The following is a 72,089-nucleotide window of genomic DNA, read 5'->3' on the forward strand; positions in this document are numbered from 1 at the left end:
GCATGAAGTTGCTCACCATGGTGACTAGTCCGTCTCACGTGATGATCAGACACGGGTTAGTCAACATGGATCATGTATCACTTAGATGACTAGAGGGATGTCGATTTAAGTGGGAGTTCATACTTAATTTGATTAAATGAACTTAATTGTCATGAACTTAGTCTAAAAATTTTCTTTATAAATATTGTAGATGGCCAACGTCAACCTCAATTTCAACGCATTCCTAGAGAAAAACAAGCTGAAAGATGATGGTAGCAACTATGCGGACTGGGTCCGCAATTTGAAGCTCATCCTTGAAGTAGCTAAAAAGGCTTATGTCCTTGATGCGCCGCTAGGTGACCCTCCCGCTCCCGCAGCAGCCCAGGACATTTTGAACGTCTGGCAAACGCGGAGTGATGACTACTCTCTGGTTAGGTGTGGCATGCTATACAGTTTGGAAACGGGGCTCCAAAGGCGTTTTGAGAAACACGGTGCATATGAGATGTTCCAAGAGCTGAAACTAGTTTTTCAAGCTCATGCCCGTGTCGAGAGATATGAAGTCTCCGACAAGTTCTTTAGCTCTAAGATGGAGGAGAACAGTTCTGTCAGTGAGCATATACTCAAAATGTCTGGGTTACACGGTCGTCTGACTTCACTTGGAGTCGAACTTCCGGATGATGCCATAATTGACAGAATCCTCCAGTCTCTCCCACCAAGCTACAAAGGTTTTGTGCTGAACTACAACATGCAAGGGATGGAGAAGACCATTCCCGAGTTGTACTCGATGCTCAAGTCTGCAGAAGTAGAAATGAAGAAAGAGCATCAAGTGTTGATGGTCAACAAGGCCACCAGTTTCAAGAAGGGCAAGGGTAAGAAGAACTTCAAGAAAGACGGCAAAGCCGTTGCCGTGCCCGGTAAGCCAGATGTCGGGAAGAAGAAAAAGAATGGACCCAAGCCTGAGACTGAGTGCTTCTATTGCAAGGGAAAAGGTCACTGGAAGCGGAACTGCCCCAAGTACTTAGCGGACAAGAAGACCGGCAACGTTAAAAGTATATGTGATATACATGTTATTGATGTGTACCTTACCAGCGCTCGTAGTAGCTACTAGGTATTTGATACCGGTGTTGTTGCTCACATTTGCAACTCAAAGCAGGAACTACGGAATAAGCGAAGACTGGCCAAGGACGAGGTGACGATGCGCGTCGGGAATGGCTCCAAGGTCGATGTGATCGCCGTCGGCATGCTACCTCTACATCTACCGTTGAGATTAGTTTTAAACCTTAATAATTGTTATTTAGTACCAGCTTTGAGCATGAATATTGTATCAGGGTCTTGCTTAATGCGAGACGGCTACTCATTTAAGTCAATGAATAATAGTTGTTCTATTTATATGAGTGATATGTTTTATGGTCATGCTCCGCTGGTGAATGGTTTATTCTTGATGAATCTTGATCGTGATGTTATACATATTCATAGTGTGAGTACCAGAAGATGTAAAATTTATAATGATAGTCCCACATACTTGTGGCACTGCCGCCTTGGTCATATCGGTGTTAAGCGCATGAAGAAGCTCCATACTGATGGACTATTAGAATCTCTTGACTTTGAATCATTTGACACATGCGAACCGTGCCTCATGGGCAAGATGACTAAGACTCCATTCTCAGGAATAATGGAGAGAGCGACCGACTTATTGGAAATAATACATACTGATGTGTGTCGTCCAATGAACGTTGAAGCTCGCGGTGGCTATCGCTATGTTCTCACTCTCACCGATGATTTGAGTGGGTATGGGTATATCTACTTGATGAAGCACAAATCTGAGACGTTTGAAAAGTTCAAGGAATTTCAGAGTGAGGTCGAGAATCAACGTGACAGAAAAATTAAGTGTCTATGATCTGATCGTGGAGGAGAATACTTGAGTCACGAGTTTAGCACACACCTAAGGAAGTGTGGAATCGTTTCACAACTGACACCGCCTCGCACACCGCAACACAACAGAGTGTCTGAACGTCGTAATCGCACTTTATTAGATATGGTACGATCTATGATCTCTCTCACCGTATTACCGCTATCATTTTGGGCATACGCACTAGAAACTGCAGCATTCACTTTAAATAGGGCACCGTCTAAATCCTTTGAGACGACACTGTATGAACTATGGTTTGGCAAGAAACCTAAGTTGTCGTTTCTTAAAGTTTGGGGCTGCGATGCTTATGTGAAGAAACTTCAACCAGAGAAGCTCAAACCCAGAGCGGAGAAATGCGTATTCATAGGATACCCTAAGGAAACTATTGGGTATACCTTCTATATTAGATCCGAAGGTAAAACCTTTGTTGCCAAGAACGGATCCTTTCTAGAGAAAGAGTTTCTCTCGAAAGAAGTAAGTGGGAGGAAAGTAGAACTTGATGAGGTAATTACACCCCCTCTCAAACCGGAAAGTAGTGCAGCGTGGGAAATTGTTCGTGTGGCGCCTACACCAACTGAAGAGGAAGTTAATGATAATGATCATGAAGCTTCGGATCAAGTTACTACTGAACCGCGAAGGTTGAAAAGGGCACGCTCCGCACCAGAGTGGTACGGCAACCCTGTGATGGAAATCATGTTGTTAGACAGCGGTGAACCTTCGAACTATGAAGAAGCAATGGCGGGCCCGGATTCCAACAAATGGCTAGAGGCTATGAAATCTGAGATAGGATCCATTTATGAGAACAAAGTATGGAGTTTGGTGGACTTGCCCGATGACCGGCGAGCCATAGAAAATAAATGGATCTTCAAGAAGAAGACTGATGTGAACGGTAATGTGACCGTTTATAAAGCTCGACTTGTCGCAAAGGGTTTTCGACAAATTCAAGGAGTTGACTACGAAGAGATTTTCTCTCCCGTAGTGAAGCTGAAATCAGTCCAAATCATCTTAGCAATTGTCGCCTTTTATGATTATGAAATTTGGTAAATGGATGTCAAAACAGCGTTCCTTAACGGGAATCTTAAAGAAGAGTTGTATATGATGCAACCAGAAGGTTTTGTCGACCCTAAGGGTGCTAACAAAGTGTGCAGGCTCCAGCGCTCCATCTATGGGCTGGTGCAAGCATCACGGAGTTGGAACATTCACTTCGATGAGGTGATTAAAGCGTTTGGGTTCATACAGGTTTACGAAGAAGCCTGTCTGTGCAAGAAAGTGAGTGGGAGCTCTATAGCTTTCCTCATAATGTATGTGGATGACATATTATTGATGGGGAATAATATAGATATGTTGGAGAGCATAAAGGCATATTTGAAAAAGAGTTTTTCAATGAAGGACCTTGAAGAAGATGCATACATATTAGGCATCAAGATCTGTAGAGATAGATCGAGATGCCTCATAGGTCTTTCGCAAAGTACATACCTTGACAAGATATTGAAGAAGTTCAATATGGAAAACTCAAAGAAAGGGTTCTTGCCAGTTTTGCAAGGTATGAGATTGAGTAAGACTCAGTCACCGACCACGGCAGCAGATAGAGAGAAGATGAGTATTGTCCCCTACGCTTCAGTTGTAGGATCTCTAATGTATATCATGCTGTGTACCAGACCTGATATAAACCTTGCCATAAGTTTGGTAGGGAGGTACCAAAGTGACCCCGGTATGGAACACTGGACAGCGGTCAAGAATATCCTTAAGTACCTGAAGAGGACTAAGGAGATGTTTCTCGTTTATGGAGGTGACGAAGAGCTCGTCGTAAAGGGTTACGTCGATGCTAGCGTCGACACAGATCCGGATGACTCTAAGTCACAGACCGGATACGTGTATGTTTTGAATGGTGGGGCAGTGAGCTGGTGCAGCAGCAAGCAAGAAGTCGTGGCAGCATCTACATGTGAAGCGGAGTACATAGCTGCTTCAGAAGCGGCTCATGAAGGAATTTGGATGAAGGAGCTCATCACCGACCTTGGAGTGGTTCCAAGCGCGTCAGGGTCCAATGACACTCTTCTGTGATAACACTGGGGCCATTGCCATAGCCAAGGAGCCCAGGTTTCACCAGAAGACCAAGCACATCAAACGCCGCTACAATTCCATCCATGACCATGTCCAGAGTGGAGTAATAGAGATTTGTAAAGTACACGCGGATCTGAATGTTGCAGACCCATTGACTAAACCTCTTCCTTGAGCAAAACATGATCAACACCATAATGCTATGGGTGTTCGATACATCACAATGTAACTAGATTATTGACTCTAGTGCAAGTGGGAGACTATTGGAAATATGCCCAAGAGGCAATAATAAAATGGTTATTATCATATTTCCTTCTTCATGATAATCGTCTATTGTTCATGCTATAATTGTATTAAAAGGAAACAGTAATACATGTGTGAATAAATAGATCACAATGTGTCCCTAGCAAGCCTCTAGTTGGCTAGCTCGTTAGTCAATAGACGATCATAGTTTCCTGATCATGGGCATTAGATGTCATTGATAACGGGAACACATCATTGGGAGAATGATGTGATGGACAGGACCCAATCCTAAGCATAGCACTAGATCGTATTGTTTGTATGCTAAAGCTTTTCTAATGTCAAGTGTCTTTTCCTTCGACCGTGAGATTGTGCAACTCTCGGATACCATAGGAGTGCTTTGGGTGTATCAAACGTCACAATGTAACTGGGTGACTATAAAGGTGCACTACGGGTACCTCTGAAAGTGTCTGTTGGGTTGGTACGAATCGAGATCGGGATTTTTCACTCCGTATGACGGAGAGGTATCTCTGGGCCCACTCGGTAGAACATCATCATGAGCTCAATGTGACTAAGGAGTTAGTCACAGGATGACGTGCTACAAAACGAGTAAACCGACTTACCGGTAACGAGATTGAACAAGGTATAGGTATACCAACGATCGAATCTCGGGCAAGTTCTATACCGACAAACAAAGGGAATTGTATACGGGATTGATTGAATCCTTGACATCGTGGTTCATCCAATGAGATCATCGTGGAACGTGTGTCAGCCACCATGGGTATCCACATCCCACTGATGGTTATTGGCCGGAGAACGTCTCGGTCATGTCTGCATGCTTCCCGAATCCGTAGGGTCTACACACTTAAGGTTCGATGACGCTAGGGTTACATGGAAATGTTATACGAGGTTACCGAAAGTTGTTCGGAGTCCCGTATGAGATCCCGGACGTCACGAGGAGCTCCGTAAGGGTCCGGAGGTAAAGATTGATATATAGGATGGATGGTTTTGGACACCGGAAATGTTTCGGGCGTCACCGGTAGCGTACCGGGACCACCCGGACCACGGAAATGGTCCCGGGGGTCCACCGGGAGGGGCCACCAGGCCCAAGAGGTAGCATGGGCCAAAAGGTGGAGGGCAACCAGCCCAAAGTGGGCTGGTGCACGTCCCACAAGAGCCCAAGGCGCAGGAGGGAGAGAGGAGTAGAAACCCTAGGCGCAGGTGGGCCTAAGGCCCACCTAAGGGTGCGCCACCCCCTCCCCCTGCCCTAGCCGCCACACCTCCCATCTGGGGGGGCTGCCGCACCACCTAAGGGGGAAACCCTAGGGGTGGCACCCCCCTCCCCTCCTCCTATGTATAGGGAGGGGTTTGGGGCTGTTTTGCACGTCGTTTCCTCTCCTCCTCGGCGCAGCCCTGCTCCCCTCCTTTCTCCTCCTCCCACGGTGCTTGGCGAAGCCCTGCCGAGAGACCTCTTCTCTCCATCGACACCACGTCGTCGGGCTGCCGGAGATCCTCCCCAACCTCTCCCTCCTCCTTGCTAGATCAAGGTGCGGGAGACGTCACCGGGCTGCATGTGTGTTGAACACGGAGGTGCCGTGGTTCGGCACTAGATCAGAATCACACCGCGATCTGAATCGCCGCGAGTACGACTCCATCAACCGCGTTCTAGTAACGCTTCCGCTTAGGGATCTTCAAAGGTATGAAGATACAATCACCCCTCTCTCGTTGCTGGTCTCTGCATAGGAAGATCTGAATATGCGTAGGAAATTTTTTGAATTTATGCTGAGTTTCCCAACACTTACTTCACTGACGATTTGAGTAGATACGGGAGTATTTACTTGACGAATCACAAGTCTAAAATATTGAAAAGTTCAAAGCTATTTCAGAGTGAAGATCGTCGTGACAAGAGGATAAACTGTCTACGATATGATCATAGAGATGAATATCTGAGTTACGAGTTTTTGGTACACAGTTAAGACAATGTGTAAATTGTTTCACAATTCATGCCACCTGGAAGACCATAGTGTGATGGTCTGTCCAAACGTCATAGCCACGCTCTATTAGATATGGTGCATACTATGATGTCTCTTATTGAATTACCACTATTGTTTATAGGTTATGCATTAGAGACAACCGCATTCACTTTAAATAGGGCACCGCGTATTTCCATTGAGATGACACGGTATAGACTTTGGTTTGGAGAAACCTAAGTTATCATTTATTGAAAGTTTGGGGCTGCGATGCTTATGTGAAAAAGTTTCAGTCTGATAAGCTCGAACCCAAAGCGGATAAATGCATCTTCATAGGATATCCAAAACAGTTGGATACATCTCCTATCTCATATCCGGAAGCAAAGTGTTTCTTTCTAGAAACGGATCCTTTCTCGAGGAAAGGTTTCTCTCAAAAGAATTGAGTGGGAGGGTGGTGGAACTTGATGAGGTTAGTGAACCGTCACTTCAACCAGTGTGTAGCAGGGTGCAGGAAGATGTTCCTGTGGCGCCTACACCAATTGAAGTGGAAGCTGATGATGGTGATCATTGAGCTTTGATCAAGTTACTACAATCCTCGTAGGTCGACAAGGTCGTGTACTACTACAGAGTGGTACGGTAACCCTGTCTTGGAGGTCATGTTGTCGAACAACAATGAACCTATGAGCTATGGAGAAGCGATGGTGGGCCCGGATTCCAACAAATGGCTGGAGGCCATAAAATCCGAGAGAGGATCCATGTATGAAGACAAAGTGTAGACTTTGGAAGAACTACTTGATGGAAGTAAGACTATTAAGTAAAGATGGATCTTTAAAAGGAAGACAGACGATGATGGTGATAAGTCACCATTGAGAAAAGCTCGACTTGTCGCAAATATGTTTCCGACAAGATCAAATAGTTGACTATGATGAGACTTTATCACTCGTAGTGATGCTAAAAGTCTGTAGGAATTATGTTAGTAGTTGCTGCATTATTTATGAAATATTGCACATAGGATGTCAAAACATTGTTTCCTCGACAGTTTCCTTGAGGAAAGGTTGTATGTGATACAACCAGAAGGTTTTTGTCGATCCTAAAGATACTAACAAGTATGCAAGCTCCAGCGATCCATTTATGGATTGGTTGGTTTGTACAAGGTTTATGAGATAACTTGTATTTCCAAAGAAGTGAGTGGGAGCACTATAGTATTTCTGATAAAGTATATGTGGTTGACATATTCTAGATCGGAAGTAATGTAGAATTTATGTGAAGCATAAAGGTTGTTTGAAAGGGGTTTTTCAAAGGAAGACCTGGATAGAGTTGTTTCAACATTGAGCATCAAAGATCTATAGAGATAGATCAAAACGCTTAATGGAACTTTCAAATGAAATGCATGCCTTGACAAGTTTTTGAAGGAGTTCAAGATAGATCATCAAAGAAAGAGTTCTTGGTTGTCTTGTAAGGTGTGAATTTGAGTAAGACTAAGAAGCCCGACCACGGTAGAAGAAAGAGAAAGGACGAAGGTCGTTCCCTATGCCTTAGCCATAGATTCTACAGTATGCCATGTTGTGTACCGCACCTGATGTGTGCCTTGCCACAAGTCTATTAAGAGGTACACAGAGTGATCCAGGATTGAATCATTGAACAGCGGTCAAAGTTATCCTTAGTACCTAGTGGACTAAGAAATTTTTCTCGATTATGGATGTGGTTAAAGAGTTCGTCGTAAAGTGTTACGTTGATTCAAGCTTTGACACTAATCCGAATAACTATGAGTAGTAAAACGGATTCGTATAGTAGAGTAGATATTTGGAGTATTTCCGAATAGTACGTAGTAGCAGCATCTATAAGATGACATAAAGATTTGTAAAGAATACACGGATCTGAAAGTTTCAGAACCGTTGACTAAAACCTCTCTCACGAGCAAGACGTGATCAGACCCCAGAACTATATGGGTGTTGGATTCGTTAAAATCACATGGTGATGTGAACTAGATTATTGACTCTAGTGCAAGTGGGAGACTATTGGAAATATGCCCTAGAGGCAATAATAAATTAGTTATTATTATATTTCCTTAATAATCCATGTTATTATTATATTGGGCATATTTCCAACAGTCTCCCACTTGCACTAGAGTCAATAATCTAGTTCAGATCACTATGTGATTGCAATGAATCCAACACCCATACAGTTTTGGGGTTCGATCATGTCTTGCTTGTGAGAGAGGTTTATTAGTCAATGGGTCTGAACCTTTCAGATCCATGTGTGCTTTACAAATCTCTATGTTTTCATATAGATACTGCTACCATGCACCATTTGGAACTATTCCAAATGACTGCTCAACCATACGAATCTGGTTTACTACTCAGAGTCATCCGGATTAGTGACAAAGCTTGTATCGATGTAACTCCTTTGCGACGAACTCTTTAATCACCTCCATAATTGAGAAAAATTCCTTAGTCCATAAGTTACTAAGGATAACTTTGACCGTTGTCCAGTGATCCATTCCGGGATCACTCTTGTACCCCTTGACTGACTCATGGCAAGGCACACTTTAGGTGTGGTACACAGCATAGCATACTTATAGAGCCTATGGTTCATGCATAGGGGACGACATTCGTCCTTTCTCTTTCTTCTGCCATGGTCAGGCTTTTGAGTCTTACTCAAAATTCACAGCTAATAGCACAGCCAAGAACTCCTTCCTTTTTGCCGATCTATTTTGAACACTTACAAAAACTTGTCAAGGCATGCATTTTGTTGAAAGTTCTATTAAGCACTTTGATCTATCTCCATAGATATTGATGCTCAATGTTCAAGTAGCTTAATCCAGGTTTTCCTTTGAAAAACTCCTTTCAAACAACCCTTTATGCTTTCTAGAAATTCTACATTATTTCTGATCAACCATATGTCAACCACATATATTCATCAGAAATTCTATAGTGCTCCCACTCACTTCTTTGGAAATACAAGTTTCTCATAAACTTTGTATAAAACCAAAAACTTTGATCATCTCATCAAAGTGCATATTCCAACTCCGAGATGCTTGATCCAGTCCATAGAAGGATCGCTGGAGCTTTGCATACTTGTTAGCACCCTTTAGGATAGACAAAATCTTCTGGTTGCATCACATACAACCTTTCCTCAAGAAAACCGTCGAGGAAACAATATTTTGACATCCTATCTGCAAGATTTGATAAATGATGCAGCAACTGCTAACATAATTCCAACAGACTTTCAGCATCGCTACGAGTGAGAAAGTGTCATCATAGTCAACTCTATGAACTTTGTCGAAAACATCTTTGCGACAAGTCGAGCTTTCTTAATGGTGATTTATCACCACTATCGTCTATCTTTCTTTAAAAGATCCATCTGTAGTTAATAATCTTACGACCATCAAGTATTTCTTCCAAAGTCTATACTTTGTTTTCATACATAGATCCTCTCTCGGATTTCATGGCCTCCAGCCATTCGTCAGAATCCGGGCCCACCATCGTTTGTCCATAGCTCGTAGGTTCATTGTTTTCCAACAACATGACCTTCAAGACAGGGTTACTGTACCAGAAGTATGTGACCTTGTCGACCTACGAAGTTTCTAGTAACTTGATCCTAAGTTTCATGATCACTATCATTAGCTTCCACTTCAATTGGTGTAGGCGCCACAGGAACAACTTCTTGCGCCTCTGCTACACACACACTGGTTGAAGTGATGGTTCACATAACCTCATCAAGTTTCCACCAAAACTCCCACTCAATTCTTTCGAGAGAAACTTTTCCTCGAGAAAGGACCCGTTTCTAGAAACAAACACATTTGCTTCTGGATCTGAGATAGGAGGTATACCCAACTGTTTTGGGTATCCTATGAAGATGCATTTATCCGCTTTGGGTTCGAGCTTATCAGGCTCAAACTCTTTCACATAAGCATTGCAGCCCCAAACTTTTAAGAAATGACAGCTTAGGTTTCTCTGAACCATAGTTCAAACGGTGTCATCTCAACAGAATTACGTGGTGCCCTATTTAAAGTGAATGCGGTTGTTTCTAATGCCTAACCCATAAACGATAGTGGTAATTTGATAAGAGACATCATAGCATGCACCAAATCTAATAGGGCATGACCATGACATACGGACACACCATCCGTCTATGGTGTTCCAGGTGGCATGAGTTGTGAAACAAATTTTCACGTGAAACTATTTTCACCTTGTCTTAAACGTTTACCAAACTCGCAACTCAGATATATATGTTTACCTCCACGATCACATCGTAGACATATTATCCTCTTGTCACGATGATCTTCAACTTCACTCTGAAATTACTTGAACCTTTTTCAATAACTCAGACCTGTGTTTCATTAAGTAAATACACTAGTATCTACTCAAATCATTTGTGAAGTATGAACATAATGATATCCACTGCGTACCTCAGTACTCATTGGACTGCACACATCAAAATGTATTACTTCCAACAAGTTACATTCTTGTTCCGTCTCACTGGAAAACGAGGTCTTCAGTCATCTTGCCCATGTGGTATGATTTGCATGTCTCAAGTGATTCAAAATCAAGTGAGTCAAATGATCCATCCTCATGGAGTTTCTTCATGCTTTATACTAACAGACATGATTTGCATGTCTCAAACGTTTCAAAATGAGTGAGTACAAAGATCCATCAGCATGGAGCTTCTTCATGCACTTTATACCAATACGACTCAAGCAACAGTGCCACAAGTAAGTGGTACTATCATTACTACTTTGTATCTTTTGGCAACAGTATTATGAACATGTGTATTACTACGATTGAGATTCAATAAACCGTTCATTTTAGGTGCAAGACCATTGAAGGTATTATTCAAGTAAACAGAATAACTATTATTCTTTTAAATGAATAACCGTGTTCCAATAAACATAATCCAATCATGTCTATGATCAACGCAAACACCAAATAACAATTATTTAGGTTTAACACTAATCCTGATGGTAGAGGGAGCGTGCGATGTTTGATCACATCAACCTTGGAAACGCTTCCAACACACATTGTCACCTCGCTTTCAGCTAGTCTCAGTTTATTCCGTAGCTTTTATTTCGAGTTACTAAGACTTAGCAATCAAACCGATATCTAATACCCTAGTGCTACTAGGAGTACTAGTAAAGTACACATCAATATCATGTATATCCAATATACTTTTGTCGACTTTGCCAGCCTTCTCATCTACCAAGTATCTAGGGTAGTTCCTCTTCAGTGACTGTTCCCCTCATTACAGAAGCACTTAGTCTCGAGTTTGGGTTCAACCTTGGGTCTCTTCACTAGAGCAGCAACTGGTTTGCCGTTTAATGAAGTATCCCTTCATGCCCTTTCCCTTCTTGAAACTAGCGGTTTTAAAAACCATCAACAATTGATGCTCCTTTTTTGATTTCTACTTTCGCGGTGTCAAACATCGTGAATAGCTCAAGGATCATCGTATCCATCCCTGATATGTTATAGTTCATCACAAAGCTCTAGTAGCTTGGTGGCAGTGACTTTGGAGAACCATCACTATCTCATCTGGAAGACTATCTCCCACTTGATTCAAGTGACTTGTAGTACTCAGACAATCTGAGCACATTCTCAACGATTGAGTTTTTTTTCCTTACTTTGTGGACAAAGAATCTTGTCGGAGGTCTCATACCTCTCAACAAGGGCACGAGCATGAAATCTCAACTTCATCTCTTGGAACATCTCGTATGTCATGCGACGTTCGAAACGTCTTTAGCACCTCAATTCTAAGTTGTTTAAGCATTGTGCACTGAACTATCACGTAGTTATCAAAAACATGTATGTCGGATGTTCGCAACATCATCTTACCACGCTTGGGGTTCAGCACACCGGGCGGTGCATTAAGGAAATAAGCCTTCTGCTTAGCAATGAGGACAATCCTCAGTTAACGGACCTAGTCAGCACACTTGCTACTTCTATCTTTCAACTAAGTTTTCTCTAGGAACATATCAGAAAACCGTAGAGCTATAGCGCAAGCATGATTTGCAAAGACCTTTTGGCTATGTTCATGATAATTAAGTTCATCTAAACAAATTATTTAATGAACTCCCACTCAGATCGACATCCCTCTAGTCATCCAAGTGATACATGATCCACGTCGACTAGCGCGTGTCTGATCATCACGTGAGACGGACTAGTCATCAATGGTGAGCATCTCCATGCTGATCGTATCAACCATACGACTCATGTTCGACCTTTCGGTCTCCCGTATTCGAGGCCATGTTTGTACATGCTAGGCTTGTCGAGTCAACCTAAGTGTTTTGCGTGTGTAAACTGGCTTGCACCTGTTGTATGCGAACGTTATAATCTATCACACCCGATCATCACGTGGTGCTTCGAGACAACGATCCTTCGCAACGGTGCACACTTAGGGGAATACATATCTCAAAATTTTAATGAGGGATCATCTTATCTTTGCTACCATCGTTCTAAGCAATAAGATGTAAAACATGATAAACATCACATGCAATCATATAGTGACATGATATGGCCATTATCATCTTGCTCCTTGGATCTCCATCTTCGGGGAACCATGATCATCATCGTCATCAGCATGACACCATGATCTCCATCATCATGATCTACATCATTGTGTCTCCGTGGAGTCGTCACGCCAACTATTACTTCTACTAATATAGCTAACCGTTAGCGATAAAGTAAAGTAATCAACATGGTGTTGCATCTCATACAATAAATTAAGACAACTCCTATGGCTCATGCCGGTTGTCATACTCATCGACATGCAAGTTGTGAATCCTATTACAAGAACATGATCAATCTCATACATCACACATGTAACATCACATTCTTTTGGCCATATCACATCACATAGCATACCCTGCAAAAACAAGTTAGATGTCCTCTAATTGTTATTTCAAGTTTTACGTGGCTGATTTGGGTTTCTAGCAAGAACGTTTCTTACCTACGTGACAGACACAATGTTGATATGCCAATGCTATTTACCCTTCATAAGGACCCTCTTCATCGAATCCGATCTGACTAAAGTGGGAGAGACAGACACCCGCTATCCACCTTATGCAACAAGTACATGTATGTCGGTGGAACCATTCTCACGTAAGAGTACGTGTAAAGTCGCTCCGGGTCGCTTCGTCCCACGATGTCGTTGAATCAAGATAAGAATAGTAAAGGCAGGCAATTGACAAAATCAGCGCCCACAACTTTTGTGTTCTACTCGTGCATAGAATCTACGCATAGAACCTTGGCTCGGATGCCACTGTTGGGTAACGTAGTAAATTCAAATTTTTCCTACGACATACAAGGATCTATCTATGGAGAGACCAGCAACGAGCAAGGGGAAAGAGCATATTCATATCTTTGAAAATCGCTAAGTGAAAGCGTTACTAGAACGCGGTTGATGGAGTCGTATGATACGTCTCCAACGTATCTATAATTTTGATGGTTTCATGCTATTATCTTATCAAACTTTGGATGTTTTGTATGCCTTTTATATCTTTTTTGGAACTAACTTATTAACTCAGTGCCAAGTGCCAGTTCTTGTTTTTTCCATGTTTTTGACCCCTTTCAGAGGAGGATTTTAAACGGAGTCCAAACGGAACGAAACTTCCAAAAAGATTTTTTCTGAAACAGAAGAAGATCGGGAAGCCTGAGAATCAGGGCAGGGGGCGAGCAAGGACCCCACAAGCCCCCTAACCGCGGCCAGGGGGCCCGCGCCTCCCAGGCTTGTGGGCTCCCTCGGCCACCTCTGCCCTAGGTCTTCCGCCTATATATTCCCTAAAATCCCAGAAAAAATCAAGAGATCATCGAAAATACTTTTCCACCGCCGCAAGCTTCTGTCTCCGCAAGATCCCATCTGGGGCACGTTCTGGTGCCCTGTCGGAGGGGGGATTCGGATACGGAGGGCTTCTTCATCAACACCATGACCTCTCCGATGATGTGTGAGTAGTTCACCACAGACCTATGGGTCCATAGCTAGTAGCTAGATGGCTTCTTCTCTCTCTTGGATCTTCAATACAAAGTTCTCCATGATCTTCATGGAGATCTATCCGATGTAATCTTCTTTTGCGGTGTGTTTGTCGAGATCCGATGAATTGTGGATTTATGATCAGATTATCTTTGAATCTTATTTGAGTTTCTTCTGATCTCTCTTATGCATGATTTCATATCCTTGTAATTCTCTTCGAGTTGTGGGTTTTGTTTGGCCAACTAGATCTATGATTCTTGCAATGGGAGAAGTCCTTGGTTTTGGGTTCATACCGTGTAGTGACCTCGCCCAATGACAGAAGGGGTAGCGAGGCACGCATCGTGTTGTTGCCATCAAGGGTAAAAATATGGGGTTTTCATCATTGGTTTGAGTTTATCCCTCTACATCATGTCATCTTGCTTAAGGCGTTACTCTGTTCGTCATGAACTCAATACACAAGATGCATGCTAGATTGCGGTCGATGTGTGGAGTAATAGTAGTAGATGCAGAAAGTATCGGTCTACTTGTCTCGGACGTGATGCCTATATGTATGATCATTGCCTTAGATATCGTCATGACTTTGCGCGGTTCTATCAATTGCTCGACAGTAATTTGTTCACCCACCGTAATATTTGCTATTTTGAGAGAAGCCTCTAGTGAACACTATGGCCCCCGGGTCTACTTCACACCATATTTTCAGCCTTACACTTTTACTTCGTTGCACTTTCCGCCTTTAGATCTCACTTTGCAATCAATCTTGAAGGGATTGACAACCCCTTTATAGCGTTGGGTGCAAGCTCTTTTGTGTTTGTGCAGGTACTCTGGACTTGACGAGATTCTCCTACTGGATTGATACCTTGGTTCTCAAACTGAGGGAAATACTTACTGCTCCTGTGTTGCGTCGCCCTTTCCTCTTCAAGGGAAAAACCAACGCAAGCTCAAGAGACGGCAGAAGATCTTTGTCGCCATAGCAGAAGAATTTCTGGCGCCGTTGCCGGGGAGGATCAAGTCAAGAACTCATCCAAGTAAGTGTCGCAAACTCATCTCTTGCATTTACTTTTTTTGCCTCTCGTTTTCCTCTCCCCCACTTCTGAAAAACAAAAATTTACAAAAAAATATTTTCCTTGTTCGTTCGCCCTTTTCTCTCGCTTGCTTTCTGTTCGTTTGTGTGGGATAGTCTACCTGTCCTCATGGCTAGATCCACCACTTCGAGCGATACTCCCGAGAACGAAGTTCTGAATTTCAAGCAAATTGAGGAAGCAAACTTAAAGGACGCTTGGTATAGGATTTGCAATGCTCAGAGTAGATCTACTCATAAGCAATCTACTACCGTCCTGCTTCGCAGTTTTTATGTGGGTGTTTCTCCTTGGAATAGGTATATTCTTGACACCATCGTAGGTGGAAACTTCTTGGGTATCCATACCGTTGATTCTTACGGAGCAGTAATAAACTTGGTAGGCTCACCCCCACTCATGGTTAATGGAACTACCTTGACTCTGGAACATGTGATGCGTAGGCTGGATGTCATTGAAAATAAGATCGCTACGATCGAACTTATTGAGAATTTGGATAAAAAGATCCACAATCAAATCACTCAGTACGGATTCGAGGTAGGAATGGTTTTGAAAAGTTTAAAGGAGAAGGAACCCACAGTTAACAAAAAATTAGGTCATGATTCCGCTAGGATTGGCAAACTAGAGGATGTTATAACCAACTTGGGTTCCGCTTTTGCCGCTGTGCAGAATACTCCAAATTTTGCCCACAATAAAATCACCAAGTCTGTTTTTGTTCCTAAAAGTAGTGGTGAATCATCTAGCAAGGAAGATGAAAACCTTAAGATGATAAGTGACCACGCTACTTATGGTTTGAGCACCAAAGACGACTATACGTGATTCTATCGCCTTACGCCTAGCTAAGGGCGTTAAACAATAGCGCTTGTTGGAAGGCAACCCAATGAATTTATTTATTTTTCTTTCTGTTTTGTTACGTCCACACTATCATAATTCTGTTATGATTGTGTCTGTTGTGTTTCTTTTTGTGTTTGAGCCAAGCAAAACCTTTATGACTAGTCTTGGTGATGGTTGTTAGATCCTGCTGGAAAAAGACAGAAACTTTTCGCTCACGAGATGATTTTTCATTTTTGTTCAGAAAGAGCTTTTGAGTTGAAACTTTTTGCTGCTGGTTTATATGCCTTATTCCCAGGTAGTAGTAATTTTTCAGAATTTGGAGGTACCAGAAGTATACGAAGTATACAGATTGCTACAGACTAGTGTGTTTTTGGCAGATTCTATTTTTTTGAGTTGGTTGCTTGTTTTGATGAAACTATGGATAGTATCGGGGGGTACTAGCCATGGAAAAGTGAGAATACAGTAGACCAACACCAATATAAATAGAAATCAAGATTGCTACAGTACCTAAAGAAGTGGTAGTTTGTTTTCTTGTGCTAATGTTATAACGAGTTTCTGTTTAAGTTTTGTGTTGTGAAGTTTTCAAGTTTTGGGTGATGTTCTCATGGACAAAGAGATAAGGAGTGGAAAGAGCTCAAGATTGGGGATTCCCAAGGCATCCCAAGACAAATTCAAGGACACCAAAAAGCCTAAGCTTGGGGATGCCCCGGGAAGGCATCCCCTCTTTCGTCTTCAATCCATCGGTAACATTACTTGGAGCTATATTTTTATTCACCACATGATATGTGTTTTGCCTGGAGCGTCTTCTATCGTAGGAGTCTTTTCTTTTTGTTGTGTCACAATCATCCTTACTGCACACCTTTAAAGAGAGACATGCACTCATCGTGATTTTGCTAGAATGCTCATCGTGCTTCACTTATATCTTTTGAGCTAGATAATTTTGCTCTATGTGCTTCACTTAGATCTTTTAGAGCACGGCGGTGCGTGACTTGGTAGTTGACTTATGCTATGAAAGTAGTCCCAAAGGTGATAGGTACCCAAAGAGGATACACAAACCTACATCTTCATGTGCATTGAGTAGAAAGAGAAGTCTTGATTCCTCTCGATTAGTTTTGAGACGTGGATTTGGTAATATTAAGAGTTATGTTAGTAGGGTGTTGTGAATCTAGAAATAATTTTGTTGAACTTAGTGATTCCCGTAGCATGCACGTATGGTGAACCGCTATGTTAGGAAGTCGGAGCATAATTGATCTACTGATTGTCATCCTTTGTGTTGCGGTCGGGATCGCGCGATGGTTAACACCTACCAACCCTTCCCCTAGGAGTATGCGTTTAGCACTTTGTTTCGATTACTAATAAAAACTTTCGCAACAAGTATGTGAGTTCTTCATGACTAATATGAGTCCATGGTATAGATGCACTTTCACCTTCCACCATTCCTAGCCTCTCTAGTGCCGCGCAACTTTCGCCGGTGCACAAACCCACCATATGCCTTCCTCAAAACAGCCACCATACCTACCTACTATGGCATTTTCATAGCGATTCCGAGATATATTGCCATGCAACTCCCACCGTTCCGTCGCACGACTTGTGCCGTCACTCTCATATTGCCATTGCATGACCGTAAGATAGCTAGCGAGACGTTTCAACGTCATACGCCAAGCTAGATCGTTGCACATCCCAGTACACTGCCGGAGGCATTTCCTATAGAGTCATCATCGTTCTAAGCTTTGAGTTGTGAGTAAATAAAAGTGTGATGATCATCATTAGAGCATTGTCCCATGTGAGGAAAAAAAGATCCCAAAGAGCCAAAATAAAAAAAGGAGGCCCAAGAGCCCATAAAAATAAAAATAAAAAGAGAGAAAAAGAGAGAAGGGACAATGCTACTGTCTTTTTCCACACTTGTGCTTCATAATAGCACCATGTTCTTCATGATTGAGAGCCTCTCATTTTGTCACCACCATATACTAGTGGGAATCTTCATTATATAACTTGGCTTGTATATTCCAATGATGGGCTTCCTCAAAATTGCCCTAGGTCTTCGTGAGCAAGCAAGTTGGATGCACACCCACTAGTTCTCGTTTTGAGCTTTCACATACTTATAGCTCTAGTGTGTCCTTTGTATGGCAATCCCTACTCATTCACATTAATATCTATTAATGGGCATCTCCATAGCCCTTTGATACACCGAGTCAATGTGACCATCTCCTCCTTTTTGTCTCACAACCACCACCACACTCTATTCCACCTATAGTGCTATATCCATGGCTCATGCTCATGTATTGCGTGATAGTTATAAAAGGTTTGAGCAAGTAAGAGTGTGAAAACAATTACTTGGCCAATACCGGGGTTGTGCATGATTTACATTAGTTGTGTGAGGATGATGGAGCATAGCCAGACTATATGATTTTGTAGGGATAACTTTCTTTGGCCTTGTTATTTTGAAAGTTCATGATTACCTTGCTAGTTTCTTGAAGTATTATTGTTTTCATGTCAATAGCAAACTATTGTTTTGAATCTTATGGATATGAACATTCATGTCACATGAAAGAATTTGCAGAGGACAACTATGCTAGGTAGCATTCCACATCAAAAATTCATTCTTTATCACTTCCCTACTCGAGGACGAGCAAGAGTTAAGCTTGGGGATGCTTGTACGTCTCCAACGTATCTATAATTTTTTATCGTTTCATGCTATTATCTTGTCAAACTTTGGATGCTTTGTATGCCTTTTATATCTTTTTTGGGACTAACTTATTAACTCAGTGCCAAGTGCCAGTTCCTGTTTTTTCCATGTTTTTGACCCCTTTCAGAGGAGGATTTTAAACGGAGTCCAAACGGAACGACACTTCCAAAAAGATTTTTTCCGAAATAGAAGAAGATCAAGAAGCCTAAGAATCAGGGCAGGGAGGCAGCGGGGACCCCACAAGCCCCCTAGCCGCGGCCAGGGGGCGCGCCTCCCAGGCTTGTGGGCTCCCTGGGCCACCTCTGCCCTAGGTCTTCCTCCTATATATTCCCTAAAATCCTAGAAAAAATCAAGAGATCATCGAAAGTACTTTTCCGCCGCCAAAAGCTTCTGTCTCCGCAAGATCCCATCTGGGGCACGTTCTGGTGCCCTGCCGGAGGGGGGATTCGGATACGGAGAGCTTCTTCATCAACACCATGACCTCTCCGATGATGCGTGAGTAGTTCACCACAGACCTACGGGTCCATAGCTAGTAGCTAGATGGCTTCTTATCTCTCTTGGATCTTCAATACAAAGTTCTCCATGATCTTCATGGAGATCTATCCGATGTAATCTTCTTTTGCGGTGTGTTTGTCGAGATCCGATGAACTGTGGATTTATGATCATATTATCTATGAATCTTATTTGAGTTTCTTCTGATCTCTCTTATGCATGATTTCATATCCTTGTAATTCTCTTCGAGTTGTGGGTTTCGTTTGGCCAACTAGATCTATGATTCTTGCAATGGGAGAAGTGCTTGGTTTTGGGTTCATACCATGCGGTGACCTCACCCAGTGACAGAAGGGGTAGCGAGGCATGCATCGTGTTGTTGCCATCAAGGGTAAAAAGATGGGGGTTTCATCATTGGTTTGAGTTTCTCCCTCTACATCATGTCATCTTGCTTAAGGCGTTACTCTGTTCGTCATGAACTCAATACACTAGATGCATGCTAGATAGCGGTCGATGTGTGGAGTAATAGTAGTAGATGCAGAAAGTATCGGTCTACTTGTCTCGGACGTGATGCCTATATGTATGATCATTGCCTTAGGTATCGTCATGATTTTGCGCGGTTCTATCAATTGCTCGACAGTAATTTGTTCACCCACCGTAATATTTGCTATTTTGAGAGAAGCCTCTAGTGAACACTATGGCCCCCGGGTCTACTTTACACCATATTTTCAGCCTTACACTTTTACTTCGTTGCATTTTCCGCCTTCAGATCTCACTTTGCAATCAATCTTGAAGGGATTGACAACCCCTTTATAGCGTTGGGTGCAAGCTCTTTTGTGTTTGTGCAGGTACTCTGGACTTGACGAGATTCTCCTACTGGATTGATACCTTGGTTCTCAAACTGAGGGAAATATTTACTCCTGCTGTGCTGCATCGCCCTTTCCTCTTCAAGGGAAAAAGCAACGCGAGCTCTCAAGAGACGACAGAAGATCTCTGTCGCTGTAGCATCGTACTCACGGCGTTTCAGATCGCGGTGTGATTCCGATCTACGTGTCGAATCACGACACCTCCGCGTTCAACACACGTGCAGCCCGGTGACGTCTCCAACACCTTGAACCAGCAAGGAGTAAGGAGAGGTTGAGGGAGAGATCCGGCAGCAGAACGGCGTGGTGCGGTGCAGCTACGTGGGACTCCGAAAGGGCTTCGCCAAGCACCGCGGAGGACGAGGAAGAAGACAGGTAGGGCTGCGCCGAGAGAGAGAGAGAGTTCGTCGTCTCAAAACAGCCCCAACTCATGGGTATATATAGGAGGAGAAGGAGGAGGGTGCTCCACCTCTAGGGTTCCCACCCTAGGTGTGGCAGCAGCCCCATCTGGCGCGAGGAGGTGGCGGCCAGGGCACGGAGAGGAGGGGTGGCGCGCCAGGTGGGCCTGGGCCCCCTCCTGCACTAGGGTTCCCCCCCCCCCTTCCTCCCTTTGTCACGCCTTGGGCTGGGTGGGAGGCGCACCAGCCCATCAAGGGACTGGTTCCCTCCCACACTTGGCCCATGTAACCTCCCGGGGCTGGTGGCCCCTCCTGGTGGACCCCCGGAACCCTTCCTGTGGTCCCGGTACGTTACCGGTGACGCCCGAAACATTTCCGGTGTCCAAAATCTCACTTCCTATATATAAATATTTACCTCCGGACCATTCCGGAACTCCTCGTGACTTTCGGGATCTCATCCGGGACTCCGAACAACCTTCGATAACCACGTACACTATTTTCCTATAACCCTAGCGTCATCGAACCTTAAGTGTGTAGACCCTACGGGTTCGCGAGACGTGCATACATGACCGAGACATCTCTCCGGCCAATAACCAATAGTGGGGTGTGGATATCCATGTCGGTTCCCACACGTTCCACAATGATCTCATCGGATGAACCACGATGTCAAGGATTCAATCAATCCCGTATGCAATTCCCTTTGTCTATCGGTATGATACTTGCCCGAGATTCGATCGTCGGTATCCCTATACCTTGTTCAATCTTGTTACTGCCATGTCTATTTACTCGTTCAGTAGAACATCATCCCGTGACTAACTCCTTAGTCACATTGATCTCATTATGATGATGTTCTACCGAGTGGGCCCATAGATACCACTCCGTCATACGGAGAGACAAATCCCGGTCTCGATTTGTACCAACTCAACAGCCACTTTCGGAGATACCCGTAGTGCATCTTTATCGTCACCCAGTTATGTTGTGACGTTTGATACACCCAAAGCACTTCTACGGTATCCGGGAGTTGCACAATCTCATGGTCCAAGGAAATGATACTTGACATTAGAAAAGCTTTAGCAGACGAACAACACGATCTAGTGTTATGCTTAGGATTGGGTCTTGTCCATCACATCATTCTCCTAATGATGTGATCCCGTTATCAACGACATCCAATGTCCATGATCAGGAAACCATAATCATCTGTTGATCAACGAGCTAGTCAACTAGAGGCTTACTAGGGACATATTGTGATCTATCTTCGCACTTGTATTACTATTTCCGGTTAATACAATTATAGCATGAACAATAGACAATAATCATGAACAAGGAAATATAATAATAGCTACTTTATTATTGCCTCTAGGGCATATTTCCAACAACAACTCCTTAGTCACATTGCTTGCAAGCTTATTATGATGTTGTATTACCGAGTGGGCCCACAGATACCTCTTTGTCCCACGGAGTGACAAATCCCAGTCTCGATCCATGCCAACCCAACAGGCGCCCTCGGAGATACCTGTAGAGCACCTTTATAGTCACCCAGTTACGTCGTGACATTTTATACACACAAGGCATTCCTCCGGTGTCCGGGAGTTGCATGATCTCATGGTCATAGGAACAGATACTTTGACATGTAGAAAACAGTAGCAGTAAACTGACACGATCATATGCTACGATTATAGTTTGGGTCTTGTCCATCACATCATTCTCCTAATGATGTGATCCTGTTATCAAATGACAACTCATGTCTATGGTCAGGAAACCTTGACCATGTTTGATGAACGCGCTAGTCCATTAGAGGCTTACTAGGAACAATATGTTGTCTATGTATCCACACATTTATTTTAGTTTCCAATCAATGCATATCTAGCATGGATAATAAACGATTATCTTGAACAAGGAAATATAATAGTAACTAATTTATTATTGCCTCTAGGGCATATTTCCAATAGAGTGCCCTGAACCCAGTGACGCTGACAGGCCCGACCCCGACTCGATGGGGCACTTGCGCTGGTAAGCCGAGGACACCGACGGCAGGTTGTGAGATCCATAAGCCATCAGGGACAGGCAAGAGAATGCCGGAGCGGAAACATGCGCCGACGAAGGGAAGGGAGGGTTGAACGCTGGGGCCGGAGTGGCCGTCGGCGGGGAGTGGTGGTCGTCGGGGCCGGAGTGGCGTCCGGTGGAGGAGGCGGGGGAGCGAGGAAGCCTAGTTGAGACCCAAATTTAAACCTTTTGCCCACTCGGAATTCCGCACTGAGGTCAAGCAGTAATGGACAATGATCGGAGATCGACGTGCCCAAAGCCGATAGGAAGTAAGACGGATGCGTCTCCTCTATAACACCCCAAAAATTTAACCATGATTTTTATTAATTAAATTTTTGCCATGAATATTTGTAAAATTTTATTTGATCCTGTGTTGATTTAAGAATGTTCCCTCTTCTGTGTTTCCCAAAATTCTTCCCTCCAAGTAGAAACTTTTGGGAATTATTAAGGGACTTGAATGTTTTCTTAAAACATTTTATTTCATTTTGCAAATTCAATGGGAAATATTTTTAAGATAAAACTTGCCCAATTATATTCTTTTAATGGCATTTTTATTCTTTGAAAGGCCTATGTTGCACTACAACCACTTTAAATAGTTATTTTGAAATTGCACCGGAACTAGGAGATGTCATGCTATGCCCACAAATCCATTTTATGCACACAAAAACTAACTTGGTCTTTTGAAAAATTTGAGCAAACTATCCTATTTTTATCCCTGGTCTGGTTATGGTGTTTTGTACTGCAAGTCTGTGCTACTTCTCAAACAACAGCGCCAGAAATTGACACGTTGACACAGACTTGCTTGCGTTGGTTTTTCCTTGAAGAGGAAAGGGTGATGCACCAAAGGAGAGTAAGTATTTCCCTCAGTTTGAGTACCAAGGTATCGATCCAGTAGGAGGGTCTCGTCAAGTCCAGAGTACCTGCGCAAACACAAACGAGCTTGCACCCAACGCTTCAAAGGGGTTGTCAATCCCTTCAAGATTGTTTGAAAGTGAGATCTGAAGGCGGAAAGTGCAACGAAGTAAGAAGTGTAAGGCTGAAAATATGGTGTGGAGTAGACCCGGGGGCCATAGTGTTCACTAGAGGCTTCTCTCAAAATAGCAAATATCACGGTGGGTGAACAAATTACTGTCAAGCAATTGATAGAACCGCGCAAAGTCATGACGATATCTAAGGCAATGATCATACATATAGGCATCACGTCCGAGACAAGTAGACCGATACTTTCTGCATCTACTACTATTACTCCACACATCGACCGCTATCCAGCATGCATCTAGTGTATTGAGTTCATGATGAACAGAGTAACGCCTTAAGCAAGATGACATGATGTAGAGGGATAATCTCAAACCAATGATGAAAACCCCATATTTTTACCCATGATGGCAACAACACGATGCGTGCCTCGCTACCCCTTCTGTCACTGGGTGAGGTCACCGCACAGTATGAACCCAAAACCAAGTACTTCTCCCATTGGAAGAATCATAGATCTAGTTGGCCAAACAAAACCCACAACTCGAAGAGAATTACAAGGATATGAAATCATGCATAAGAGAGATCAGAAGAAACTCAAATAAGATTCATAGATAATCTTATCATAAATCCACAATTCATTGGATCTTGACAAACACACCGCAAAATAAGATTACATTGAATAGATCTCCATGAAGATCATGGAGAACTTTGTATTGAAGATCCAAGAGAGAGAAGAAGCCATCTAGTTACTAGCTATGGACCCGTAGGTCTATGGTGAACTACTCAAGCATCATCGGAGAGGTCATGGTGTTGATGAAGAAGCCCTCCGTATCCGAATCCCCCCTCCGGTAGGGCACCAGAACGTGCCCCAGATGGGATCTTGCGGAGACAGAAGCTTGCGGCGGCGGAAAAGTACTTTCGATGATCTCCTCATTTTTTGTGGAATTTTTGGGGATATATAGGCGCAAAACCTAGGGCAAAGGGGCCTCAGGGAGCCCACAAGCCAGGGGGCCACGCCCCCCTGGCCGCACCATGAGGGCTTGTGGGGTCCCTGGTGGGCTCCTGCCCTGATTCTCCGGCTCTGTGATCTTTTTCTATTCCGGAAAAAATCTTTTTGGCAGTTTCATTCCGTTTGGACTCCGTTCAAAATCCTCCTCTGAAAGGAGTCAAAAACATGGAAAAAACAGGAACTGGCACTTGGCACTGAGTTAAGAAGTTAGTCCCAAAAAATATATAAAAGGCATGCAAAACATCCAAAGTTTGATAAGATAATAGCATGAAACCATCAAAAATTATAGATACGTTGGAGACGTATCAGTCTGCAACTCTAATTTTCCATTCTCAAATGAATCTGAAGTTTTCCCCACTTGTAGTCCTTCCTACCAAACCTTAAGTCCTAGAGATCAGCCCCAATAGAATATTTGAAGTTCATGAAATAATCTCATGTATTTTATGTGCAGAACTGAGTTTCACCAAAACTTGCAGTAGCAATTTTCTTAATTTGCCAAACCCATCCTACCATCCTCAATAACATCTAAAGAGACCCCCTCCTGCCAAATTTCATTTTAAGAAAAACTACCTAGGTGGCTCTGGCATTCGGGAAATTTGACCATCACCCAAACTCCACTACCAACTTACTCCATTTACCCAAACCAGCATGTCCACTGGCATTATTTTACTCTCTCTCAGAGCAACTCCAATGGGGTGACCTAAACGGACGATGATTTCATCCGCTTTTTGTCTGTTTGGGTCGGTCGCTCGCCCGGCGTCCGCCCTGTTTTAGATATGGGTCGGCAGCGCGCCCAACCCGCCGACCCATATGTGCTGGCATGGCCGGCTGGCCGCCCTATTTTGCATGAATTTGCATAGTTTGAATCAAATAATATAATTTGGACCGAATAAAATAGCATAGTTATTACAAGCCGAATAAAAATAACATAGTTCTCACATAGTTTTGCAAACGAATAAAAAAGATAAATCTATTGGTTGCCAATATGAGCCCACATATGCTCAATCAAATCATTTTGCAGTTCCACGTGAGTTTCCCAATCATGCATGTCTTGATGAAATTGGGTGAACTGTTCAAATGTTGCCGCTCCTCCATGCTCAGGCACAACATTCTCACCCTAAAACTGAAACCCTTGATCGTACAGATGTTCTGGGCGCTCGTCTTCTACGATCATATTATGCATGATCACACAATCAGTCATCGCCTCCCACAGTTTCTACGTGCTCCAAGTATTAGCAGGATATCGAATGATGCCCCATCGAGATTGCAAAACACCAAAGGCACGCTCGACATCCTTCCTAGCACTCTCTTGCTCTTGGGAAAATTTGTTCCTCTTCTCTCCGACAGGGTTGGGTATTGTCTTGACAATAGTGGTCCACTGAGAATAGATACCGTCACCCAGGTAGTATCCTTTGTCGTAGTTGTGGCTGTTGACAGTAAAGTTCATGGGTTGTTGCCTTTGGCAAGCCTAGCAAACACTGGCGAGCGCTGAAGCATGTTGATATCATTGTGTGATCCGGCCATGCTAAAGAAAGAGTGTCAGATCCAGAGATCTTCAGACGCCACGGCCTCTAGTATGACAGTGCAAGCCCTGACATGGCACTTATAGTGCCCTTACCAAGCAGAAGGGCAGTTCTTTCACTTCCAGTGCATGCAGTCTATGCTACCAAGCATCCCTGGGAAGCCCCTACTGGCATTCATCGCCAACAAATGGGTTCTATCTTCAGCAGTCGGCTCTCTCACGTACTCAGGGCCAAACACAGCAATAACAGCCTTGCAGAACTTATACAGGGACTCTAGGCAAGTAGACTCGCTCATACGGACATACTCGTGAGTGAGATCACCGGGCACTCCATATGCAAGCATTCGAATGGCGCCAGTGCATTTATGATAACAGGAAAACCCTATCTTGCCAACGGCATCCTCTTTGCACTCGAAATAGTCATCATAGCCGACCACCCCTTCTCTAATACAGTTGAAAAGATGCCTACTCATACGGAAACGACGGCGGAATTTTTGATGTTTGAACAACGGGTTTGTTGTATCAAAGTAGTCCTTCCAAAGAAGGAAATGCCCGCTCTCTCGGTTGCGATTCAACACCGAAAGGTGGGCCAGAATGGAGCCATGGAACAACGGCCGCTGGCTGTTGAGTGTTGGAAATATGCCCTAGAGGCAATGATAAAATAGTTATTATTATATTTCCTGTTTCAAGATAATCGTTTATTATCGATGCTATAATTGTATTGAAGAAAACATAGATACATGTGTGGATACATAGACAAAACAATGTCCCTAGCAAGCCTCTAGTTGGCTAGCCAGTTGATCAAGGATAGTCAAGGTTTTCTGACTATATGCAAGTGTTGTCACTTGATAACTGGATCACATAATTAGGAGAATCATGTGATGGACTAGACCCAAATTATGAACGTAGCATCTGATCGTGTCATTTTGTTGCTATTGTTTTCTACGTGTCAAGTATTTATTCCTATGACCATGAGATCATATAACTCACTAGCACCGGAGGAATACCTTGTGTGTATCAAACGTCGCAACGTAACTGGGTGACTATAAAGGTGCTCTACAGGTATCTCCGAAGGTGTCCGTTGAGTTAGTATGGATCAAGACTGGGATTTGTCACTCCGTGTGACAGAGAGGTATCTCGGGGACCACTCGGTAATACAACATCGCACACAAGCCTTGCAAGCAATGTGACTAAGTGTAAGTCACGGGATCTTGTATTACGAAATGAGTAAAGAAACTTGCCGGTAACGAGATTAGAAACTGCAGCATTCACTTTAAATAGGGCACCGTCTAAATCCGTTGAGACGACACCGTATGAACTATGGTTTGGCAAGAAACCTAAGTTGTCGTTTCTTAAAGTTTGGGGTTGCGATGCTTATGTGAAGAAACTTCAACCAGAAAAGCTCGAACCCAAAGTGGAGAAATGCGTATTCATAGGATACCCTAAGGAAACTATTGGGTATACCTTCTATCTTAGATCCGAAGGTAAAACCTTTGTTGCCAAGAACGGATCCTTTCTAGAGAAAGAGTTTCTCTCGAAAGAAGTAAGTGGGAGGAAGGTAGAACTTGATGAGGTAATTACACCCCCTCTCGAACAGGAAAGTAGCGCAGCGCGGGAAATTGTTCCTGTGGCGCCTACACCAACTGAAGAGGAAGTTAATGATAATGATCATGAAGCTTCGGATCAAGTTACTACTGAACCGCGAAGGTCCACTACGGCATGCTCCGCACCAGAGTGGTACGGCAACCCTGTGATGGAAATCATGTTGTTAGACAACAATGAACCTTCGAACTATGAAGAAACGATGGCGGGCCCAGATACCAACAAATGGCTTGAAGCTATGAAATCCGAGATAGGATCCATGTATGAGAACAAAGTATGGACTTTTGTGGACTTTCCCGATGACCGGCGAGCCATAGAAAATAAATGGATCTTCAAGAAGAAGACTGATGCAAACGGTAATGTAACCGTTTATAAAGCTCGACTTGTCACAAAGGGTTTTCGACAAATTCAAGGAATTGACTACGAAGAGACTTTCTCTCCCATAGCGAAGCTGAAATCAGTCTGAATCATGTTAGCAATTGCCGCCTTTTATGATTATGAAATTTGGCAAATGGACGTCAAAACAGCGTTCCTTGACGGGAACCTTAAGGAAGAGTTGTATATGATGCAACCAGAAGGTTTTGTCGACACTAAGGGTGCTAACAAAGTGTTCAAGCTCCAGCGCTCCATCTATGGGCTGGTGCAAGCATCTCGGAGTTGGAACATTCGCTTTAATGAGGTGATTAAAGCGTTTGGGTTCATACAGGTTTATGGAGAAGCCTGTGTGTACAAGAAAGTGAGTGGGAGCTCTGTAGCTTTCCTCGTACTGTATGTGGATGACATATTATTGATGGGGAATAATATAGAGATGTTGGAGAGCATAAAGGCCTATTTGAACAAGAGTTTTTCAATGAAGGACCTTGGAGAAGCTGCATACATATTAGGCATCAAGATCTATAGAGATAGATCGAGACGCCTCATAGGTCTTTCGCAAAGTACATACCTTGACAAGATATTGAAGAAGTTCAATATGGAAAACTCAAAGAAAGGGTTCTTGCCAATTTTGCAAGGTATGAGATTGAGTAAGACTCAGACGCCGACCACGGCAGCAGATAGAGAGAAGATGAGTTTTGTCCCCAACGCTTCAGCCGTAGGCTCTCTTATGTATGCCATGTTGTGTACCAGACCTGATATAAACCTTGCCATAAGTTTGGTAGGGAGGTACCAAAGTGATCCCGGTATGGAACACTGGACAGCGGTCAAGAATATCCTTAAGTACGTGAAAAGGACTAAGGAAATGTTTCTCGTTTATGGAGGTGACGAAGAGCTCGTCATAAAGGGTTACGTCGACGCTAGCGTCGACACAGATCCGGATGACTCTAAGTCACAGACCGGATACGTATATGTTTTGAATGGTGGGGCAGTGAGCTGGTCGAGCAGCAAGCAAGCAGTCGTGGCAGCATCTACATGTGAAGCGGAGTACATAGCTGCTTCAGAAGCGGCTCATGAAGGAATTTGGATGAAGGAGCTCATCACCGACCTTGGAGTGGTTCCAAGCGCGTCGGGTCCAATGACACTCTTCTGTGATAACACTGGGGCCATTGCCATAGCCAAGGAGCCCAGGTTTCACCGGAAGACGAAGCACATCAAACGCCGCTACAACTCCATCCAGGACCATGTCGAGAGTGGAGTAATAGAGATTTGTAAAGTACACACGAATTTGAATGTTGCAGACCCGTTGACTAAACCTCTTCCACGAGCAAAACATGATCAACACCACAATGCTATGGGTGTTCGATACATCACAATGTAACTAGATTATTGACTCTAGTGCAAGTGGGAGACTGTTGGAAATATGCCCTAGAGGCAATAATAAAATGGTTATTATCATATTTCTTTGTTCATGATAATTGTCTATTGTTCATGTTATAATTGTATTAAAAGGAAACAGTAATACATGTGTGAATAAATAGATCACAATGTGTCCCTAGCAAGCCTCTAGTTGGCTAGCTCGTTGATCAATAGATGATCATGGTTTCCTGATCATGGGCATTGGATGTCATTGATAACGGGATCACATCATTGGGAGAATGATGTGATGGACAAGACCCAATCCTAAGCGTAGCAATAGATCGTATTGTTCGTATGCTAAAGCTTTTCTAATGTCAAGTATCTTTTCCTTCGACCGTGAGATTGTGCAACTCCCGGATACCGTAGGAGTGCTTTGGGTGTATCAAACGTCACAACGTAACTCGATGACTATAAAGGTACACTACGGGTATCTCCGAAAGTGTCTGTTAGGTTGCTACGAATCGAGATCGGGATTTGTCACTCCGTGTGACGGAGAAGTATCTCTGGGCCCACTCGGTAGAACATCATCATGAGCTCAATGTGACTAAGGAGTTAGTCACACGATGACATGCTACGGAACGAGTAAAGAGACTTACCGGTAACGAGATTGAACAAGGTATAGGTATACCGACGATCGAATCTCGGGCAAGTTCTATACCGACAGACAAAGGGAATTGTATACGGGATTAATTGAATCCTTGACATAGTGGTTCATCCGATGAGATCATAGTGGAGCAAGTGGGAGCCACCATGGGTATCCAGACCCCGCTGATGGTTATTGGCCGGAGAGGTGTCTCGGTCATGTCTGCGTGTCTCCCGAACCCGTAGGGTCTACACACTTAAGGTTCGATGAATCTAGGGTTATAGGGAATTGTTATACGAGGTTACCGAAAGTTGTTCGGAGTCCCGGATGAGATCCCGGACGTCAGAGGAGCTCCGGAATGGTCCGGAGGTAAAGATTGATATATATGATGGATGGTTTTGGACACCGGAAATGTTTCGGGCGTCACCGGTAATGTACCGGGACCATCGGGAGTGGTCCCGGGGGTCCACCGAGAGGGGCCACCAGCCCCAAGAGGTAGCATGGGCCAAAAGAGGGAGGGCAACCAGGCCAAAGTGGGCTGGTGCGCCTCCCACAAGGAGGCCCAAGGCGCAGGAGGTGGAGAGGGGGGAAACCCTAGGCGTTGGTGGGCCTAAGGCCCACCTAGGGGTGCGCCACCCGTCCCCCCTGCCCTGGCCGCCGCACCTCCCATCTGGGGGGATGTCGCACCACCTAGGGTGGGAACCCTAGGGGTGGCACCCCCCTCCCCTCCTCGTATATATAGTGGGGGTTTCGGGGCTGTTTTAGACATAGTTTTCAATCTCCCTCGGCGCAGCCCTGCCCCCCTTCTTCCTCCTCTCCCACGGTGTTTGGCGAAGCCCTGCCGGGAGACCTCGTCTCTCCATCGACACCACGCCGTCGTGCTGCCGGAGATCTTCCCCAACCTCTCCCTCCTCCTTGTTGGATCAAGGTGCGGGAGACGTCACCGGGCTGCACGTGTGTTGAACGCGGAGGTGCCGTGGTTCGGCACTAGATCGGAATCACACCGCGATCTGAATCGCCGCGAGTACGACTCCATCAACCGCGTTCTAGCAACGCTTCTGCTTAGCGATCTTCAAAGGTATGAAGATGCACTCACCCCTCTCTCGTTGCTGGTCTCTCCATAGGAAGATCTGAATATGCGTAAAAAAATTGAATTTATGCTACGTTACCCAACACTAGCTGCCCTGCCGGCGTCCGACGAGTGGGCCGGCGTTCGACAAGCGTGCCGGTGAGGATCTGGCCGGGCGGCGAGGCGGCTTTACTTGGTCGGGGGCGGGTTGTGTAGTGGGGGCGCGGGGTGGGAAGCAGTCGGCTCCCCGGCGGCAAGACGGCGGCGGCGGGCGACGTGGGAGTGGGCGACATTGCTGGGCGGATGTGGAGGCGCCGGCACCTGGCAGAGTCGCCAGCAAAAATGGGTGGCGGCGTTGGCGACAAAGGAGGCGGGCGAGGATTGGATGGGGGAGGCCAATGTGCCACCGACCAGCGGGCCCGGGGGAGGAGAAGACTGGCGTGCGCGCGTCCGTCGCGTGTCCGCGCCGACGCAAATCCGGCTCAAAAATGGGCCGGGAATGGGTCGCCCGTGGACGAAAACCGGACGTGCGTCTGTTTCAGTCAGCGCGTTGGGCCGCCTTTTGTGTCCGCGCCGACCCAAACGGATGGCGGCGGACAAAATGGGTCACCCCATTAGAGTTGCTCTCATGGCCCTCTTAACTCCCGCTCGAATCCAAGCCCTCTAGTTCATCTTGGCATTTTGTCGAGCACATGATGCGCATGCCCGGAGCACGAGCAGAGCACGCGTATTGCATGGGCTTGCACTCGAGCCGCCGCGTCCACCTACCACCCTCCCACTCATTGTGGCCCTCCTCCGCTAGCCGCGTCGCACTGGAACCCCCACCGGCACCCACTTCTGTTCGCTAGGGGCTCCCAGACACCGTCCAGCGCCGCCGTCGTGGCCACAGTAACGGGCAAGCCATCGTTCGAGACGCGTGGCGCACCCCGAGCCCCATGACAACCGTGCTTATCCCATCCTCCTGTAGCCCTGCTAACGCCCCTACCGGCCTCGCCAACGCAGCACCCCAGCCTTTAATGGCCGTGGCAGGCTCTGCCGTTGATGGCGCCGCCTGAGCTTTCTTCGCCTGCCGAAACACCCCCTGGAGTAACTAGGGATGGCCACTGCCCTCGCCCAATCTCACCGCCCACTCCTAAACCACGGCTATTGCCCCTAACCCCATCCAAGCCACGGTAATGGCGAGTCCGCCGTTACCATCTAGACATCCTCTAGAAGACGCGGAACCGACCTCCTCCGCCTATAAATAGACCCCGAGCTCTTTACGCATGGCATCAACCTCTCTCCACCCGTCGCAATCCTCCCATAGCACCAATTCGACCGGAGTCAGCCATCTTCCTCACCTCCGGTGATCACCTCCGCCGCCGCCATCTCGTTAAATTTACCGCAACCAGTGCCTCCCCCACGCCAATTCCTTCACCATTAACTCCCTTGTTAGGTTAACTAGAGGACCGCCATAGGATGATGTAGATGCCCTTCGTGTTCGATCCCCCTCCGACGGGGCACCGGAACAGGGTTTCAGATGGACACACGGCGGAACAAAGACTTGCGGCGGCAGAAAAGGTGTTTTGGAAGGAAACAAAGTGCTCTGTGTCAGTCATTTATAGCACTGTTTGGATTGGCTAGTCTTTGCTGGTAACCTTCAATTTGTTGTTTCTTCCCTCTGAAGGTTCTTGAACTGTAGGAAGAAAAGGATTGCCACTGCGATGCTGTGGCCAAATTTTTCTGCAAATTCAAAGAAGATCAGCGTCTCTGACCTGAACTGAGAATCAGCTTATCTGTTGTGTATGTATAGCATTCTGTGTAGTTATCAGGAGGATACATTCCCTTGGGAAAAAGGGAGAGAAGTTTTGCGCGGACGATATCTATGCTACTTGCTCTAACTCAATGTTTCAGACTTCTGTTAGCGGCTGCTGATGTTTCAAATTGATAACTCTGAATCTGTTACTTTGTTTGATCATACTCTATATTTTGTTGATCTCGCAACGGCCAGAGAATGCGGCGCAAATAATTTGAAAAGAGGGTCCTGGGTTCGAACTTTGGGGCTCAGCTGCTTGTCCAAACACAGAGGTTGTCTTTGCATGCTCTTCCCACACTGAAATGCTTCAAAGATTCAGTCACGAGATTTGGAAACCTACAGGATTCTTCAGTTTTCCCTTTCTTCAGACTTCCAAGTCAGCCATGCGGCGTAGCTATGCTTGATCGTTGTGTGGTAGCACGTTGTACTTAAAATCAGCAAACATCTCTCTTTCTCTTCTACATCTTCATAACTGTAGAATTCACCTATTTTTTCAGGACTTCCGGCATTTGAAAAACAGTTTGTTCAATAGACTTAAGATGTTCTATGATGCCTTCTGAAGCTCAGACTGACTAAGAGCATGCATGACTAAATTTTTCAGGACTTTGGACATTCAGAAGATAGTTTTTTTCTTTTCTTACCATATCCTCAGGAGTACCCTTTTTTTTGGTCTCCACAAGCATTTTAAGTAAGCACTCACAACAGAAGAGATCAAAGAATGATCGACCACTACTCATGAAAAACTTCAAAAGTATTATATGCTCCTACTGATTAACCAAGGCAAACTGCACAGCTGCTATTTCTGTCTCGTCTTCCATGCGATAAAGAATTTTCGGCATTCCACTTTACATAAAAGCTTACATGAGTCTGTTTCAGGTTACAGCTTACAACATCAGCAGTATGAAATAAGGCTACATGCAGATGCTGCTGGACTGAGTGCACAAGAATGAGAGGGGAGTGGTGAATCCAACGACCAGCAAACCCTACCTAGAACAGCCAGTGCTTCTTTTTGGTCTTGCGCGTGGGAAGATCTGCAAAGAGCAGATTATAAGAGGACCGCAAGGTCATGTGGACCGACATGCATAACTCCGTTCCAAATGTAGGCACAACATGATGCTATAACTGGCGGTTCCGAATGTAAGCACAAAACTGGCGGCAGGTGCCATCGATCGAGCGAAATGGTGCTCACCTTCATTGGCATACAAAGAATTGTAGTGTACTTCGCACCAGAAACTTAGCCAAAGCTCTGCAGAAGGGAACAAAGAAATGATGAACACCAATTTACTGTGTATGAGAATGGGATATTTACCTGAAAGCAAGATCTCAACTCTAACCTCTTGTAGGAGCGGCGTCCCTGGGGACTATCTCGATCAGGCATGTGTCTCTAAACGACGTCAGCAGGCAAATTTTGGCACCAAACTGATTTAACAAATCAAAAGGTATCAGACAATTATAACTGATACATGATGCCTCTTAATACTGAAACAATTGGGTACTGGTAGCTTGGACTTCTGCCATATTCACATAAGAAGGCGGAGCATATTATTTTGAAGAATATTGATGTGTCATCTGAACTAACAGAGCATGTAACTCCAAAATGAAGCATGAGAAACATGAACCGGTGATGCATGATCATCAGGAGAAAACTAAGCAACTAAATATGAAAAACATGATGTTTTTAGCGCAATGAGCAAACAATTATAGGCTTATAGCTACAGAAATAAGTAAATAATAGTCCCTCCGATCCCAAATAAGTGTCGCAGCTTTCAACTAAGGTTGAACTAACCTTAGTTCAAAGCTTCGGCACTTTTTTGGATCGGAGGGAATATATTATTAGATTCGTATTTTTCAAAGGAGTTTCATTACGAACATGAAAATATCCAGCTCAATCTAGATGTACTAAATGCTGCAAGAAATAATGCAAAAACGAGATGTAGTCCAAAGATTTTTACTCATACAAAATAAATCAGCCATCTTGAAAGTGTTATGTTACCCGGTCTGCAGCCGCTTGTAAAGTCACATGATCTCCCCATTCCCCAGATCTACAATATCATAAACAATATAGCTATGTGTAAGGAGATGACTAACAAACTGAACTTACAGCATGGCAGCATTTCAAATCTGCTATGGACTGGAAGTCTGGAAGTATATAACCTTTTCATTTTCTTCAAGTAAACCTTGTAGTCCAATGGTACATAGCCTTCGTAGTGTTTCCTGAATTCCTTTAGCTAAAATACAGAGATGTTAGTACAGCATAACCGGTTATCATGAAAATAGATAGTGATAGATGTAACTGAGATTGCAGCCTCTGCATTCACATAATAAACACATTCTGCTAAGGCAAGAATATAGATCAGATAAAGAGAGGAGGGGTAATTTACCTGCTTCACTACTGCTTTCCTCACATGTCTGTGGTAATCAGGATTGCGGAATATCTGGTCTGCCAGAGCTCGAAACTGTAGAGAAAACAAGCAAGAAAAAATGGGAAAGGTTGAAGACACGGTAAAATCTCCACATGGAAGATGAGCTTAAAATACTCCCTCCGATCCATATTAATTAACGATGGTTTAGTGCAAAGGTGTACTAAACCAGCGTCAATTAGTATGGATCGGAGGGAGTAACATTTTCTTTTGTGGGGGAAGATGTGGAAAATTAAGGATACATAAATGTAGGGTTGATTCAAGGTATGTAGTAGAAATATTTTCTTAATAATTGGCTTTGTAAGAACAACATACTTATTCTGTGAAACATGTAACAAACTAACCTGGCAATTCCCATCCCCTTCTATCTGATATTCAGCTAAGCCATAAGTGCCCAACCTGCCAAAAAGAGGTCTGAGGTAAACGAACCTAACATGCAGAGGGGGTGAAAGCAATAACAAAATGCAACTATTACCTTTCCAATAATGATTCATGGTCTATGGTTGCATTACTAAAATCGGGAATTTTCCCATTAACTCGAGGAGTGTGCTGCCAATAAGGACGGCATCAGTAACTTAACATGAATGCAAGTACTAGAAACGTAAGGAACTTGGAGCATAATAATTAGATGTAGTAATGAATGCGGATAACATTACATTGTTCTATACTAGACTGACCACTGCTACCAATTTCTTTTACTGAATGTTACATATACAAGTTTCATCTCATGCCAAACAAATCAACAGAGAACAGATTCAAAAGGTAAATTTGAGGGAATCATTCAGAGGTCAGCCAAAAACAATGACAAATGCACATTCAAAAAGTGATAGATGAGTACCGGGAGTGAATCTAAGTGGGACAGTCGCTTTCCAAGGCTGCGCCCGTTGGTCTTTGCTTCAGTTAAAAGTGCACCGACGGTCCCGTCATCCTCACTCCCCTGAGTACTGGTGCTAATACTTGAGCAGGAGCTTTTACTAACTTGGTCCTGTTGTTCAGACATGCTATCTCAGAGAGAACATAGAGAATATAGGGTTCACTGTAAGCTGCGAAGAAATGAAAACAGGGCTTGGTTATAAACGATCCGAACAGTTGAGAGCTCACATCTGCACATCCACATGGACAACAAACAGTTGTTAGAAAAACTGGTGAGTAGCATCAAAATAAGCTGATGGATGGCCAAGACACATCCAATGGCTTCTATGTTAGCACTACAGCATACACATTACGATTAAAGCGTAGCGTACATGCAGTTCCTAGGTTTCCATTTCATGAAGAACAGAGATCTGAAATACTAAGCACATACCACATAGTGATGATTTTCAAGAGCACGAATCCGAAGCAAAACTGACAGTCAATACACAGTAGGTGTTCACATCACAATCTACTACTAAATCCTGTTGGGCGTGCAGCACAAACAGGGGCAGACCAAACAGAGTAGGTGTTCAATATGACAGTCTAGTAGTACTAGCACTCCACTAAATCCTGTTGGGCGTGCAGCACAAACAGGGGCAGACCAAAAACAGAGTAGGTGTTCAATATGACAGTCTAGTAGTACTAGCACTCCACTAAATCCTGTTGGGCGTGCAGCACAAACAGGTTCCAAGCTAACTTGGGGCACCGGCGTTCAGCTGAGCCCCCGAATTTATTTGGAAGATAAACTGCTACTAGGACTCCATGTCTCCATCCAAGTACGCAAGATTGAAACGTACATACATACATACAGTTCAAATACATACTCCGTACGTACCATTTTCTAAGGAAAACATACATCCTAGGTGCCCGTTCCATGAAGAACAGAGATCTCATCTCAGAAATGAAACACACAGTGAACATTTTCAGAAGCAGGAGATCCTGGCCAAACTGACAGCCAATACAAGGTAGGTCCTCGGCTCCTGGCAACACAATCTGCTACTAGTACCCCACTAAATCCCATTCGCAGCACGCAGCAACCAAATTCCGCAGCATAATGGACGGACCGGAGCATCCGTCCCAGGAAGAGGAGAACGTATTGCGGTTTCAGATTGCTAGCGGCAACGCGCCGGAAGAAAACTACTATCAGTAACAACAACGCAATCAGGTCAGGGTTGGTTACCGGCGGCAGCAACCGGTCTGACCCCGGATGGATCTCGGTGCGACGCCAGTCGAGTGGAGCGGAGGAGGACGGCTGACGGCTACGATGGGGGAAAATTGGCGTGCTTCGGTGGTGGGCGGGCGCGGTGGCGTGTTCGCCGGAGGGAGCTGGGATGGTGGTGGCGTGGGGATTTGAGAGAAGCGGGGGAAGCCAACCGCCGGGGAGGGGGAGAGGAGCAAGAAAGAAAGAAGGGAATAGCGAGTGCTCGAGCTCGAGGAGGGAAGGGGTATTTTCGTCATCTTTCGGTCGTGAATGGCGAGGCAGAGCGTTTGTCGGGACCATTCTACAGTCCCGCAAAACTGCTTGATTTTGGAAAAAAATATTGCTCCTAATAAGTGCCACACGTCAAGTATGAGGCCAACCCCACCACGCGATCACATCCTGTCCGACCCCGTCCGTTTGGGGTAAAAGGGACAAACCTGTCGGTCCAGCGCGATACGGTCCGGACACATCTTGTCCGTTTTGTGTCCGGCACGACCCATTTCGAGAGCAAACTTGCGCGGGATTTGGGTCACGGCGGACATCAAACGGACGCGCGCTCGCCCGCGTCGGAGACACGTGGCAGGCGGCCACCTACCTCCCACCCGCCCACATCAATGCGCGCCCGGGCCCGCCTGTCATCCGCCCAGGAAACGGTCGCGGTCCTTCTTAAATTGGGAAGCCGTGGACCATCGTCGTCCATAGTTCCCATCGCCACCCCCGCGGCCTCCTCAAAACCCGACAGTCAAACCCTAGCAGCCTCCTCGAACTCGTCGACCGCCCACCTCGCAGCCATGGGCCTGTGGAACTACGGCCGCAAGGGGAAGCACGACCGCAAGGCTGGCTCCTCGTCGGGACGCCGCCACGGCTCCGTGAAGGAGGAGGCCGCATGGCCACCGCGTCGTGCCTCCGTCGCGGCTCCATTCACCATCGCCCTAGGTCCGCGGGCCAGCGCGACCGGCAGTACCTCAGCGCTAAGGTATGCCGGCGCTACTCGGAGACGATGACGTCGGTCCCGTGGAGCGACGTCCACCTCCCCAACGCATGGAACCTCTCCGCCGACTGGGTCCCTATCCCGTCGGTGCCAACGAGCGGTCGTGCGCGTCGCGACGAGATCGAGTGCCGCCGCCTCCTCCCCGACGACCTGTACTACGACGACAGGTACGCCACCAACTCCACCCTCTGGGACACCTGGCTCAGGGACGAGCACGACGTGCGGCGCGCCTCATACTTCGCCCGCGCGGTCTAGGGGCCTCGGCGGGCATGGGAGGTGCGCGGGCATACACGGGTGTGCGGCCTCACGCCCACGCCATCGCCTTCCCCGTCTCCGTCACCACCTCCACCTCCTCGCATGACGGAGGAGGAGGAGGTCCGGCGCATGCAGCGCGTCATGGAGGACTCTGTGATGACGCATGATGAGCGCCAATGGCCGGGCCTAGACCGTGCGGTGGCCCTCTCTGCGGCCGGCGACGTCGCCATCCCCAAGCAGATGGAGGAGGAGGAGGTGGTCGCGTTCCCTCCGGATCTGGTGGGCGCGTCATGGAGCTGGTCGTGCACCGCGTCGGAGATGGCGCATACAGTGGGGGTCGTGAACTAGTGCCCCATGCCCCCGCTGTCACCGGAGCGGGGGCCTCGCCACGGGAGGAGGTGTTGCACGCACCTGCCAGCTTCCAGCCCGCCCCGTGCACCAGGGACCGCCGGTCCACCTCTGGACGCCGCCGACCTACGTCGACCTCGTCAGGGACGGCGACGACGACGACACCGGCGTCCAGTAAAGACGACGACGGCCACAGCATCGACGGGCTTCCTTTTTTTATGTTAATTATGTCAAACTGGGCCGTTTCGTGGCCGTGAAAACTGGGCCGTTTTTTATGTTAATGTTATTATGTTTTAAGTTTTTTAACTGCGCTTATTACTTTTTAGTTGAGTTTTTCTATTTTTTTTAATGAAGTCCAACACGGACATGATTGGGGGTGCCGTCGCGCGGTAGGCGCACGCACGATCCAATGGAGAGAAGCGGACATGGATGAACCCATTGCCGTCCTAAACGGACAAATCCGGCCAAATCGGACGTCCGCTTGGGTCGTGCGGTGGAGTTGGCCTGAGCACGTAGCAATTCAGACTTTTTTATGATAAATTTGGTAACAACTTTCGTGCTTCGGTTTGTCTTGAATTAAATTCCTTTTGAGGAAAGAGAGAGATATTCCATTAATATAAAGTTACTGTTCAGAGATAAGAATTCATCGATAAGAGACCCTGTGTGTAAGCCAAACAACGAGTCTTTTCACCAAAGAGAAATGTAGACGGTGTCGTCCATGAATCCGACTAATATAATTGGAAGATCCAAATGTTGTTAAGTTTGCACGAGTTTCTCTACTACTTCATTCGTTTCTTTTTCTTTTAAAAACACGATACAAATACGGACGTACTCGCATATACTCATCTTTATGAACACGTACAATCTATCCTTATGACCATCTTTAATAGTGACATATCATCTTAAAATTGGTAAAGTTATCAAAAACGACTCGTAGTCGATGGAAGTGTCTCCTTCCGTTGAACGCATATAGCAGGAAATCCTGAAATAAATTCAGAAATAAATGCGAGTACCAACACTTAAAATTTGGTGGATTAAGGATATCGGTGTTTACCTAAGAGCAAGTATAATAAGCTTACGTAAGCAGGCTGTAAGAGTTAAAAAAATATTTTTATGATGACATGAAGGGGAGAGAAGAGGAGAGAGAAGATAAGCCGGCTACAAAATAAGGGACAACTCCAACACGTGCTCTTAGGCACTATGTGAGAGTAAAAGGTGGGTCATGTATTAATAAAATAACACATCTGTTAGTGCATATTTCTCCCTAAGTGGTTTAGTGATTGATGATAATGCTTGTGCAGACTAATAGTGTGCATTGAGCATTTCAGATAATTCATGACTAGGTACAAAACGATTCAATGCCCTTCGAAGTCTTTCAAAGACGATTGCTTTCTACGTTTCTCTTTGGTGGATTTCAGTCGTAGAAAGTCGTACTATTAAAAGGTGGTCCACTTCGAAAAGGTTTGGGTGGAATCATCACATACACATTTCTATTGTACCACCTTTCCCTTGCTACAAATGGAGCTCCAACCTTGCTTTCCATGTATGTGCAAAAGGGCCAGCGGTAGTAATTTTTTAGTACCGCTCCATGGGCGATAGTACCGCTCTCTGGGCGATAGTAGTTTTTTTTACTACCGCTCCGTCGGACTTTCTACGCATCCTTTTGCCTCTAGAGTGGTAGGCACGGTAGTATTTTATTACTACCGGGGTTGGTGAGCTGTCGGGCGGTAGTACCGCTCCTAGCAGCGGTAGTACCACTCCTGGAGCGGTAGTACCGCTTGGCTAGTGCAGTAGGTGGGGGTAACGGTTGCATTGTTCTCCTCACTATATAAATGTATCTTCTTCCCTCAGAAGCTCACCTCTTACCTCCCCAAGCTCCATTTTTGCTCCAAAACTCATTCTTGCCCGATCTCTCTCCCTAGCCAATCAAATTTGTTGATTTCCTAGGGATTGCTTGAGAAAGCCTTGATCTACACTTCCACCAAGAGATATATTTGATTCCCCCCACTAATCCCTTGCGGATCTTGTTACTCTAGGGTGTTTGAGCACCCTAGACGGTTGAGGTCACCTTGGAGCCACATTCCATTGTGGTGAAGCTTCGTGGTCTTATTGGGAGCCTCCAAGCTTTGTGTGGAGATAGCCCCAACCTTGTTTGTAAAGGTCCAGTCGCCGCCTTCAAGGGCACCAATAGTGGAATCACGACATCTCGCATTGTGTGAGGGCGTGAGGAGAATATGATGGACCTAGTGGCTTCTTGGGGAGCATTGTGCCTCCATACCGCTCCAACGAAGACGTACTTCCTGTCAAAGGGAAGGAACTTCGATAACACATCCTCGTGTCCACCGGTTCCACTTGCGGGTATCTCTTACCTTTATTTTGTACTTAGTAACGAAGACGTACTTCTTGTCAAAGGGAAGGAACTTCGATAACACATCCTCGTGTCCACCGGTTCCACTTGTGGGTATCTCTTACCTTTATTTTGTACTTAGTAACGAAGACGTACTTCCTGTCAAAGGGAAGGAACTTCGATAACACATCCTCGTGTCCACCGGTTCCACTTGCGGGTATCTCTTACCTTTATTTTGTACTTAGTATTGGTGTGGTGTATTCCTTACTTGCACTTGTTGTCCTTGTTGTTAGCATCATATGGGTTGCTCACCTAGTTGTTCATATAGAGAACCTTTTTTTGCTAACCCTAATTTGTTAAGACAAGCTAAAAATTGTAGTTGCCTGTTTACCACCCCCACTCTAGTCAACCATATTGATCCTTTCAATTGGTATGAGAGCCACATCTCTTTATTAAGGGTTTCATCACCCGAAGAGTATGGTTGGCGATGGTGAGGTTCGGCCCGAAGGGTCCGAGGCCGTGGAGTTGGTTTCGGTCACACTGGACGACTTGAATGAGGCCATGGCTTCATTGAAGACGTCCATGACGACCAAAGTCAAATCCATGCTTAAAGAATTACTTGAGGGGATGAAGAATTCTCCCGACCCGTTGCTTGTGGTTAAACGCACCACATTGGAGTCGGAGGCCAATTCCAACAAGGAAGCGGCTAAAGGTACTCGAACTTATTCCCTTATTTACAAGAATGGGACAGGAACCTTTGCCTCGGTTCCTCCTCCCCCGGTCTATGGAGGACCGGTCCCTACACCGCATATTAATAACCTTGGTCCTCCTCCTAAACTTGTTAAAGGTGATTTCGCTAATTGGGTCTTTTTCATCAAGTCCCATTTGAATCACAGCTAAACAAATCTTTGGAGAATCATCGAATAGGGCTATTACCCACATGATCCAAGGAACCTCACTCCAAGAGAAGAGGCGGACAACTAATACAATCATTTCGCGGTGTTCATCCTTCAATCTGTGGTTCCTCCAGAAGATCTACCTCACCTACACCCCTTCACCGTGCAAAGGATTGTTGGGAGCACATCATGGTGCTGTACAAGGGGAGCTCAAGCATTCAACGGTCTAACTTTGAAGTGGTTCTTGATCAGGCCGATGAGTTTTTGATGCTAGAAGATGAGGACCCCCGTGATCTCTATCGAAGGGTGACTACTCTTGTCGTTGCTCTCCAAGACCATGGGAGCAAAGATACGGATGACACTTGGATCAAGTGCAAGTTTCTCAGGGCCATCATTCCATTCAACAAAGCCATGTCTTCCATCATTCGTCCAAGACCAGATTTCCACACCTTGACCTCATGCGAAGTGTTGGATGAGTTTATTACTATGGATATTATGAACAAGACCGCCGACAATGCTCTTGCTTGTGTCCGTTCGAAGATAGCCTCACCCAACCTTGCTTTGAGAACCAAGGCCATTGTTGATGAAGAAGAAGAGGAAGAAGATGTTTGCCCCGAAGACACAAAGTATGCCTATCACGAGCACATGGATCTTGCTTCAAGGCAGTTTTGTGGCAACAAGAGAAACTCAAGGCCCAACTTCTCCAAGGACAACTCAAGTGGGTCCAAGAACAAGCAGCGTGTATGGACATGCTACAACTGCGGCAATGTGAGTCACTTTGTGGCAGATTGTCCTTATGAGAAGAGGGAAGACAACGGGGGCAAGCTCATTCGCAAGGACAGAGCCAAGTCCTTCCCAAGCAAGAACACCTTTACCAAGAAGACTCCTCCAAGGGGTTTGGTGGCCCATGAAGAGTACACCTCCGATGATGACGAAGATGATAGAGGTCTTGAGGGGATGGCAACGGCTACCATGGCCATTGCCACTTCCTCCCCGAAGGTGTCTCTCTTTGGCACCACCAACGAGAACCGCATCGCCAAGTGCCTCATGGCCAAGGGTATCAATAAGGTAACCCCCAACATCAAGAGCACTCTCACTACCTCTCCTTCTTTGCTATATTGTGTTGATAAAAATGAGGTAGTGGAGCTTGATGAGAATGAATTTGACAAATTCCTGTGTAAGATCAAAGGTGAAACCAGGAAGCACTTTGTTGCTCTTTTGGAACAACTTGGTGAGGCCAATGATCTCATTGGGACTCATGAGGATACTATATCCAAGTTGCAAGAACATAGTCATGATTACGCCTATGAGATTGCGGAACTATCCGTTGCTCTAGAAGAAGAGTGTGGTCTTCATTTGGCTCTTGAGGAGTCACACAATGTTGATCATGCTAAATTACAAAAAGATCTTGATCATGCTATTGTTCTTACTCATGTGCTTAAATCTGAGAAAGTTGCACTTGGGGTTGGCCATGATAGACTCAAGGAATAATTTGACACACTTAACAAGGCCCACAAGGTCTTGAAAGGTGCTCATTTCTCTCTTAAGGAGTCTCATGATCAACTCCAAGTAAAACTAACCAAGGATATTTCTACTTGTCCTCCTTTTGTTCTAATTGATAATGCTCGTGCTACTAACCCTTGTGAGCATGTGCATCTTGTGGAGGAGAATTCCAAGTTGAAAGAACAACTTGAAAAGGGCATTGTGTCATGCATCCAAGGCGAGAAGAATCTAAATGACCTTTTGAGTAATCAAAATGAAGTGGTGCGAAAGGAAGGACTTGGGTTTGCACCCGAGTCTAAGAAGAAAAATAAGAACAAGACCAAGCTTTCTCCCCCTCTCAAGGACATCTTTGTCAAAGAGGGTGAGAGTACTCATAAGAAGATGAAGAACAAGGAAGGGGGTGACAATGCCAAGAAGGGCAAAACCACCTCTACCAACAAAGCCGACGACTTTAACCCCTCTTATGTTTTATGTCGTGCTAGTGATGGGCATTTTTATGCCAAATTTGTTGGTTCTTATTATGAGTACATTGAATGGGCTATTTGGGTTCCTAAGACCCTTGTTTCTAACATCAAAGGACCCATTCAACAATGGGTACCTAAATCCAAGCATTGATCTCTTGTAGAAGTTTGCTTCCGGTGGAGTGTCATGGTTGCTCGACAGTGGAGCCACAAATCATATGACCGGGAGCAAGGACTTAGTGGTGGATGTGCATCCAATTCCATCTATGCCCACTCATGTCCAATTTGTTGATGCTTCAACATCTAAGGTAATGGGATTTGGTAAGGTGGTCATCTCTCAAGATTTATCCATAGAGAACGTCATGCTTGTTGAGTCCCTTGCATACAATTTGCTTTCCATTCGTCATCTTGCAATTATGGGCTTTGCCACTTTCTTTAATCTTGATACCGTGGCCTTTTTGTGGAGCAAGACTCTTAAAGTAGCATTTTTTGGAAATGTCGAGAACGATCTCTATGTGGTGAACTTTTCGGAGCGACCTACTAAGATCACGACTTGTCTAATGGATAAAGTTGATGTGGGTTGGCTATGGCATCGCCGGCTAGCTCATGTCAATATGAGATCTTTGCAAAGTCTCCTCAAAGGGGACCATGCTCGTGGAATAACAAATGTGAGTTTTGCGAGTGACCGTGCTTGCAGTGCTTGGATTGAAGGAAATATTCATGAAACAGCTCACCGACCCACAACTATCATCTACTCTAAAAGGCCTTTGGAGCTCCTTCACATGGATCTCTTTGGTCCTCCATCTTTTGATAGTCTTGGGGGAAGAGAGTATTGCTTGGTGATTGTGGATGACTACTCAAGATACACTTGGGTATACTTCTTCAAGAGGAAGAGTGAGACTCAACAAACTATCATCGAATTTGCTAATGAAGCTCAACGTTGACATGAAGCAAAGATATTGATAGAAGTGACAACGACACCGAGTTCAAGAACTACACCTTGAATGAGTTCCTTAGTGACGAGGGTATCAAGCATCAATATTCAGCACCCTATACCCCCCAACAGAATGGTGTGGCGGAGAGGAAGAACCAGACGTTGATGGACACGACAAGAACCATGATGGCGGAGTTCAAATCTCCGTACAACTTTTGGGCCGAAGCCATTAGCACCGCATGTCATGCATCCAATCGGCTCTACCTCCGCAAAGGCTTGAACAAGACTCCATATGAGATTCTTACCGGGAACAAGCCCAATCTCAAGTACTTCTCGGTGTTCGGTTGCAAGTGTTTCATACTTAAGAAAAGTGTTTGTTTGTCTAAATTCAAAGCTAAAGCTCAGGAGGGCATATTTGTTGGTTATGCTACATGTTGGAAATATGCCCTAGAGGCAATAATAAAATGATTATTATTATATTTCCTAGTTCATGATAATTGTCTATTATTCATGCTATAATTGTATTAACCGGAAACCGTAATACATGTGTGAATATATAGATCAAATGTGTCCCTAGTGAGCCTCTAGTTGGCTAGATCGTTGATCAATAGATGGCCATGGTTTCCTGATCATGGACATTGGATGTCATTGATAACGGGATCACATCATTAGGAGAATGATGTGATGGACAAGACCCAATCCTAAGCATAGCACTAGATCGTATTGTTCGTCTGCTAAAGCTTTTCTAATGTCAAGTATCATTTCCTTAGACCATGAGATTGTGCAACTCCCGGATACCGTAGGAGTGCTTTGGGTGTATCAGACGTCACAACGTAACTGGGTGATTATCAAGGTGCACTATAGGTATGTCCGAAAGTGTATGTTGGGTTGTATGAATACTGGGATTTGTCACTCCGTGTAACGGAGAGGTATCTCTGGTCCCACTCGGTAATACACCATCATATTGAGCTCAATGTGACTAAGGAGTTAGCCACGGTATGATGTGTTACGTAACGAGTAAAGAGACTTGTCGGTAACGATATTGAACAAGGTATAGGGATACCGATGATCGAATCTTGGGCAAGTATCATACCCGTAGACAAAGGGAATTGCGTACGGGATTGATTGAATCCCCGACATCATGGTTCATCCGATTAGATAATCGTGGAACATGTGGGAGCCAACTATTGGAAATATGCCCTAGAGGCAATAATAAATTAGTTATTATTATATTTCTTTGTTCATGATAATCGTTTATTACCATGCTATAATGTAAGTCACGGGATCTTGTATTACGGAACGAGTAAAGAGACTTGTCGGTAAACGAGATTGAAATAGGTATGCGGATACTGACGATCGAATCTCGGGCAAGTAACATATCGAAGGACAAAGGGAATGATATACGAGATTATATGAATCCTTGGCACTTAGGTTCAATCGATAAGATCTTCGTAGAATATGTAGGATCAAATATGGGCATCCAGGTCCCGCTATTGGATATTGACCGAGGAGTCCCTCGGGTCATGTCTACATAGTTCTTGAACCCGCAGGGTCTCCACACTTAAGGTTCGGCGATGTTTTATGCGTATTTGAGTTATATGGTTGGTTACCGAATGTTGTTCGGAGTCCCGGATGAGATCACAGACATCACGAGGGTTTCTGGAATGGTCCGGAGACGAAGATTGATATATAGGATGACCTCATTTGATTACCGGAAAGTTTTCGGGCATTACCGGGAATGTACCGGGAGTGACGAATGGGTTCCGGATGTTCACCGGGGGGGGCAGCCCACCCGGGGGAAGCCCATAGGCCTTAGGGGTGCCGCATCAGCCCTTAGTGGGCTGGTGGGACAGCCCAAGAGACCCTATGCGCAGGAGATAAAGAAATCAAAGAGAAAGAAAAAAAAGGGGGGGGGGGGAGTGGGAAGGAAGGGGAGGACTCCACCTTCCAATCCTAGTTGGACTAGGATTGGAGGTGGACTCCTCCACCCCTAGTTCGACCGACCCCTTGGGGCTCTCTTGAGCCTCAAGGCAGGTCCCTCTCCCTCCCTCCTATATATACTAAGGTATTAGGGCTGATTCGAGACAACTTTGCCACGGCAGCCCGACCACATACCTCCATGGTTTTTTCTCTAGATCGTATTTCTGCGGAGCTCGGGCGGAGCCCTACTGAGATAGATCACCACCAACCTCCGGAGCGCCGTCACGCTGCCGGAGAACTCATCTACCTCTTTGTCTCTCTTGCTGGATCAAGAAGGCCGAGATCATCGTCGAGCTGTACGTGTGCTGAACGCGGAGGTGCCGTCCGTTCGGCACTAGATCGGAGCGGATCATGGGACGGATCACGGGACAGTTCGTGGGACGATTCGCGGGGCAGATCGAGGGACGTGAGGACGTTCCACTACATCAACCGCGTTTCTTAACCCTTCCTGTTGTGCGATCTACAAGGGTATGTAGATCTGAATCTCCTCTCGTAGATGAACATCCCCATGATAGGAATTGCGTGTGCGTAGGAAATTTTTTGTTTCCCGTGCGACTTTCCCCAATACCAACATGGATATCCAGACCCCGCAGTTGGTTATTGACCGGAGAGGTGTCTCGGTCTTGTCTGCATGGTTCCCATGGCGAGTGTCGGTTTCTCCAACTTTAGTTGAATCGGATTTGATCGAGGAGGTCCTTGGAGAGAGGTTAAATAGCAATTCATACATCTCCGTTGTGGTGTTTGCGTAAGTAAGATGCAATCCTACTAGATACCCATGGCAACCACGTAAAACATGCAACAACAATTAGAGGACGTCTAACTTGTTTTTGCAGGGTATGCTTGTGATGTGATATGGCCAACGACATGATGTGATATATTGGATGTATGAGATGATCATGTTGTAATAGTTAATATCGACTTGCACGTCGATGCTACGGCAACCGACAGGAGCCATAGGGTTGTCATTAAACTAATGTTTGTGTTTGCAAATGCGTTTACTATATTGCTAGGACGTAGCTTTAGTAGTAATAGCATAGCATACACGACAACCTCGATGGCGGCACGATGATGGAGTTCATGATGATGGGGATCATGGTGTGGCGCCGGTGACAAGACGATCATACCGGTGCTTTGGTGATGGAGATCAAGGAGCACTTGATGATGGCCATATCATGTCACTTATGAATTGCATGTGATGTTAATCCTTTATGCACCTTATCTTGCTTAGAACGACGGTAGCATTATGAGGTGATCTCTCACTAAAAATTCAAGACGACATTGTGTTCTCCCCGACTGTGCACCGTTGCGATAGTTCGTCATTTGGAGACACCACGTGATGATGATAGACTCAACTTCACATACAACGGGTGCAAAACAGTTGCACACGCGGAACACTCGGGTTAAGCTTGACGAGCCTAGCATGTGTAGACATGGCCTCGGAACACATGAGACCGAAAGGTCGAGCATGAATCGTATAGTTGATATGATTAGCATAGAGATGCTTACCGCTGAAACTATTCTCGGCTCACGTGATGATCGGACTTGAGATAGTGGATTTGGATCATGAACCACTCAAATGACTAGAGAGATGTACTTTTTGAGTGGGAGTTCTTAAGTAATATGATTATTTGAACTAATTGTCATGAACATAGTCTAATGGTCTTTGCGAATTACGATGTAGCTTGCGCTATAGCTCTACTGTTTTTATATGTTCCTAGAGAAAATTTAGTTGAAAGTTGATAGTACCAAAACTTTGCAGACCGAGTCTGTAAAACTGAGGATTGTCCTCGTTGCTGCGCAGAAGGCTTATGTCCTTAATGCACCACTCGGTGTGCTGCACCTCGAGCGTCGTCTGTGGATGTTGTGAACATCCGACATACACATTTCTGATAACTACGCGATAGTTCAGTGCAAAATACTTAATGGCTTAGAAGCAAGGCACCGAAGACGTTTTTGAAACGTCACAGAACATAAGAGATGTTCTAAAAAGATGAAATTGTGATTTCATGCTTGTGCCCTTGTTAAGAGGAATGAGACCTCCAACAAGATTCTTTGTCCATGAAGTAAAGGAGAAAAGCTCAATAGTTGAGCGTGTGCTCAGATTGTGTGAGTACGACAATCGCTTGAATCAAGTGGGATTTAATCTTCGAGATGAGATAGTGATGGTTCTCCAAAGTCACTGCCACCAAGCTGTGAGAGCTTCGTGATGAACTATAACATATCAAGGATAGATACAATGATCCTTGAGCGATTCGCGATGTTTGACACTGTGAAAGTAGAAATCAAGAAGGAGCATCAATAGTTGATGGTTAGTAAAACCACTAAGTTTCAAGAAAGGCAAGGGGTACAAGGGATACTTCATGAAACAGCAAAACAGTTGCTGCACTAATGAAGAGACCCATGATTAAACCCAAACCCGAGACTAAGTGCTTCTGTTATGAGGGGAACCGTCACTGAGGCGGAGCTACCCTAGATACTTGGTAGATAAGAAGGCTGGCAAAGTCGAAAGAAGTATATTTGATATACATGATGTTGATGTGTACTTTACTAGTACTCCTAGTAGCGCGAGGGTATTGGATACCGGTTCGGTTGCTAAGTGATTAGTAACACAAAATGAAAGCTACGGAATAAACGGAGACTAGCTAAAAGCAAGGTGACGATACGTGTTGGAAGTGTTTCCAAGGTTGATATGATCAAACGTCGCACGCTCCCTCTACCATCGGGATTGGTGTTAAACCTAAATAATTGTTATTTGGTGCTTGCGTTAAGAATGAACATGATTGGATCGTGTTTATTGCAATACGATTATTCATTTAAAGAGAATAATGGTTACTCTATTTGCTTGAATAATTACCTTCAATGGTTTATTGAATCTCGATTGTAGTGTTGCACATGTTCATGATGTTGGTGCCAAAAGATACAAGGTAATGATGATAGTACCACTTACTTGTGGCACTGTCGCTTGAGTCATGTTGGTATAAAGTGCATGAAGAGGCTCCATGTTGATGGATCTTTATACTCACTTGGTTTTTGAATCATTTGTGACATGCAAATCATACCACATGAGCAAGGCCTTGTTTTCATTGAGATGAAACAAGCTAGTAACTTGTTGGAAGTAATACATTTTGATGTATGCAGTCCAATGGGTGTTGAGGCACGCAGTGGATATCATTATGTTCTTACTTCAATGACGATTTGAGTAGATACATGAGTATTTACTTAATGAATCACAAAGTCTGAAATATTGAAAAAGGTTCAATTCTATTTTAGAGTGAAGTTCGTCGTAACATGAGGATAAACTGTCTACGATATGATCATAGAGATGAATATCTGAGTTGCAAGTTTTGGTACACAGTTAAGACAATGTGGAAGTTGTTTCACAATTCATGCCACCAAGAACACCATGGTGTGATGGTGTCATAGCCGCGACCTATTTGATATGGTGCATACTATGATGTCTCTTATCGAATTACCACTATCATTTATGGGTTATGCATTAGAGACAACTGCATTCACTTTGAATAGGGCACCACGTATTTCCGTTGAGATGACACAGTATAGACTATGGTTTGGAGAAACCTAAGTTGTCGTTTCTTGGAAGTTTGGGGCTGCAACGCTTATGTGAAAAGGTTTCAGTCTGATAAGCTCGAACCCAAAGCGGATAAATACGTCTTTATAGGATATCCTAAACAGTTGGATACATCTCCTATCTTAGATCCGGAAGCAAAATGTTTGTTTCTAGAAACGGATCCTTTCTCGAGGAAAGGTTTCTCTCGAAAGAATTGAGTGGGAGGGTGGTGGAACTTGATGAGGTTAGTGAAACCGTCACTTCAACCAGTGTGTAGCAGGGCACATGAAGATGTTCCTGTGGCGCCTACACCAATTGAAGTGGAAGCTGATGATGGTGATCATTGAAGCTTCGGATCAAGTTACTACAAAACTCGTAGATCGACAAGGTCGCGTACTACTATAGAGTGGTACAGTAACCCTGTCTTAGAGGTCATGTTGTTAAACAACAATGAACCTACGAGCTATGGAGAAGCGATGGTGGGCCCGGATTTCGACAAATGGCCGGGGGCCATGAAATCCGAGAGAGGATCCATGTATAAAACAAAGTGTAGACTTTGGAAGAACTCCTTGATGGTAGTAAGACTATTAAGTAAAGATGGATCTTTAAAAGTAAAATAGACGATGATGGTGACTACTGACTATTAAGAAAAGATTGACTTGTCGCAAAGATGTTTTCGACAAGATCAAAGAGTTGACTATGATGAGACTTTCTCACTCGTAGCGATGCTAAAAGTCTGTTGAAATTATGTTAGTATGTGTTGCGTTATTTACGAAATATTGCACATAGGATGTCAAAACATTGTTTCCTCGACGGTTTCCTTGAGGAAAGGTTGTATGTGATACAACCAGAAGGTTTTGTCGATCCTAAGGATACTAACAAGTATGCAAGCTCCAACGATCCTATTATGGAGTGGTGCAAGCATCTCGGAGTTGGAATATATCTTTGATGTGATGATCAAAGCTTTTGGGTTTGTACAAGGTTTATGAGAAACTTGTATTTCCAAAGAAGTGAGTGGGAGCACTGTAGTATTTCTGATAAAGTATATGTGGTTGACATATTGTTGATCAGAAGTAATGTAGAGTTTGTGTAAAGCATAAAGGTTGTTTGAAAGGGGGTTTTCAAAGGAAGACCTGGATAGAGCTACTTGAACATTGAGCATCAAGATCTATGGAGATAGATCAAAATGCTAAACAGAACTTTCAAATGAAATGCATGCCTTGACAAGTTTTTGAAGGAATAGATCAGCAAAGAAAGAGTTCTTGGTTGTGTTGTAAGGTGTGAATTTGAGTAAGACTCAAAAGCCTGACCACGGCAGAAGAAAGAGAAAGGACGAAGGTTGTCCCCTATGCCTTAGCCGTAGACTCGACAGTATGCCATGCTGTGTACCGCACCTGATGTGTGCCTTGCTACAAGTCTGTTAAGAGGTACACAGAGTGATCCAGGATTGAATCACTGATCAACGGTCAAAGTTATCCTTAGTAACTAATGGACTAAGGAATTTTTCTCGATTATGGAGGTGGTTAAAGAGTTCGTCGTAAAGGGTTACGTCGATGCAAGCTTTGACACTAATCCGAAGAACTATGAGTAGTAAAACAGATTCGTATGGTAGAGTAGATATTTGGAATCTTTCCGAATAGCACATAGTAGTAGCATCTATAAGATGACATAAAGATTTGTAAATCTCACTTGGATCTGAAAGGGTTCAGAACCGTCGACTAAAACCTCTCTCACAGGCAAGACGTGATCAAACCCCACAACTGTAAGGGTGTTGGATTCGTTAGAATCACATAGTGATGTGGACTAGATTAATGACTCTAGTGCAAGTGGGAGACTCTTGGAAATATGCCCTAGAGGCAATAATAAATTAGTTATTATTATATTTCTTTGTTCAAGATAATCGTTTATTATCCATGCTATAATTGTATTGATTGGAAACACAATACTTGTGTGGATGCATAGACAAAACACTGTCCCTAGTAAGCCTCTAGTTGACTAGCTCGTTGATCAAAGATGGTCAAGGTTTCGTGACCATAGGCAAGTGTTGTTACTTGATAACGGGATCACATCATTAGGAGAATCATGTGATGGACTAGACCCAAACTAATGAACGTAGCATGTTGATCGTGTCATTTTGTTGCTACTGTTTTCTGCGTGTCAAGTATTTATTCCTATGGCCATGAGATCATATAACTCACTGGCACCGGAGGAATGCCTTGTGTGTATCAAACATCACAATGTAACTGGGTGACTATAAAGATGCTCTACAGGTATCTCCGAAGGTGTCCGCTGAGTTAGTATGGATCAAGACTGGGATTTGTCACTCCGTGTGACGGAGAGGTATCTCGGGGCCCACTCGGTAATACAACATCACACACAAGCCTTGCAAGCAATGGACTTAGTGTAAGTCACGGGATCTTGTATTACGGAACGAGTAAAGAGACTTCCCGGTAAACGAGATTGAAATAGGTATGCGGATACTGACGATCGAATCTCGGGCAAGTAACATACCGAAGGACAAAGGGAATGACATACGAGATTATATGAATCCTTGGCACTGAGGTTCAATCGATAAGATCTTCGTAGAATATGTAGGATCCAATATGGGAATCCAGGTCCCGCTATTGGATATTGACCGAGGAGTCCCTCGGGTCATGTCTACATAGTTCTCGAACCCGCAGGGTCTGCACACTTAAGGTTCGGCGATGTTTTATGCGTATTTGAGTTATATGGTTGGTTACCAAATGTTGTTCAGAGTTCCGGATGAGATCACTGACGTCATGAGGGTTTCCGGAATGGTCCGGAGACGAAGATTGATATATAGGATGACCTCATTTGATTACCGGAAATTTTTCGGGCATTACCGGGAATGTCTCGGGAGTGATGAATGGGTTCTGGATGTTCACCTGGGGGGGGGGGGGGCAGCCCACCCGGGGGAAGCCCATAGGACTTAGGGGTGCTGAATCATCCCTTAGTGGGCTGGTGGTACAGCCCAAGAGGACCTATGCGCAGGAGATTAATAAATCAAAGAGAAAGAAAAAAGGGGGGAAGTGGGAAGGAAGGGAAGGACTCCACCTTCCAATCCTAGTTGGACTAGGATTCGAGGTGGACTCCTCCACCCCTAGTTCGACCGACCCCTTGGGGCTCTCTTGAGCCTCAAGGCAGGTCCCTCTCCCTCCCTCCTATATATACTGGGGTATTAGGGCTGATTTGAGACAAGTTTGCCACGGCGGCCCGACCACATACCTCCACGGTTTTTCCTCTAGATCGTATTTCTGCGGAGCTCGGGCGGAGCCCTGCTGAGATAGATCACCACCAACCTCCCGAGCACCGTCACGCTGCCGGAGAACTCATCTACATCTCCATCTCTCTAGCTGGATCAAGAAGGCCGAGATCATTGTCGAGTTGTACGTGTGATGAACGCGGAGGTGCCGTACGTTCGGCACTAGATCGGAGCGGATCATGGGACGGATCGCGGGACGGTTCGTGGGACGATTTGCGGGGCGGATCGAGGGACGTGAGGACGTTCCACTACATCAACCGCGTTTCTTAACGCTTCCTGCTGTGTGATCTACAAGGGTATGTAGATCTGAATCTCCTCTCGTAGATGAACATCACCATGATAGTAATTGCGTGTGCGTAGGAATTTTTTTGTTTCCCATGCGACTTTCCCCATCACCAACATGGATATCCAGACCCCGCTGTTGGTTATTGACCGGAGAGGTGTCTCGGTCATGTCTGCATGGTTCCCGAACCCGTAGGGTCTACACACTTAAGGTTCGATGACGCTAGGGTTATTATGGGAATAGTATACATGGTTACCGAAGGTTGTTCGGAGTCCCAGATGGGATCCCGGACGGCACGAGGAGTTCGGAGGTAAAGATTCATATGTAGGGAGTGGAGAATTGATCACCGGAAGTTTTTCGGGGATTGTCGGTAATGTACCGGGACGACCGGAAGGGTTCCGGGGGTCCACCGGGAGGGGCCACCAACCCAAAGTGGCTACATGGGTGATACGTCCCGAACATATCTATAATTTCTGCTTGTTCCATGATCTTTTAGGTGACATTGTTATATGTTTTGCTACACTTTTATATCATTTTACACATATTTGGACTAACCTATTAACTCAGTGCAGCCAGTGCCAGCTTCTGTCTGCTGATGTCTATTTTGCAGGGGCTTTTACCCAATTTTCCGAAGCCCGAAAAATTCCAGAATTTTTTTATAAAAATCAGCGAAACAGAAGCTTCCGGATCACCGAAGATGGGCCACGGGGGGGCCAGGGGTTGCCCAGGCGACCTGCTGGCACAGCCAGGCCCTAGGTCGTGCCAGGAGGCCGCCTGGGTGGGCCCCACCTCCTCTGGTGCCCTCCTTTGGCCTATATTTAGAGTCCCGAGAGGAAACCCTTCCACAACTTCCAGAATCGCGAATTTCTCCATCGTTCCGTAGCCGCAGCGCTTCCGAGATCGGGAGCGTCAGGAGACTTCTTCCCGGCACCCTGCCGGAGGGAGGATTGACCTCCGGGAGCTTCTCCATTGCCATGGACGCTTCTTGGACGTGTCGTGAGTAGTCCTTCTTGGACCATGAGTCCATGACCAGTAGCTATGTGATGTCTTCTCTCCAATCTAGTGCTTCAATGGTTAGTCCTTGTGAGCTGCCCTGCATGATCAAGGCATCTATGTAATTCTCTTGCTATTGCTATGCTCGGTTTGTTGGGATCCGATGGATTATGAGATTATGTTCAGATTGTTATGAGTTATATATTTGATTATCGTTTTATATTATGTTCCTTAGTGATTCATGCATGTTCTCCGTTGCTATTTGTTGCTTTGGCCGAATAGTAGATTGTAACTCCAAGAGGGAGCGTTATGCATGATTGTGGGTTCATGCCCCTCGATGTCTAGCTTGAGTGACAGAAACATGAGACTAGGGGATGTGCTGTTGCCACCAGGGAGAAAACAACGGTGCTTTTGACCACGTTTGCAAGGACTGTTTACCTTACTCATAGTTCGTTAATGCAGTTGTCCATTGCTTTGAGTTTACACTTCGGGTCGGGCTCGCAACTTAATACCGAAGAGATGTTCTGGATAGATATCACGAGGTGGATGACTAGTAAGTAGATGTTGATGAATAAACGGTCTACTTTTCTTGGCGTACTTCCCATTACTATTGAACCTCTAACTATCAAGTAGCATAATTAGCATTGCGGTGCGTTCATAATTCTGTCAATTGCCTAACTGTGATTTGTTTACCCAAGCATAATTGTTTATCATCTTTTGGGAGAGAGACATCACTAGTGAACATCATGTGACTCCGGTCCATATCACCATCATTGTTTACACCTCCATCATTTACCGCTTTCATTTACTTTTCCGTTGCAATCACTATTACCTTCCCGCTTGTGTTTTGATCCTTTGCAAACTACAAGGACGGAGAGATTGACAACCTCTCTGTACTCGTTGAGAGCAAAGATATTTGCGTGTGTGCAGGTCCATGTCTTCTGCTAGCGCCAGGGTGGAAGACACCTACTTGTTGATCCTAGGAGTCCTCCTGGTTCGATAAACCTTAAAGTTCCCGTGTGAGGGAAAACTTGTTGCTGACTACATCTCAACCTTCCACTTGGGGTAACCAACAGGGTGCGAGAATTATATACATCATCTCATCATCAATGGGCCAAAAGTGGATGGGAACCAGCCTGTAGGTGGGCTGGTGCGCCACCCACCTAAGGCCCAAGGCGCACAAGGGCTAAGAGGCTGCCTTGGGCGCCAAACCCACCCTAGGGCGCCGCCCCTCTCCCATCTAGGGCTACCGCACCACCTAGGAGAAACCCTAGGGGTGGCATACCCTCCTCCCTCTCCTCCTATATAAACCCAAGGAGTTTTGGGGCTGCAACACACAATTCCATCTCCCTCGGCACAACCCTACCTCTCCTCCTCCTCGTCCTCCGTAGCGCTTGGCGAAGCCATGCCGGAGTACCACGCAGCTCCACCGTCACCACATCGTCGTGTTGCCGAAGCTCTCCCTCAACCTCTCCTCTCTCCTTGCTGGATCAAGGCATAGGAGATGTAACTGGGCTGCACATGTGTTGAACGCGGAGGCGTCGTCGTTCGGCGCTTAGATCGGAATCCACCGCGATCTGAATCACTACGAGTACGACTCCATCAACCGTGTTCTAGTAACGCTTCTGCTTAGCAATCTTCAAAGATATGAAGATATTGTACCCCTTTGATCGTTTCTGGTTTCTCCTAGATGGATCCTTGTGTAACGTAGGCTTTTTTTAAATTACTACGTTCCCCAACACTATGTTCCCCAACATAGGAGTTGTCTTAATTTATTGTATGAGATGCAACGCCATGTGATTACTTTACTTTATCACTAAACGTTAGCTATAGTAGTACAAGTAATAGTTGGCGAGACGACTTCGCGATGACACAATGATGGAGATCATGGTGTCATGCCGGTGACAATGATGCTCATGGTGCCCCGAAGATGGATATCAAAGGAGGAAGATGTTATTGGCCATATCATGTCACTATATGATTGCATGTGATGTTTATCATGTTTTTCATCTTATTGCTTGGAACGACAATAGCAAAGATAATATGATCTCTCATTAAAATTTCGAGATAAGTATTCCCCTAAGTGTGCACCGTTGCGAAGGATCGTTGTCTCGAAGCACCATGTGATGATCGGGTGTGATAGATTCTAATGTTTGCATACAACGGGTGTAAGCCAGGTTTACACACGCAAAACACTTAGGTTGACTCAACGAGCCTAGCATGTACAGACATGGCCTCAGAATACAGGAGACCGGGAGGTCAAACATGAGTCGTATGGATGATACGATCAGCATGGAGATGCTCACCATTGATGACTAGTCCGTCTCATGTGATGATCGGACACGGGCTAGTCGACGTGGATCATGTATCACTTGGATGACGAGAGGGATGTCTATCTAAGTGGGAGTTCATTATGTAATTTGATTAGATGAACTTAATTATCATGAACTTACTGAAATTGTCTTTACAAATATTGTGATCAAATGGACAAAGCACATGTCCTATTCAACTTCAACGCGTTCCTAGAGAAAACCAAGTTGAAAGATGATGGGAGCAACTATGAGGACTTGGCTCGTAACTTAAAGCTCATCCTCATGGCTTCCAAGAAGGTATATGTCCTTGATGCGCCGATAGGTGATCCTCCCATTCCCGCGGCAACCCACGACGTTAGGAACACTTATAAGTCACGGAGTGATGACTACTCTCTGGTTCAGTGCGGCATGCTTTATAGTTTAGAACTAGGGCTCCAAAGGCGTTTTGAGCAACATGGAGCATATGAGATGTTGGAGGAGATGAAACTAGTTTTTCAAGCTCATGCCCGGGTCGAGATATATGATGTCTCTGACAAGTTCTTTAGCTATAAGATGGAGGAGAATAGTTCTGTCAGTGAGCACATACTCAGAATGTCTGGGTTGCACAACCGCTTGACTCAGCTGGGAGTTGAATTTCCGGATGACGCGGTCATTGACAGAATCCTCCAGTCGCTTCCACCTAGATATAAAGGCTTTGTGATGAACTACAACATGCAAGAGATGGAGAAAACCATTCCGGAGTTGTATTCAATGCTGAAATCAGCTGAGGTAGAAATCAAGAAATAACGTCAAGTGTTAATGGTGAATAAGACCACCAGTTTCAAGAAAGGAAAAGGTAAAAAGAACTTCAAGAAAGACGGCAAAGCAGTTGCCGGGAAGAAGCCAAAGAAAGGACCCAAGCCTGAGACTGAGTGCTATTATTGCAAGGGAACCAGTCACTCGAAGCGAAACTGCCCCAAGTACTTAGCGGATAAGAAGGCCGGCAACATCAAAGGTATATATATACATGTTATTGATGTGTACCTTACCAACGCTCATAGTAGCTCCTGGGTATTTTATACCGATGTTGTTGCTCACATATGCAACTCAAAGAAGGAACTACGGAACAAGCGTAGGCTGGCAAAGGACGAGGTGACGATGCGCGTCGGGAATGGTTCCAAGGTCGATGTGATCGCCGTCGGCACGCTACCTCTACATCTACCTTAGGGATTAGTTTTGAACCTTAATAATTGTTATTTAGTACCAGCTTTGAGCATGAACATTGTAACGGGATCTTTCTTGATGCAAGATGGCTACTCATTTAAATATGAGAATAATTGTTGTTCTATTTATATGAGTGGTATGTTTTATGGTCATGCCCCGCTGGTCAATGGTTTATTCTTGATGAATCTCAATCGTGATGTTACACATATTCATAGCGTGAGTACCAAAAGATGTAAAGTTGATAATGATAGTGCCACATACTTGTGGCACTGCCGCCTTGGTCATATCAGTGTCAAGCGCATGAAGAAACTCCATACAGATGGAATTTTGGAGTCTCTTGATTTTGAATCATTTGACACATGCGAACCGTGCCTCACGGGCAAGATGACCAAGACTCCGTTCTCCGGAACAATGGATCGACCAACCAACTTATTGAAAATAATACATACCTATGTATGCGGTCCAATGAGTGTTGAGGCTCGCGGTGGCTATCATTGTGTTCTCACCCTCACTGATGATTTAAGCAGATATGGGTATGTCTACTTAGTGAAGCACAAGTCTGGAACCTTTGAAAGGTTCAAGGAATTTCAGAGTGAGGTAGAGAATCAACGTGACAAGAAAATAAAGTTCCTACGATCTAATCGTGGAGGAGAATATTTGAGTCACGAGTTTGGCACACACCTAAGGATATGTGGAATTGTTTCACAACTCACGCCGCCTCGCACACTACATCGTAACGATGTGTGTGAACGTCGTAATTGCACTTTATTGGATATGGTGCGATCTATGATGTCTCTTACTTATTTACTGCTATCATTATGGGGATATGCATTGGAAACTACCGCATTAACTTTAAATAGGGCACCGTCTAAATCCGTGGAGACGACACCGTATGAATTATGGTTTGGCAAGAAACCTAGCTATCGTTTCTGAAAGTTTGTGGCTATGATGCTTATGTGAAGAAACATCAACCTGACAAGCTCAAACCCAAAGCGGAAAAATGTGTCTTCATAGGATACCCTAAGGAAACTATTGGGTATACCTTCTATCTTAGATCCGAGGGCAAAATCTTTGTTGCCAAGAACGAAACCTTCCTAGAGAAAGAGTTTCTCTCGAAAGAAGTAAGTGGGAGGAAAATAGAACTTGATGAGGTAATTGTACCTCCTATCCAACCGGAGTGTAGCGCAGCACAAGAAAATGTTTCTGAGGTGCCTACACCGGCTAGAGAGGAAGTTAATGATGATGATCATGAAGCTTCGGATCAAGTTGCTACTTGATAACCCACAAGTATAGGGGATCGCAACAGTTTTCGAGGGTAGAGTATTCAACCCAAATTTATTGATTCAACTCAAGGGGAAGCCAAAGAATATTCTCAAGTATTAGCAGTTGAGTTGTCAATTCAACCACACCTAAAAGACTTAGTATCTGCAGATAAGTATCAGTAGAAAACTAGTGTGATAGCAACAGTAGCAACAGTAACAAGTACCAGCAAAGTGACAGCAGTAGCAGGAGAGTAACAACAATAGCAACAGAGTAACAGTAGCAGCAGTGACAGCAGTAGCGGCAAAGTAACATAGCAAGGACTAGTAGGAAAAACTTGTAGGCATTGGATCGACGATGGATGATTATGCCAGATGCTATTCATCATGCAATAGTTATAACACGGAGAGATATGTAACTAGCTCCAGTTCGTCAATACAATGTAGGCATGTATTCCGTATGTAGTCATACGTGCTTAGGGAAAAGAACTTGCATGACATCTATTGTCCATCCCTCCCGTCGCAGCGGGGTCCTAATGGAAACTACGGGATATTAAGGTTCTCCTTTTAATAAAGAACCGGACCAACGCATTAACACTTGGTGAATACATGAACTCCTCATACTATGGTCATCTCCGGGAGTGGTTCCGTCTATTGTCACTCCGGGGTTGCCGGGTCATAACACATAGTAGGTGACTACAACTTGCAAGATAGGATCAAGAACACACATATATTAGCGAGAACATAATAGGTTCAGATCTGAAATCATGGCACTCGGGCCCTAGTGACAAACATTAAGCATGGCAAAGTAGTAGCAACATCAATCTCAGAACATAGTGGATACTAGGGATCAATCCCCGTCAAAACTAAATCGATTACATGATAGATCTCATCCAACCCATCACCGTCCAGCAAGCCTATGATGAGATTACTCACGAACGGTGAAGAGCATCATGGAATTGGTGATGAAGGAAGGTTGGTGATGACGATGGCGACGATTTCCCCTCTTTGGAGCCCAGAACGGACTCCAGATCTGCCCTCTAGAGGAAGAACAGGAGGTGGCAGCGCCTCCGTATTGTAAAACACGATGAACTCTTCTCCTTGATTTTTTTCCGGACGAAAGGGACTAAATAGACCTGAGATTGGAGGCGGTGGAGCAACGTGGGCCCCACAAGCCTGCCAGACGCGGCCACTTCCTCCATTGATTCTTGCGCTAGTATGGTTTATATATTCCAAAAAAATTCTCCGTAAATTTCCAGGTCATTCCGAGAACTTTTATTTCTGCGCAAAAACAACACCATGGCAATTCTACTGAAAACAACGTTACTCCAGGTTAGTTCCATTCAAATTATGCAAATTAGAGTCCAAAACAAGGGCAAAAGAGTTTGGAAAAGTAGATACGATGGAGACATATCAACTCCCCCAAGCTTAAAACCTTCTTGTCCTCAAGCAATTTAGTTGACAAACTGAAAGAGACAAAAGAAAAACTTTTACGAAATCTGTTTGATCTTGTTGTTGCAACTATGTCTAACTCATATCCAGAATTTCAGCAAGATCACAAGCAAACCACATAAGCAAATGACATCTAGGTCTCACAGTAAACTCATATCAATGGCATAATCAACTAGCGAGCAAGTAATAACAAGTCTCAAACGTCAACACTTCAATAAAAACAATGATGAAGTAGTACGAACATATGGTATCTCGCTAGCTCTTTCTGAGACCGCAAAACATAAATGCAGATCACCTTCAAAGACCAAGGGCTAACTGAACATTGTAATTCATGGCAAAGAAGATCCAGTCACAGTCATACTCAATCACAGTTAAAAGCAAAGCATAAAAATGACACAGGTGCTCTCTAATTGGTGCTTTTATAAGAAGAGGATAACTCAAGAGGAACATAAATAGACATGCCCTTCGTAGAGGGAAGCATTGATTTGCAGAGGTGCCAGAGCTCAAGCTTTGAAAACAGAGATAATAATTTTGGGTGGCATGCTTTCATTGTCAACGCAATGACCAAGAGTTCTCACCATCTTCCACGCTACACATGCTATAGGCGGTTCCCAAATAGAAAAGTAAGGTTTTGACTCCCCCACCACCGATCAATCACACTCCATGACTAGCCAAATACTCGGGTGCCGTCCATACCAACATCAATCCAGGGGGTTTTGTTTGCAATTATCTTTTCGATTTGAGCATGGAACTGGGCATTCCAATTACCGGCCCTTTTGTCGTGACTGATAGTGAATAAACACATATCGAGGATAACACGCCTAACATGGAAGATACTGATAGCCCCCTATCACCACATGAGCGGTTCGGGCATGCAAAACAGATTATTTCTTGAAGATTTAGAGAGTGGCACATGAAATTTACTTGGAACGGCAGGTAGATACCGCATATAGGTAGGTATGGTGGACTCACATGGAACAACTTTGGGTTTATGGAAGTGGATGCACAAGCAGTATTCCCGCTTAGTACAAGTGAAGGCTAGCAAAAGACTGGGAAGCGACCAACTAGAGAGGGACAACAGTCATCAAAATGCATTTAGATTAACCAACATTGAGTGCAAGTATGAGTAGGACATAAATCACCATGAACATGAATATCATAGAGGCTATGTTGATTTTGTTTCAACTACATGCGTAAACATGCGCCAAGTCAAGCCACTTGAATCATTCAAAGGAGGAAACCATCCTATCATACCACATCATAGTCATCTCAAAATTCATGTTGGCATCCAAGACAAACCATTATAAAACCATTATAAGCTCCTAGCTAATTAAGCATGGCATCAGAAACTATGATCTCTAAGTTGTCATTGCAAACATGTTTGTCTCACAACAAAGCTGAATCTGGAACGATGAGCTAGTCATATTTACAAAAACAAAATAGGTTGAGTTCATACCAGCTTTTCCAGGCTCAGTCACTTCATCATATATCGTCATTATTGCCTTTCACTTGCACGACCGAATGATGTGAACAATAATAAGAGTGCTCGTGCATTGGACTAAGCTGGAATCTGCAGGCAAACACAAAGGAGAAGACAAAGTAATATGGCTCTTTGACAGATAAACAGATATGCATGCGAGAGCCACTAAACATTATAACCATGGTCTTCTACCTTGACCCAAAGAAAAAGAAAACTATTTACACGGGAAAGCTCCCAACAAGCAAAAGAAAAACAAGGAAATATTTTTGGGTTTTTCTCAAACTTACAAACACACGAAAAGAAAACGAGAAAAATAAAATAAACTAGCATGGATGATACAGTGGCAAAGTGTGAACACCGACTAACAAAGTGAAAGCGAAAGCAAGAATATAAAGTCGGTGAGAAACACGTACTCCCCCAAGCTTAGGCTTTTGGCCTAAGTTAGTCTACTCCCAAGGAGGGAAATAACCAGCTCTGGGGTACTCCGGAGTGTACTGAGGATGCCACTATTGTGTGAGCTCCTCTGGCTCCCACTGATAAACTGGCATCTGGTACTCGACTGGTGGCTCGGGCACGGGCACCTGTGGTTGGGCTATGCCCCAATATGCGTAGATGTCCGAGGGCATAATAATGTACTTGCCTGCATGAAGATTGAACAAAGAAGGAGCAGGAAAAGTAATAGTCTCACGAGTACCCTGACTAAATACCAGGTTATAAATCATCCTTCTATTTATATCTCTATCAAGAAAGTCATGGCGAACCATGCTATCATAATCTAGATATCTCTTAGGAAGAAGAATCTATTCTTCCTCGTCCAGTCTAATAGGTATCTCAAAGTGTATGGCAAGACGGGTAGCATAGATACCTCCATAGACAACGCCTTCAGAACGGTTCGTGTTCAACCGTTGAGCTACTATAGCGCCCAAGCTATAAGTTTTATCATTATAAAGGGCTTCACGCAAGACCGCGAGATGTGGGGAGCTAAGGGACCCAGCTTTCCCACGGCCAATCAAACATTTTCCCACGAATAATGAGAAGTACCGAAGCACGGGAAAATGTATGCTAGCAGCTCTAGCGGAAGACACTCCTCTCTCCTCTCCTACAACAATAGTATCTATGAAAGCCTCCAAGTCCCGTGGACGAGGTTCATGAATATCCCCAACAAAAGGCAATTTGCAAACATTGCAAAAATCCTGAAGTGACATGCGCTGGGGGATATCATATAATTTGAACTCAACCATAGGAGGATTCTTCCTTGGATAGAAATTAAATCTTTGCACGAAAATATTAGTGAGGAGGAGGTATTGCGGACACTTATCTTCAACGAAGGCGGTAAGGCCTGCGTTGTCCACCAAATGATAAAAATCCTCATAAAGTCCGGCGGCGCGTAAGAACACATCGCTTGGCCACTCGCACGCTCGAACTTCTGCAACTCGAGGGACCGGATACTTGGGTTTCTTCTTCTCACTTACATGGCAAAGGGGGGATGGCAGACGGCAAAGAGGGGAGAGAGAGGGGCTTGGTTCCCCCCTTTGCCGTCTGCCCCCTCATGGCAAAGGGGGATGGTAGACGGCAAAGAGGGGAGAGAGAGGGGCTTAGTTCCCCCCTTTGCCGTCAGCCCCCTCATGGCAAAGGGGGGAGGGCAGACGGCAAAGAGAGCAGGCCTGCCGTTAACACTTAACGGGACCGTTGGTGTACCTGTCGTCCCATTTAATTTGCCGTCTGCCCCCTCATGGCAAAGATTCTTTGTCGTCCGCTTTAAAAAAGCAGACGACAAAGAACCTCTTCACCGAATTTTTTTTTGCCGTCTGCTGACCGACGGCAAAGCCTTTGCCGTCTGCCATGGCAGATGGCAAATTTCTGAATTTCAGTAGTGATCCTTGGGGTCACGGCTTGAAGAGCCTCTTAAGAACCTCCTCATCTTTTCCCTTTTCTATCTCTGAAAATTTCTGAAATTTTAGTGACTCTAAAGAAAAGTGAATAAGGCCCAACGAAACTCGTAGCAACTACTCCCTCAAGTTACTAGAGGCCATATTACGCATCAAAACTACTTGGGACGAGCTAAAATTAGCATGCAAAGCTCAAGAACAGGGTCACCAAGGCAGCAAAAATACGTGAAGTATAAGGCACTAGAGCAAAAACTAATTGGACCAATGGAGGAGTCACTTACCAAGGAGCAATTTCCCCAAAATAGTTTGGTGAATGGTGCTTTGCACAAGGAGATCGAAAATCCCAGCAAGAAGAGCAAGAACACGGGTTTGAGCTGCGAAACGATTTTTTCTGGAGGTAGGAGAAGCAGATGGGAGCTAGAATGAGTGGAGGGGGTGCACGTGGGCCCCACAAGCCTGGTAGGCGCGGCGAGGGGGTGCCCGCGCCTCTAGGGCTTGTGGCCCACTGGTGCAGCCCCCTGACTAGCTCTTCGTCTTAGTATTTTTCAAAAATTCCAGAAAAAATCATACTTGATTTTTAGGACGTTCGGAGAACTTTTATTTTCGGGGTACTTTTCTACGGGACGCTAAAAGCAGAAAACAGGGAAAACTAAACTAAATCTATCATTTTTCCTCTAAGCTACCGAAGGTGAAAGCTTGGAATAGAGGTTTGTGACTGCTCGATTCATCCATCTCATGGTCATCGAAAGAAATTCCGTCAATGAGGTTGATCAGGTCTCCTTGACAAACTTTTTCGAATCACAAAAGAAGACAGAGAATTTTCGAATAGCCACTAAGTTACCTCAATGGGGATGTGTATATCCCCAACAAGCAAATCATACTTCATCTTGACAGTAGGTATAGGGCATTCAAAGCTCCCAATAAGAATCGAGGAAGTTTTTTTGATAGCATTGATGCAATGTACTCGATATTGTTTCTTCGGAAAGTGCACCGTATGCTCATTACCGTTGATATGGAAAGTGAAATTGCCTTTGTTGCAATCTATAACAGCCCCTGCGGTGTTAAAAAAGGGTCTTCCAAGGATGACCGCCATGGCATCGTCCTCGGGAATATCCAGAATAACAAAGTCTGTTAAGATAGTGATGTTGGCAACCACAACAGGCACATCCTGGCAAATGCCGATAGGGAAAGCAGTTGATTTGTCGGCATTTGCAGAGAGATTTCAGTGGGTGTCAACTTATCCAGTTCAAGCCTACGATAAATAGAGAGAGGCATAACACTAACACCGACTCCAAGATCGCATAAAGCAGTTCTAACGTAGTTGCCTTTAATGGAGCAAGGTATAGTAGGCACTCCGGGATCACCTAGTTTCTTAGGAGTTCCACCCTTGAAGGTGTAATTAGCAAGCATGGTGGAAATCTCAACCTCAGGTATCCTCCTCTTATTAGTCAGAATATCTTTCATGTACTTAGCATACGGTGACATTTTGAGCATATCTGTCAAACGCATTTGCAGAAAGACAGGTCTAATCACTTCAACAAATCGCTCAAAATCCTCATCATTCTTTTTCTTGGATGGTTTGGGAGGAAAGGGCATGGGTTTCTGAACCCATGGTTCCCTTTCTTTACCATGCTTCCTAGCAGTGAAGTCATTCTTCTCGTATCTTCTAATCTTAGGCTGTGGGTTATCAAGATCAACATGTTCGATCTCCACATCCTTATCATTGCTAGGTTGAGCATCATCATGAACATCACTATTGATATTATCATTAGGCTCATGTTCATCACCAGATTGTGTTTCAGCATGAGAAACACAGACATCGTTTGGACTCTCAGATGTAGTAGCAATAGGGTTGCTAGCGTGCAAATCCCTATCATCTTTCTTCTTCTTTCTAGGATGATTAGGTGCATCAGTGCTAACTCCTTGAGAATCTTGTTCAATTCTCTTAGGATGACCCTCGGGATACAAAGGTTCCTGGGTCATTCTACCACCTCTAGTGACGACTCTGACAGAATTGTCATTCAACTCATTGAGCAAGTCATTCTGAGCTTTAAGTATTCGTTCTACTTGAGTAGTAACCATAGAGGCATATTTACGCAAGAGCTTAAGATCATTGATGTTTCTGTCCACACAAGCACTTAAATGACTAAGCATATGAGCATTCTGTTCCAATTGTATGCTAACATAATCATTGAAACTTTGTTGTTTGGCAACAAAGTTATCAAATTCATCCAGGCATAAGCAAGCAGGTTTATCAAAAGGAATATCACTCTCATCGAATCTACGAAGAGAATTTACCTCTACTACCTGTATCGGGTTATCAAGACCATGGATCTCTTCGATAGGTGGTAGGTTTTTGACATCTTCAGATTTAATGCGTTTCTCTTTCATAGATTTCTTAGCTTCTTGCATATCTTCAGGACTGAGGAATATAATACCTCTTTTCTTAGGAGTTGGCTTAGGAGGTGGTTCGGGAATAGTCCAAGCATTCTCATTACACAAGATATTATTCGGTAGGATCTCAGCTTGTTCTACGGTTCGTTCCCTAAAAACACAACCAACACAACTATCTAGGTGGTCTTTAGAAGCATCGGTAAGTCCATTATAGAAGATATCAAGTATTTCATTCTTCTCAAGAGGGTGATCAGGCAAAGCATTCAGTAGCTGGACGAGCCTCCCCCAAGCTTGTGGGAGACTCTCTTGTTCAACTTGTGCAAAGTTGTATATTTCCTGCAAGGCAACTTGCTTCTTATGGGCAGGGAAATATTTTCAGAGAAGTAGTAGATCATATCCTGGGGGCTACGCACACAACCAGGAGCAAGAGAAGTGAACCAAGTCTTAGCATCATCCTTTAGCGAGAAAGGAAACAACTTGAGGATATAGTAGTGTTGGATCTTTTCCTCACTAGTGAATAGGGTGCCTATATCGTGCAGTTTGATAAGATGGGCTACAACCGTTTCAGACTCATAACCGTGAACAGGATCAGATTCGACCAGAGTGATTAACTCAGGGTCCACAGAGAATTCATAATCCTTATCGGTCACAAAGATAGGCGAAGTAGCAAACTTCGGGTCGTATTTCATCCTAGCGTTCAAAGATTTTTCTTTCCACTTGCGCAGTAATTTCTCAACATCATAGCTATCCTTACAAGCAAGAATGTCCTCAGCTATCTCTCCCTCCATAACATAACACTCAGGCATATCAGGCAATTCATATCTAGGCGAGCTAGTTCTAGCAGGCAAAATAGCAGGTTCTACTTCAATAGTATCGGCAGTTTCAGAAGTATCATCACATCTAGCAGCAACTCTAGCAATTTGTGCATCAAGGAATGCACCTAGTGGCAAAGCAGTATCAAGCATATCATCATCATAAGCATCATGGGCAGCAGAAGTAGCATCATCAAGCACATGCGATATATCAAGATTTCTAGCACGAGGTGGTATCGCAAACTTACTCATAACTGAAGGTGAATCAAGTGCAGAGCTAGATGGCAGTTCCTTACCTGTCCTCGTAGTTGAGGGCAAGACTTTAGTTCTTGGATCTTTCGGATTCCTCATAGTGACCAGCAGACGTAAATCCCAAGTGACTCAGAGAATATAGCTGTGCTTCCCCGGCAACGGCGCCAGAAAAAGGTCTTGATTACCCACAAGTATAGGGGATCGCAAAAGTTTTCGAGGGTAGAGTATTCAACCCAAATTTATTGATTCGACTAAAGGGGAAGCCAAAGAAAATTCTCAAGTATTAGCAGTTGAGTTGTCAATTCAACCACACCTGAAAGACTTAGTATCTGCAGACAAGTATCAGTAGCAAAGTAGTGTGATAGTAACAGTAGCAACAGTAACGAGTAGCAGCAAAGTGACAACAGTAGCAGCAGAGTAACAACAGTAGCAACAGAGTAACAGTAGCAGCAGTGATAGTAGTAGCGGCAAAGTAACGTAGCAAGGACCAGTAGGAAAAACTCGTAGGAATTGGATCGGTGATGGATGATTATGCCGCATGCTATTCATCATGCAACAGTTATAACACGAAGATATATGTAAATAGCTCTAGTTCGTCAATGTAATGTAGGCATGTATTCCGTATGTAGTCATACGTGCTTAGGGAAAAGAACTTGCATGACATCTATTGTCCATGCCTCCCGTGGCAGCGGGGTCCTAATGGAAACTACGGGATATTAAGGTTCTCCTTTTAATAAAGAACTGGACCAACGCATTAACACTTGTTGAATACATGAACTCCTCATACTATGGTCATCTCCGGGAGTGGTTCCGGCTATTGTCACTCCGGGGTTGCCGGGTCATAACACATAGTAGGTGACTACAACTTGCAAGATAGGATCAAGAACACACATATATTGACGAGAACAAAATAGGTTCACATCTGAAATCATGGCACTCGGGCCCTAGTGACAAGCATTAAGCATGGCAAAGTAGTAGCAACATCAATCTCAGAACGTAGTGGATACTAGGGATCAACCCCCGTCAAAACTAATTCGATTACATGATAGATCTCATCCAACCCATCACCGTCCAGCAAGCCTACGATGAGATTACTCACGAACGGTGAAGAGCATCATGGAATTGGCGATGAAGGAAGGTTGGTGATGACGATGGCGACGATTTCCCCTCTCCGGAGCCTAGAACGGACTCCAGATATGCCCTCCAAAGGAAGAACAGGAGGTGGCGGCGCCTCCGTATCGTAAAACGCGATGAACTCTTCTCCTTGATTTTTTTCCGCACGAAAGGGACTAAATAGACCTGAGATTGGAGGCGGTGGAGCAACGTGGGCCCCACAAGCCTGCCAGGCGCGGCCACGGGGGGCACGCGCCTGGTGGGCTTGTGGGCTCCACGCTCCACTTCCTCCGTTGATTCTTGCGCCAGTATTTTTTATATATTCCACAAAAATTCTCCGTAAATTTCCAGGTCATTCCAAGAACTTTTATTTCTACGCAAAAACAACACCATGGCAATTCTGCTGAAAACAACGTTAGTCCGGGTTAGTTCCATTCAAATTATGCAAATTAGAGTCCAAAACAAGGGCAAAAGAGTTTGGAAAAGTAGAATACGATGGAGACGTATCACTACTGAACCTCAAAGGTCCACAAGGACACGTTCCGCGCCAGAGTGGTACGGCAACCCTGTCATGGAAATCATGTTGTTGGACAAAGTGAACCTTCGAACTATGAAGACGCGATGGCGGGCCCGGATTCCAACAAATCGCTTGAGGCCATGAAATCCGAGATAGGATCCATGTATGAGAACAAAGTATGGACTTTGGTGGACTTGCCCGATGATCAGCGAGACATAGAAAATAAATGGATCTTTAAGAAGAAGATTGACGCAGATGGTAATGTGACCATCTATAGCTCGACTTGTCTCTAAGGGTTATCGACAAGTTCAAGGGATTGACTACGATGAGACCTTATCACCCGTAGTGATGCTGAAGTCGGTCTGAATCATGTTAGGAGTTGCCGCATTTTATGATTATAAAATCTGGCAAATGGACGTCAAAATGGCATTCCTGAACGGCTTTCTTAACGAAGAATTGTATATGATACATCCCGAAGGTTTTGTCGATCATAATAATGCTAACAAGGTATGCAAGCTCCATCACTCCATCTATGGGCTGGTGCAAGCATCTCGGAGTTGGAAAATTTGCTTTGATGAGGTGATCAAAGCATTTGGGTTTATACAGACTTATGGAGAAGCTTGTATTTACAAGAAAGTGAGTGGGAGCTCTGTAGCATTCCTCCTATTTTATGTGGATGACATATTGTTGATGGGAAATGATATAGAACTTTTGGAAAGCATAAAGGCCTATTTGAATAAGAGTTTTTCAATGAAGGACCTTGGAGAAGCTGCTTACATATTAGGCATCAAGATCTATAGAGATAGATCGAGAGGCCTCATAGGTCTTTCACAAATCACATACCTTGACAAGATATTGAAGAAGTTCAATATGGATAAGGCTAAGAAGGGGTTCTTGCGTATATTACAAGGTGTGAGGTTGAGTACGACTCAACGCCCGACCACGACAGAAGATAGAGAAAAGATGAGTACCGTCCCCTATGCTTCAGCCATAGGCTCTATTATGTATGCCATGTTGTGTACCAGACCTGATGTGAACCTTGCCATAAGTTTGGTACGGAGGTACCAAAGTGATCCAGGAGTGGATCACTGGACAACGGTCAAGAAGATCCTTAAGTACTTAAAAAGGACTAAAGATATGTTTCTCGTTTATGGAGGTGTCAAAGAGCTCGTCGTAAAGGATTACGTTGATGCTAGCTTCGACACGGATCCGGATGACTCCAAGTCACAAACCGGATACGTGTACATTTTGAATAATGGGCCAGTCAGCTGGTGCAGTTGCAAGCAAAGCGTCGTGGCGGCATCTACATGTGAAGCGGAGTACATAGCTGCTTCGGAAGTAGCACAGGAAGGAGTCTGGATGAAGGAGTTCATCACCGACCTAGGATTCATTCCCAGTGCGTCGGGTCCGATGACTCTATTTTATGACAACGGTGGTGTTATTGCCATTGCCAAGGAGCCCTGGTTTCACAAGAAGACCAAGCACATCAAGCGCCGCTTCAACACCATTCGTGGATACATCCAAGATGGAGATATAGATATTTGTAAAGTGCATGCGGATGTGAATGTCGCAGATCCGTTGACTAAACCTCTTCCACGAGCAAAGCATGATGAGCACTAGAATACTATGGGTGTACGATTCATCACAATGTAACTAGATTATTGGCTCTAGTGCAAGTGGGAGACTGTTGGAAATATGCCCTAGAGGCAATAATAAAATGTTTATTATTATATTTCCTAGTTCATGATAATTGTCTATTATTCATGCTGTAATTGTATTAACCGAAAACCATAATACATGTGTGCATATATATATCACAATGTGTCCCTAGTGAGCCTCTAGTTGGCTAGCTCGTTGATCAATAGATGGTCATGGTTTCCTGATCATGGACATTGGATGTCTTGACAGCGGGATCACATCATTAGAAGAATGATGTGATGGACAATACCCAATCCTAAGCATAACACTAGATCGTATTGTTCGTCTGCTAAAGCTTTTCTAATGTCAAGTATCATTTCTTAGACCATGATATTGTGCAACTCTCGGATACCGTAGGAGTGCTTTGGGTGTATCAAACGTCACAACGTAACTGGGTGATTATAAAGGTGCACTATAGGTATCTCCGAAAGTGTCTGTTCTGTTGTACGAATCGAGAGTGGGATTTTTCACTCCGTGTGACGG

The 72,089-nt window shown here is 44.6% G+C and overlaps 1 protein-coding gene across 3 annotated transcripts; it reads right to left on the minus strand.

The window, feature by feature from the left end:
* Positions 1-33,621: 33,621 nt before the first annotated feature.
* On the minus strand, positions 33,622-37,627 carry LOC123402965 (OVARIAN TUMOR DOMAIN-containing deubiquitinating enzyme 11). 3 transcript variants are annotated; one of them, XM_045096935.1, is made up of 10 exons: positions 37,363-37,619; positions 36,109-36,313; positions 35,746-35,819; positions 35,615-35,669; positions 35,232-35,306; positions 35,005-35,078; positions 34,844-34,892; positions 34,185-34,269; positions 34,040-34,096; positions 33,622-33,881 (listed from the first exon to the last, which is right to left on the minus strand). In XM_045096935.1, exons 2-10 carry the CDS (start codon positions 36,268-36,270, stop codon positions 33,838-33,840), a joined length of 675 nt encoding a protein of 224 aa, XP_044952870.1. In that variant the 5' UTR covers positions 36,271-36,313; positions 37,363-37,619; the 3' UTR covers positions 33,622-33,837. The 3 variants fall into 3 exon arrangements, with proteins under 3 accessions (XP_044952870.1, XP_044952872.1, XP_044952873.1); XM_045096937.1 differs by having other exon boundaries at positions 36,109-36,373; XM_045096938.1 differs by lacking the exons at positions 33,622-33,881; positions 34,040-34,096 and having other exon boundaries at positions 34,186-34,361; positions 37,363-37,627.
* Between the last annotated feature and the right edge of the window lie 34,462 nt (positions 37,628-72,089).

The sequence above is a fragment of the Hordeum vulgare genome, chromosome 6H, assembly GCF_904849725.1.
Source record: "Hordeum vulgare subsp. vulgare chromosome 6H, MorexV3_pseudomolecules_assembly, whole genome shotgun sequence".
In the NCBI taxonomy this organism is placed as follows: Eukaryota; Viridiplantae; Streptophyta; class Magnoliopsida; order Poales; family Poaceae; genus Hordeum; species Hordeum vulgare.

Coding starts and splice junctions, on each gene's coding strand:
- LOC123402965 (XM_045096935.1), bottom strand. CDS start 36,270: ATGTCTGAACAACAGGACCAAGTTAGTAAAAGCTCCTGCTCAAGTATT. Junction 35,670..35,745: donor CATGAATCATTATTGGAAAG/GTAATAGTTGCA, acceptor TCTTTTTGGCAG/GTTGGGCACTTATGGCTTAG. Junction 34,893..35,004: donor TACTTGAAGAAAATGAAAAG/GTTATATACTTC, acceptor ATGATATTGTAG/ATCTGGGGAATGGGGAGATC.